Source organism: Mesoplodon bidens, assembly GCF_964165515.1.
Source record: "Mesoplodon bidens genome assembly, contig: HAP1_SCAFFOLD_103, whole genome shotgun sequence".
NCBI lineage: Eukaryota > Metazoa > Chordata > Mammalia > Artiodactyla > Ziphiidae > Mesoplodon > Mesoplodon bidens.
This window is the reverse complement of record NW_027672700.1, coordinates 783,244-855,332: the sequence shown is the minus strand read 5'-3', so window position 1 is coordinate 855,332 and position 72,089 is coordinate 783,244. Positions and strand designations below refer to the sequence as shown.

Here is a 72,089-nt window from a genome sequence, read left to right as displayed (position 1 = left end):
GTAGTTGTGGCTCGTGGGCTTAGTTGCTTCCCGGACCAGGGCTCAAACCCGTGTCCCTTGCACTGTCAGGTGGATTCCTAACCACTGCACCACCAGGGAAGTCCCAGGACCTTCATCCTTTTACACGTGAGTTACTACTTGATTTTCCCTAGTCAGGTCACTAGTAGGCTTTAAGTTCCAGGAGGCTCTAAGGTTAATTTTTCTCAATTTGTTTCTTATTGCCAACTAGGGATTTACTGTCTTCAGTGCCAAGCAGGCTAGATAACTGATGGCAGTTTCCCCTATATCCTCAATGATCTGTTGTCTCTGATCTCTCCTGGTATCAATTTTTATGTTAGAGCAATAGATGACTTACTCTGGGTTAATTAAGTAGAAAATAAACTACTAAAAAGATATTGGACAGTTTATGGAATCTCTAAATAAAAGATTCAAGAACCAGCATTGGTGTTTGGAAGTTTAAACTTATGCCTAGGAATCATGCTGTAGAATTGGTCCAGGGAACAACCTAGTGCCTAAGAGTCACTGGGCAGAGACACTTCAGCTAGAACTACAAATATCAATGATAGGGGATGCTAAATACAGTAATATGAATCACTGATACATTTGTTCTGGATACTGAAAACTGTGTGTGCTTTCCACTTCCAGAATATATTCTAAGCAGTCTTTTCTTCTTGTCAGTAGCTTCTAGTCCAGTCTCCAGAATGGATATAACTGATTGTCAGAGCTAAGGTCATATGCTAGCCTATGGCCCTAAAGGTTACTCAGAGATTAAGTAGCTGGCATTTTCAATCTCAATAACGAGAGACAGATTCTTCCTCATAAGATGGGGATTTCCATAACTTATATATGGGTTCATACACTGGACAAAAACGAAGAGTAGAACTCTCCATTAGAGTTTATTCATGAATAAATACCACATAAGTCATAATTTTCTTTACAATAATATTTTGGAAACAAGAATAAGGAAGTTATATATATATATACACACACACACACACACACACACACACATATATATACACAGACACACACACACACACATACACATACACATATATGTATATATGGGTGTGTGTGTTTATAAATTCTGACTTTATATAAAGTAGGCCTTTGTTTTTTACTGTGACTGTTCTGAATGCAGAATGGGGATTCTTTTAGTTACAAAGAGGAAAATGAAAACTTTTTTCTGAACTAAACTACATGAAGTGTGAACATGAAGATTAACATCGTCTCTGAGGCAGGAACCTCAAAATTATACTCCTTCTCAATCAATGTTATTGTCAGTTCTTAGTTTTATTAATTATTAAAGGAAAATATATATCCAAGACATTACTGCAAATAAATATTTTAGAATATGTCTGGCTTTTCCTGTACAGTGAAAACATTTTTATAATATGAAATGTAAGAACAGATATTTTTCCAACGTAAGTTCTCGTTGCACATTCTCACATATTATAACCATATGTAATTACTGTTAAGTGAAAAGCCTGAATTAGATGAGTAAATTGTTAGAGCCAGTGGTAAGAAAATTATTATATATATTTTTAGCACAGTATTTAAATTTTATATTTAAGAAACTTTTGAGGGACTTTTCACCTAGCTAGTAAGTGAGTTAATTAAAAACAGAGGAACGTTGTGAAGAGTGACACCATGGTGTTTTTAGAATCAGAGGGGTATGAATTCCAATTATTCAATGATAATTTTTGAGATCCTACCACAGCCAGGTACATGGCTTTTACATTTTCTCTAGGAATTTCATTTTCATCATCTAAACAATAGATATAAAACATTTAACTAATGAAGTTTTTGAGAGCAGAGCAAATCTTCAAGGCAAGACACAAAATGGTGAAAACCTTTCCAAGTAACTTGACTATGTTCCAGAGCAAAACTCAATTATATTTATAGAAATACAAAAATATTCATCACTACTACAAGGCAAAATTAATAAGTTATGGCATCCAACCAAAGATTACCAGGCATACAAAGGGTCAGGGAAAGATGAACTATAATAAGAATAATCACTTGAGAGTGACCCAAAACTGGCACAGATGTTAGAATGAGAAGATAAGGAAGTCAAAATAGCTTTTATAATTGTACCACACATGTTAAAAAAAGTTATGTCGAAATATAGAAGATATAAAAAAGAACCCAATTTAACTTCTAGAGATGAAAGCTACAGTTATTGAGATCAAAACAAAGCAAACAAATCATTTGATAGGTTTTGTGTGTTTGAAAGTTTGTTGTTTGAAAATTTGTTTCATTTGTTCTACCAGTCAGACCTGGTAGAAGAAACAGTGTTTCTGGGTAAGAGATGATAAAAATACCAGTCCTCCAGTTAGTTCACTGTCACTCTCAGAGAGCTTAAAAGAGAACTCAGTGTGGTCGAACAGTAGCCCAGAGAATAAGTTGGAGGGGGTTATTGCTGGAAGTGACAAAAGTAAGACACGGCTTCCACTTTGGGGTGTCTTCTGTTGTAAAAGAGGCAAGAATGAGGACGAACCATAAACTCTTCCCATGCTGAAGCCACAGAGTGAACCCATCCCATGTTATTAGAGGCCACTGATATCAGAGGCAGAAGACCAGGATCATAACTGCTAATGGGCAGCTAATTGTGCTTGTAGTCAGAGGAGGGTCTCCCTCTTTTCCCCTTTTTCTTTTTAATTCTAAACTCAGGGTTATAATTAAACAAAACAGGAATTTAGAGAAGAGCATGTGGGAAGCTTTTTGGCTATTTGGAGTTGTTGCTTTGAACAAATATCCCCCCAATAAAAATAATAACATAATAATAGTAGTACATGAAATGTCCATATATTGACTTAAATGAATTCTTTAAAATTAGATGTAGTTTTTGGTCTAGACTGCAAAAGCATTAAATTTCCCTTGTAGCAGTTACTGAAAAAAAATTAAACATTTAAATTTCTTTACTTCATCAAGATTGAATTTCTCAATCAAACCACATATGATTAACCTGGTTTTCCAATGTATCTTTTATAACAGACACATAATCTGATAATAAACATGGCATTGCTTTCTAAATTATTTTTAATGACATACATGATAGAACATGAGAGGATCTTGGCCCATTTAGCAACCCCCATACTTTTATTTTAATGGAACATATAGTTTAGGTAGAAAATATAGCCTAGTGGATTTAAAAAAAATTATCTTTGGAAATGAAAAATAATGGAACTGAAAGATTATGTATAAATTAGAGACTATAAGGATTTGATTTATTTGAAGTACAGAGTCCTTAAATTGTGCTTCTGGTTAATAAACTGGCTTTAGACATTGGACAAAGGTCTGTAATTTCTTCTACTACAGTCTGGTATTTCAAGAGCTACCAAGAAAACACTGCTGAATGGCTTTAGGTCTCAGAAGTTAAGACACAAGAGAAGTCAGATATCACCACTATGGTGGTAAATTCCCTCTATGCAAAACAATTTTAAAAAATTCCACTTCTCTCATTAGAATACCACAGTGCAGAACTTGCGTGGTGGCGCAGTGGTTAAGAATCCGCCTGCCAAGGCAGGGGACATGGGTGCGAGCCCTGGTCCAGGAAGATCCCACATGCCCAGAGCAACTAAGCCAGTGTGCCATAACTACTGAGCCTTCATGGCACAACTACTGAAGCCCACGTGTCTAGAGCCCGTGCTCCACAACAAGCGAAGACACCGCAATGAAGAGTAACCCCCACTCGCCGCCACTAGAAAAAGCCCACGCGCAGCAATGAAGACCCAACGCAGCCAAAAATAAATAAAAATTAATTAATTAAAGAAGAAAAAAGAATACCACAGTGCAATGTCATCATCTCCTCAAGAAAAAGTGCCATATAATTCTGTTCTCTGTCTTCAGTGTTCTGCAGTAAGACAAGATTTGTTTTCTCCAAGTCCCCCCTCCCTTTTTTTGGTCATTTCCCCCTCCTAGAAGAGAGCCTTAGCTTAGATGAGAAAAGAAAGTTTCTATTATCATAACACCAAATAAAGGCTATCAACATTTGCAAGGGAAATTTTGATTGTAGATGTTTAACTGAAAGATTAAAACATATTTCCGTAGGCCCTTCAAGGTACCTGACCTCTCCCACAGCGTATCTTGCTGAGAAGATGAAAGGAGCCTATTGACTGCTAATCAAGCCTTGCAGAGTAAGAAGAAAGCTGAAAAAACCAAGGTCATGGTGAAGAGGAGAAAAGTTAGGGAGAACCTACAGAGATGCAGCTTTAAGCTGAAACCGGTATAGACTTTAAATGGAAAAGAGGAAAACACTATCCGTGCTCTCCACTGTTCTCTATGTGTTTTGTATTGTAAAGTAGGCTTTTCTTCTAGTAACAGACCCACTTTCATGCTCTTCCAGATATTCAAGTCTACATAAATAAGGATTTATATACTTGTGGTCTTGTCTGAGATTACTGTACTGTGACATAACATATGGCTGTGCCTCCATCTAAGACTACCATAGAAATGAGCCAAGAAATACTCCACCGTTTATCTAAACTACCAGATTGTTGCTGAGGAAGGGGAGTGCTCACAGCTTTTGTAAATTGATGTAATGAATACTCTTTCAGCAGGGGAGTAACTTGAGAAAAGTAGTAATCTTGGCCTGGAAGCACTGGCCGAGAGAATGCATGGTTTAACATGAATGCCTAGGTTAATGCTTTCTTGTGAGTTTATTAGTTTCCCATAGGAAAATTTCACAAGCTGTTATCAGGCTATGAAGAGAGGGAAGAAGTCTGGGGAAGGTCATATGTGTGTCTGCATCATCCAAAATGGCTGATAGAAGGGAAATTAGATTGTTTATGAAGGCGGAGGAAAAGTCCCTGAATGATATGGCAATATTGATGGGGGCAATGCAGTTGATAGAGTATTTGGCTCCAGCTACATTTGAAAGAGGGCTTGAAACTAGTGAAAAGACAGCCAGTAGGTACGTGAGAAGAAGAATGCATTATTTAGGAATTCATGATTCTCTGCCATTCTCAAATAATTCATTGAATAATTAATTGAGAGGATGGGTAAGGGAAATTGATTAAGCTTTAGAGAAACTGATAAAAATTATTTAGTGGACAGTGTATGTTATGGTTGATTTAAGAGATTTTCAAGGGTAATTTTGACTTTACTCCCTTAAACAATATTTTCCACTGATTTTAGCACCTAATCAAATATCAGAGTAATATTTGACTCCAATTTATGGACAGATTTGAATATACAAAATCTTAAGTAACCTAAGAATGGAAGGCAAGTTTAAAGAGAAGTTATATGGTATGAATACAAATTTTTCCTCTCAATAAGCAGTGCAAAAGGAGAACTACAGCTGTAGAACCCTAGAGTTTGTAGAGCTTTTCAGTGTGATTGAGCCATCAGAGATCAATGTTTTATGGTACCATAGTAGGAAATCCTATATTATGATATCGTAGTATCGAAGTTAGTGATCTTATTCAATTGTGATGGTATTTTAACAGACTAAGAAAATTAGGATGTGTGTGTGTTTGTACTAAAGGAAGTTGAAGAAGAAACTATTAATCATTAATTTACTGTATCCCAAATTCAGAATTCAGAAGTTGGCATGGTATAGATTCAGGAATTTTTTTGTCTGTGTTAGATTTAAGGAAGGAGTGAATATTATTTGATACCCATAGGAAGACTAAACCTAAAGAGAATATAAATACTTTTTTCTAGGGAGATTTTTTTTCCTTTGAAAAAATGCTTCAGGGTAACACGAGAGTCTAAACTCTTTGGGGACAGTGGCTATTGGTGAGAGTATTTGGAAGTGTAGGTCTAGTTAAATAATAAACTTGATTCTTGGAGTTAAGGACTCTGAAAAAGCAAGAAAAGTTACTTCTCTAAGGGCAGGATCACCTTAAGGAAGTTAATTTGAAAATGTCATTTAACAGGTGTGAGTTTTGACACACTTCAGTGAATATGTGCACCATGTTGTTCATTGACGAGGGGAAAAAGAATTACTATGTCATTAACAAGACCACTTCTTACCAATCTGAAAGAACTAAAGATATTTGGAGAGTTCAGATGGTATTATAATTGATTCATCCAAGATTACTCCTAGAGTGAAATAAGTGGATTGGCATTCAGCATCTATTTGATCTATAGTCATTTCCCTTTATTCGAGGTTTCATTTTCTACTGTTTCAGTTACCCACGGTCAACCGAAGTCCAAAAATATTAAGTAGAAACTTCCAGAAATAAACAATTCATAAATTTCTGAGTAGCGTGATGAAATCTCGTATCATCCATCCACCCACCGGGATATGGACCATCCCTTTGTCTGGCATATCTCACCCCTTAGTCACTTAGTAGCCATCTTGGTTATAGAAGTGACTCTCAGTATCACAGTGCTTGTGTCCAAGTCACCCTTATTTTACTTAATAATGGCCCCAAAGCAAAAGAGGAGTGATGCTGGCAATTTGGATATGCCAAAGAGAAGCTGTAAAGTAGTGTCTTTAGGTGAAAAGGTGAAAGTTCTTGGTTTAATAAGGAAAGAAAAAATCATTTGCTGAGGTTGCTAAGATGTATGGTAAGAATGAATCTTCTGTATGTGAAATTGTGAAGAAGGAAAAATAAATTCATGCTAGTTTTGCGGTCACACCTCAGATTGCAAAAGTTATGGCCACAGTGCATGATAAGTGCTTAGTTAAGATGGAAAAGGCATGAAATTTGTACAATAAGATATTTTGAGAGAGGAAGGGACCACATTCACATAACTTTTATTATAGTATATTGCTATAATTTTTACATTTTATTATTAGTTATTGTTAACCTCTTACTGTGCCTATCTTATAAATTTTATCATAGGTATGTAAGTATAGGAAAAAAACACAGTATATATAGGATTCGGTGCTATCTGCTGTTTCATGCAACCACTGGGGTCTTGGAATGTATACCCTGAGGATAAGGGGGCTACTGCATTTTCTAGTATACCTTCCTAAGGCAGAGGTTAGAAGTTAAGAAAAAAAAATCCCAAACCCTCTTTCAGCTTGGGATCTTTATGTAAAAGAAATTCCACAAACTCAGTGCATTTATGTGAGACTTGGAATTTGAAAATAAGGAAAGGCAGTTATCCTGGTGCTTTAGCTTTTGTGGCCAGCAAGCATCGCTGTGGAGACATAAGTATTCATCTGTAGCATCATTCCTGTGTACTTAACTCCCTAGGTAGTAAGCACAATAGCTGTTTCTCTTTGTGAGTTTAGATGGAAAATCTATAGACTCTATGTACATTTAATGAAAATTATGAAGCAGTAACAATTGTTACAATCACACGGGTCAAGAAATGGAACATTGGCAACAACCAAGAATCCCTTCCATGCCTTGCATCATCACAAAACCCTCCCATAGCACAAACAATAACCACTTACCTAACTTTTATGTTAACCCATTCATTGTTTTTCTTTGTAGATTTATTACTTATGTGCACATTCCTGTAATACTGTTGATAGATATTTGTGTTGTTTTCTATTTATGGCTGTCATGAACAATGCTGAACAAGATACATGTTTATATATGTATCCTAGTAGACAGGAGAACACGTTTCTCTAGGGAGTGAACTACTGGGTTACAGGGAAGTTTCAGGAATGAGATGCTGAGTCACAGAGAAGATATGTCCTTAAACCACAAGATAATGACAAGTGGTCAAATCAACTTACACTTCCAACAGTGGTGGTGACTCATATTTAAATTCCTTGACATTAGTTGTTATCATTTATTTTAATATTTCCTATCTAATCTGTGTGTAGTGGTACCTCATTATGGTGTGAATTTTAGTTTTCATGATTACTATTGAAAATATAAATATTTTACAGTTTTAAATACAGTTATTGGCTTTTGGGATTTGCTGTTTTTTGAAGGGTCTATTGAATTTTTGGCCTACTTTTCTATTGGGTTATTTGCCTTTTTATTCTTGCTTTTAAGAGTTTATTTCATTTTTTAGTTGAAGTATAGTTGATTTACAATATTATATTACTTTCAGATGTAGAACATAGTGATTCAATATTTTTATAGATTATACTCCATTTAAAGTTATTATAAAATATTGGCCATATTTCCTGAACTGTAAATATATCTTTGTAGCTGATTTATTTTACACATTTTATACCTCTTTATCCCCTACCCCTATCTTGCCCCTTCCTCCTTCTCTTTCCCCACTGGTAACCACTAGTCTGTTCTCTATAACTGTGAGTCTATTTCAGTTTTGTTATATTCATTCATTTTATTTTTTAGATTCCACATATAAATGATAACATACAGTATTTGTCTTTCTCTGTCTGACTTATTTCACTAATCATAATACCCTCCATGTCCATCCATGTTGTTGCAAATGGCAGGATTTCTTTCTTTTTCATGGCTGAGTAATATTTCTCTCTGTGTGTGTGTGTGTGTGCGTGCGTGTGTGTGTATCATACCACATGTTATTTATTCATTTGGCTGTTAGCAGGCACTTAGGTTTCTTCCATATCTTGGCTATTGTAAATAATGTACATAATGCTGCTGTGAACATTGGGTGCATTCATCTTTTTGGATTAGTATTTTCGTTTTCTTTGGATATATACCCAGGAGTGGAATTGCTGGATCTTGTGGTAGTTCTGATTTTAGTTTTTGAGAAACCTTCATACTGTTTTCCATAGTGGCTGCACCAATTCATATTCCTACCAACAGTGTACTAGGGTTCCCTTTTCTCCACATCCTTGCCAACATTTGTTATTTGTAGTCTTTTTGATGATAGCCATTCTGACAGGTATGAAGTGATACCTCATTGTGGTTTTGATTTGTATTTCTTTGTTGATTAGTGATGTGCATCTTTTCATGTGCCTATTGGCCACCTGTATGTATTCTTTGGAAACATGTCTATTCAGGTCTTCTGCCCATTTTTAATTGTTTTTTTAATATTGAGTTTTATGCGATGTTCATGTATTTTAGATATTAACCTCTTATAGGTCATATCATTTGCAAATATTTTCTGCCCTTTAGTAGGTTGTCTTTTCATGTTGTCAGTGGTTTCCTTTTCAGTGCAAAAGCTTTAAAGTTGATTTAGGTCCCATTTGTTTATTTTTGCTTTGGTTTCCTTTGTCTTAGGAGACAGATCCAAAATAATATTGCTATTATTTATGTCAGAGTGTTTTGCCTATGTTTTCTTCAAGGAGTTTTATGGTTTCTGATCTTGTATTTAGGTCTTTAATCCATTTTGAATTTATTTTTGTATATGATGTGAGAAAGTGTTCTAATTTAATTGTTTCACAAGTAGCTGTCCAGTTTTCCCAGCACCACTTATTGAAGAGACCTTTTTCCTATTGAACATTCTTGCCTCCTTTGTCTTAGATTAATTGACCATAAGTGTATATAGGTTTATTTCTGGTCTCTCTATTCTGTTCCATATGTCTGTTTTGGTGTCAGTACCATACTGTTTTGTTTACTGTAGGTCTGTACTATAGTCTGAAGTCAGGGCGTGAGATACCTCCAGCTTTATTCTTTTTAAGTTCTTTTCATATTTTGAATAGTAGTCTCTCTATTGGTTTTATATGTTGCAATGATCTTTTCAGGTCTGTGGCATGACCTCTCTTTTAACTATCTTTGTGTTTTCTTTTGTTGGAAGATATTTCTTAATTTAATGTGGGTAAATACATCAATCTTTTCCTTTAAAGCTTATACTTTTTTCCATCTTTCTACTTTGTGGCTTAAAGATAGCCTCCTATATTGTCTTTTAAAATATATTTGGTACCATTTCACATGTAGGTCATTAATCCATCTGGAAATAATTTTGTTTACAATATGATACAATTTTAATTATTTTTTCTTTATGGATACCCTAGTGCTCAGCATTTTTTAATCGAAAAGTTTGTTATGTCTTTGTTGAGGTGCTGTGATACCTCTGTTATACAGAGGTGCCATATGTATGTGTGTGTGTGTGTGTGTACATATATATACATATGATTTTGTTTTAACAATATATGTTTTGGTTTGTTTTTCTGTGTCTCTATTAAGTCTTCTTTTGGTTCATTTGTTTGTCTCTATATCAGAACTGCACCCTCTTTGTTACTAGAGCTTTATAAGAACACTAAATATTCAGTAGAACAAGTTTTCCCACATTTATATTATTCTTCAAGTGTGTGGTGGGCTTTTGTAATCCGTATAAATTTTTAAAGAAGTTTTTCAGGTCCAAAACAAAATCTTTGGCATTTTCACTTAGATTTTTCTTACCCTATAACTTAATTTTTAGAGACTTAACATCTTTTCACTATTAAGATATCCAACTTATAAACACAAAATATATCTCTATTCATTTCTGATTTCCTCAAGGTCTTTGAAAAACTATTATAATGTTGTCTGTAAAGGCTTTGTATATCTTATTGGATTTATTGCTACTTCAGCTTTTTGGTGCTATGTAAAAGGATTTCTTTCTTTTTACTATCACTTTCTGTTTGATGCTATTATATAAAAACACAATTTATTTTTATTGATTTTTATCTAGAAATCTTAAGAAGCTCTCTTACAAATCCTAGCAATTTCCTGTACATTATTTTGTATTTTCTCTGTACACAACAATATATCTAAATAGAACAAGTTGTGTGTTTTCTTTTCTAATCCTTAGACATTTTAGTTCTTTTTCTTGACTTTCTCCACTGGCTAAACTCTCAAGTACAATACTGAATAGAGTGGTGACAGGGGGCATCCTTGTCTTCTTCCTGATCTTTAAATCTTTAATCATCTCACCTGTATCTATAATGTTACTCTATGGTAGATAGCTAATTTTCATTTAAGAAAGTTTCTGTTTCTAGTTTGATAAGATTAGCTGCAGGTTTTTGTAAAATCATACATGACTGCTGAAATTATAAGAAACTTTGGATTTAATTTTTTGTATCTTTAATTTTATTAATTTTGTTATGTAAAATAATTTTGGTTGTCTGTCATGAAATTAGCTTTTTATGTTGGACTCAGTTTGCTTATATTATATTTACCATCTGTTTTCCTGGGTAAGGTCACCTCTAATTATCCTTTCTTATACTGTCCTTTCCTGTCTTGAAATGAAGAAAATATTAAAAAGTAGTTGAATAGTGTTCCCTCTTTCTATTCTCAAAGAGTTTGTGTACTACTGGAATTCTTCCTTTCTTTAGAACACACTAGTGAAAAATCTTGGATTTCAGCTTTCTTCATGGTGAGAGTAGTGAGTGCTGATTCAGTGTCTGTAATGTATAAATGTATGTATAAATTTCTATTTCTGTTTGAATCTATTTTGATATTATATTTTTCTAGGGGACTGTGATTTTTATAAAATTTAAAATTTATTTGAAAACACTTTGTTCATTTTTTCCTTTGTAAAGTCTGTAACATGTATGTGATATATGACCCTTTTACCTTTCTGATATTGGCTTCTTGTCCTTTCTATCTTTTTTTTTTCTTTTTTGGTCTTGAGAAGACTCTCAAGTAGATAGCCATTTTTATTAGTATTTTCAAAGAGCCAAATGTTAGCTTTTGAATTTGTATTGTTTATTTTCTATGTCATTAATTTCTGCCCTTGCATTTATTATTTACTTCTTCCACTTTCTTTGGGTATGTCTCTTGAAGATAGCACAAAGTTACATGTAATTTTATACAATCTAACACTTATTTTCTTTTCATTTGGAGCAGCCAATCCATTTGCATTAAATGTAGTTACTAATTTGGTTTTAATCTTCCTTTTTTTCCTACTTGTCTAAATTCTTTCATATTTTTCTTTTTCTTCTGGAATCGTGAAATATTTATAGCAGTCTACTTTTACTCTATTAAGTTTGAAACTGTAAGCTCTATTTTATTATTTAATGACAATTTCTGTCAGAATTTACTAAATATTTAGAGCTGGAAAAAAAACCCTTGCTGGGAACCTGTAAATCAATACTTGTAATCTGTGTCACACACACACACACACACAGATTTGAAAGGAAACTTATTAGAAATTAATTAGCTAAGTTTGCAACATAAGAATTAAATAGATTGTGCCATAGAAGAAGAGATAATTAATAAAACAAGTAGGACAAACAGAAAACAAACTATAGAGGGTATCAATAATCTCCAATTTGTAGGAGGACTCACACTTCACACTATTTAAAACAATAGTGGTAGGACAGTAAAATGGCGTCACTCAATTGAAAACCATCTAAGCAGTTCCTCCAACAATTAAACATGAAATTACCATATGACCCAGCAATTCTACTCCTAGATGTATACCCAAGAGAAATGAAAACATATGTTCACACCAATTGAACAAGATTGTTTATAGCAACATTTTTCATAGTAGCAAACAAGTGGAAACAGCCAAAATGTCCATCAGCTGATAAATGGATGAACAGAATTGGTATGTCCATACAATGAAATATTACTTGGTTATAAAAAGGAATGAAATACTGATGCATGCTATCACCTAGATGAACCTTCAAAATATTATGCTAAGTAAAAAAGTCAAGTCACAAAAGACCTTATATTGTATGATTCTCTTTCTATGAAATGTCCAGAATAGTGAAATCTACAGGGACAGAAGATAGATTAGTGGTTGCTTAGAGCTTGTGGGAAGTAGGGTGGGAATATAGGGAGGTGATGCCTAAAGAATATTAGATTTGTTTTTTTAAGTGATAAAAATGTTCGAAATTTACTGTAATGATGGTTGCACTTATATGTGAATATACTCAAAATCACTGAAATATATAAATAGGTGAATTCTATGGTATGTGAATTATATGTCAGTAAAAAATGGGATCTAAATTGACAATAGAGAGGATCAGTAAACTTCAATTTTGTTTCTTTGAAAATATAAAGAATGGTATTTTTTTATGTTCATAGAAGAGGAAGGCACAAACAAAACTATGAAAGAATAGGGGTTTTACTTACATATATTTGGAGTTTTACTAATTATAGGAATAAAGTAAAGAGTATCATGCCATTAATATGAAAATTTATAAAAACTTGAATTAAAAAATAAAATTAGCAAAATTGTCTTAAGAGGAAATAGAGAAACATAGTATACTAACAACTTTGACATGAATAGGATAGTCTGGTCAAATGTCTAGAAATCAGCAAACAAAAACACCAGGACCAGACATTTTAAAAGTGCTTTGCAAATCCTTCAGGGATCAAATTAACTTTTATCTTATATAAATTTTTTCAGAGAGTGAAACAAGAGGGTATACTCACTTTTTCAATATACAATAGCCAAACCAAAATAAATAAATAAATAAAATATACAACACATCCATTTATAGAGATCAATAAAACTATTCCAAATAAAATATTAACACAAGATTAATTTATATGTACAGAAGCAAAAGCCAGTGGAAAATATATTTGAAAACAAAAAAAGAGGTGGAAAATGTCTGCATACAAAATACAAGAAAATCTGTAATCTCTGAACTTGCTGGATACAAGACTGACATACAAAAACCAATAAGAATTTAAAATATTAGCAACAACCAGTAAGAAAATGTACTACTATTAGTAAATACTATTCCATTAATACTTTTACTATTAAGTAAAAATATCATTCACAATAAAATAATAAATATCAGGTATTTGAGAATAAATATCATAACGTGAGTCAAATATTCCTGGAGAAAATGATGCTTTCTTAAAGGATGTAAAAAATTAAATGGAACACTTTATAATATTCTTTGTAAAAATGAATCAATATTTTATAATTGACCATGCCACTAACTTGTGTATGCATTGCTATCACAATGAAAATTGCAATAGATATTTTCATAAGCCATGACAAGCTAAATCTAAAGTTTATATGGGAGAGAAGTGTATTAGGCAGAGTTCTCCAGAGAACCAGAAGCAGAGCCAATAGGAGATGTGTATGTGCAAAAAATCTGCAGGGCAGGGCAACAGGCTGGAGACCCAGGGAAGAGCTGATATTGCAGTGTGAGTCCAAAGGCAGTCTGCTGGCAGAATTCCCTCTTTTTGAGGGGACGTCAGTCTTTTTTCTATTAAGACTTTCAACTGATTGGGTGAAATGTTAATCTCATCTAAAAAAATTCTTCACACAAATATCATGAATCATGTTTGACCAAATGTCTGGTTACCGTGTCTTAGCCAAGGTGACCATTACGTATAAGTAGGGAGTTGAAAGTAGCCAAAAAATTCTGAAGAAGATATGAAAACATTAAGAAACATGAAGAAAGGGCAACCTGTGCTACCTGATATAAACACTTAAAGTCATATTAATTAAAACAGTGTGGTACTGGCACAGCAAAGGTATAGACAAACAAAATTGAACAGAATATAGGGCCCAGGAACATAGATAGATTAAAAAAGAGACTAATGTGGTAACATTACAGATTTGTGGAGAAAGGATGAACCTTTTAATAAATGGTGTTGAGATGATTGGAAATTCATATGGACAAAGGATTAGACCCCTATCTTAAAGAAATGAGAAAATAAATTCCAGTTCAAATCAAAAATTAAATATGAAAGAAAAAACATGAATACTTTAAGAGCAAAATATGGATATAGCTTTATGAAATCAGGTTAGGGAAAGGTTTCTTAAACACAACATTTAAAGAATCACAAAGTATGAAGAAAAGCTGAACAGATTATATGACATTCATATTGAAACATTTCCACAGCAGTATAGACAAATGGACAAATAAAAACACAAAAGAATAAATCTGGGTGGCCACGAAACTTATAAAAGAAAGGTCAGCCTCTCTATCATTAAGGAAATTCTTATTTATCTACATTAGAAGCTATGTGCATTGGAATCTTAATGTAGTGCTGTTTATAATAAGGTGGATGTTACCTAAATTCCCTTCTTAAAGGTAATTGATAAATAAATTATGGTTTGTTCTCAAAAGTAATATTATACAATAGGTAAATTGAATGAAATGTTTTTGTGTGTATTAACATGGGTGGATCATAATAACATAATGTGAATTTAAAAAATAAATTGCAGTTACAAAAAGAGTATGTAGGTTTACAAATATATGAACTGAAGGGATGGGTGTGTGTGTGTGTTTGTGTGTGTATGTGAGAGAGAGAGCAAGAGACAGTGTGTACATGAGTTTTTGTGTGTGTTAAATAAGAATATATATGTAGTCAGATATGGCAACATGAACATAGAAGATTCACATACCTTTTGGATAGAGATCTCTCTAATGATTGGGGATGATCTGAAGCGAAATGCAGGAATCAGATCTTTGGAAATACCCGTCAGGCTCCACGTGAAGTTTTGAAAAATTTACCACTTTAAGTAAACATTTTCTTCTCTGAGTCTGTTAAGATTTATTGCAAGTTCGATCTAATGAGCTGTATAGTAGAATGAACTTTTCAAAGTATGCTTGGTGAGGGATAGATTTCAGATCATTGATTGTTCCCCTAAAGACTAAGGCTATTTGGTGAGGAGGCTCCAAAACAAGGATTTTGTCGATATGTAAATCTGTTTTCTTGAAGAGCTAATTATTTGTAGTTATGGCAGTATAATTTATTGAAGCTTTAATTTGTGTTTGTTTTCCCCAATAACTCTATGACCACCACTTCAAGATGGTAGTCAACATTTGCTGTTAATTACTTCAGGGGAGATTTGTGTTAGGGTGAAAAGCTGGTGTTTCCTGGAATTGACCGATTTTCCTTTGTTCTTTGAAAAGCACAAATACTTTGAAAGAATAATGTTAGGTGAGAGAGAGAGAGAGGAAACAGAGGAGAGCCATTGAGACTCCAAAGGAAGAGGGATAGATGTCCCCGAGGCTGGAGAGAGGGACATATCTTCATGTAGCAGAAAACTTAAACATTCACTATGGCAATGTGAAAATAGGGCATGTCTCCAGAGGTACAGAAAGATTTCAGAAACAGTGGTTATGCACTTCATGCAAGTAATATGGGTTCAGGCACCAACTTTCCTGTTATTCCAGTTTATCAGTGAAGCAGTAGAGTCAGCAGATTTAAAGCCACCATGAAAGTTCAACAAGATGTATCTTTTGTTTAAGGCCCAAATACAGAGCCTCTACCACACTTTCTAGGGTTATTTTAAGCCTCTAGAATGTTCATGTGACCTAACGAAAGAAATGGATTCTTGAATGATGACAAATGGTAGTTTCTTCTTTGCCTGATGGGATGAGGGCTTACATTATTATTAAATTTGACATAAAAGAAGTGAATGAGCCTCTTCTTTTTTTTTTTTTTAAGATGTTGGGGGTAGGAGTTTAGTAATTTATTTATTTATTTTTGCTGTGTTAGGTCTTCGTTTCTGTGCAAGGGCTTTCTCTAGTTGTGGCAAGCGGGGGCCACTCTTCATCGCGGTGCGCGGGCCTCTCACTATCGCGGCCTCTCGTTGCGGAGCACAAGCTCCAGATGCGCAGGCTCAGTAGATGTGGCTCACGGGCCTAGTTGCTCCGCGGCATGTGGGATCCTCCCAGACCAGGGCTCGAACCCGTGTCCCCTGCATTAGTAGGCAGATTCTCAACCACTGCACCACCAGGGAAGCCCGAGCCTCTTCTTGACGAAACACTTGAAATTCACTTTAATGAGAATACCAATATGGTGTTGTAGAATAACAAAATCTCATGCAAGAAGGGAGCCTAGTGATCACTCCATCCAGCCTACCATTTTGTAAATAAGGAACCTGAAATTGATCAAATGTGGACAACTTGCCCGAACTTAATATTCTGGTAATTAATCAAGCTGCGATTCAAACTCAGGTCTTTTGATTCCAGGTCTAGTTTATTTTTCCCATTACATTAGGCTTTGTTTAAATAGATACAATTTTAAAAGTACATGATACCTTTACTCACTGTGGGACAGTATTCCAACATGAAGGTTTTATTTCTATTTGCCTTTCCTTGAACCTAGGACAGTTGAGGAACACACACACACACACACACACACACACACACACTCAGTAAATCTTCATTGCTTGGACTATTAATCCATTGGTATTTTAGCGTTTCCTTCAGAGATATGATGCATCCTAAGAAGCTATATTTTCAAATAGCATATTTCAGATGAATTATCTAAATGTGTGGGGGTTAGTTCCTGAAAATCTATTTCTCAGTTAATTGCTAGTTAATGTTTTTCTATTTTTACCACCTTAATCTGCTGTCCCTTACCTGGACTCTTAAAAAGGGCCTTCTAAAGTTTCTTCTTGAATCCTTGTTTACTTGTCTATAGGAAACTCCCCATAGATAATCTTTTTTTTTTTTTTGTGGTACACGGGCCTCTCACTGCTGTGGCCTCTCCCGTTGCGGAGCACAGGCTCCGGACGCGCAGGCTCAGCGGCCATGGCTCGCGGGCCCAGCCGCTCCGTGGCATGTGGGATCTTCCCGGACCGGGACACGAACCCGTGTCCCCTGCATCGGCAGGCGGACTCTCAACCACTGTGCCACCAGGGAAGCCCTCCCCCCATAGATAATCTTTAAAAATTAAATTAGATCATTTTTCTCCCATGTTTAAGCCTTCAAACCCAACTCTGCATTGCACTATCCTATTGTAATTGAATAAAATCAATATTTCTCACCATTGACTAAAAAGCTTACATGATATGGCATCTCCCAAATACTCCTTTGTTTGGTCTGCTATGACAAAAATACCATAGACGGTCTTTTTCTGTCTTATATCACTTATATATGGAATCTAAAAAAGCCAAAGTCATAAAAGCAAAGAGTAGAATGGTGGCTTCCAGGGGCTGGGGGTGGGGAAATTGGAAAAATGTTGGTCAAATGATATAAACTTGCAACTGGTATTGATAGATAAATAAGCCCTGGAGATTTTATGCACAACATAGTGATTACAGTCAACAATACTGTACTATAAACTTCAAAGTTGCTAAGAGACTAGATCATAATTATTCTCACCACAAAAAAAGAAATGATAATTGTGTGACATGATAGAGGTGTTAGCTAATGGTACTGGTGGTAATCATACTGCAATATACAAATGTACCAAACCAACAAGTGTACACCTTGCACTTACATAATGTTATATTTCAACTATATCTCAATAAAAAATACTATAGGCTGGGTGGCTTAAACACAAATATTTGTTTCTTATAATTCTGAAGTAGTATTTCCCCCAAATACTACTTCACTATGGAGTTGTAAGATCATCTTACATATCCTGGATGCCAGTCTATGTTATGTATATATCTATATCTATATCTATATCTCATGAATATTTTCTCCAGTCTGTGGCTTGCCCTTTCATTTTCTAATGGTGTCTTTAAAAGTGCAGAAATTTAAAATTTTAATGTAGTTATAATTTTTTTTATAATTATCCAAATGCTATTTTTAAAATTCTGAGGTAACATGGTTTTAATTATAAATTGAAAAGCAGATAGTATAGGTATGTGATTTTGTATCTCATGCAGAATTTGGCAGTCTGGTAGCTTGTGAATATTTTCTATTTGTACTATTATTGCATGTATGAATTTATTTACAATAAATATACTTATGTGATACATAGAGAATATTTAAATTGTCAGGATTTGCTATTTCCCCATAACCTTTCTCCTGTCAATACTCTGAAGACTTGAAATGTTTACTTTCTTAATTGGTACAAGGCCTTTGTTGAGGTGGGGGGTGGACGGGAGAGAGATATAAAGAATGTAAAGAATACAAATAATAGCCCAGGCTATTCTCTATGAGGAAGAATGAAAGAGGGCAAAGGGGTAAGAAGGATAGGGAACAATAAAGGAAGGGTGAGGACAGGAGAGAAGAGGTAAAAGGAAAGAGCAGTCACTATCAGGAATGGGATTTAGGAAAGGGAGTGTGTAACAAATCTTTCGGAATCCTAGCTGTGTGCTGCCTGCATCTTTAAAACAAATCAACATGATCTTCAGTGCTTTCTGGAGGTTGGTTTCTGTTTGTGTGCATTATCATACTTAGGCTGTGATATATTTGACATCCTAAATTTTCATGGAGTTTATTTCCCACTCTTTGACATCTATGTATCTTACTGACACAACTTGAGTACCTCCTACTTTTTCTCATGTCCAATCACCATAAACTCATCAATACAAGGGACTATCATAATGCTTTTGTGATATCCAGATGACTAATCTCCCTATGGACTATAATATTATAGACATCGGGAGACTTGGCATAGCACTCAAGTAAGACAAAGTTTGAGTGTACTTCTGTCTCTGTCAGATAGAAGTGAACTGCTCCGTTACCTTTGCTGTTTGATGTGGAGACAACTATTCGCCAGATCAATAGCTGTGTATCAGGAGTTAGAGATGTTTTGATTTGTTCCAGAAAAAAAAGGCCCATAAAATCCAGCAGCTTTGATTAGAATTAGTACCTCATTATCTTATGATAATCAACAATCATTGTCCATGACTTATTTGCCTTTTTTACAGGCCAAACAGATTATTTAAATGGGGTGGGTGATGGAGATTCCCATCTGCATGGTTATTTTAGTCTCTGCAAATTCCCCAGATATGTGCTATTGCTATTTTTGGGTATCGTTTTCATGTAGGGACAGTTCCAGGAGTTTCCACTTGGCCCTTCCTATGTATTTTTTTCCAGTTGTGGCAAAATATGCATGACATAAAAGTGACCATCTTGGGCTTCCCTGGTGGCGCAGTGGTTGAGAGTCCACCTGCCGGTGCAGGGGACACGGGTTTGAGCTCTGGTCTGGGAGGATCCCACATGCCGCGGAGCGGCTGGGCCCATGAGCCATGGCCGCTGGGCCTGCGTGTCCGGAGCCTGTGCTCCGCGATGGGAGAGGCCGCAGCGGTGGGAGGCCCGCATACCACAAAAAAAAAAAAAAAAAAAAAAGAAAAAGTGACCATCTTAACCATGTGTAGGTGTACCATTTAGTGGCATTAAGTACATTCACGTTGTTGTGCAACCATCATTACCATTCATCTCCAGGACTTTTTTCATCTTCCCAAACTGAAACTCTGTACCCATTAAACAACACCTCTCCATTCATCACTGCACCCAGACCCTGGCAATCACCATTCTATTATCTGTCTATATAAATTTGACTACTCTAGTACCTCATATGACTGGAATCAGAGTATTTGTGTTTTCGGTTCTGGCTTATTTCATTTAGCATAATGTCTTCAAAGTTCATCCGTATCGTAGTGTGTGTCAGAATTTTTTACCTTTTTAGGGTCATTAATATTCCATTGTATGTATATACTACATTTTGTTTATCCATTCCTCTGTTGATGGACATTTAGGTTGTTTCCATCTTTTGGCTATTGTGAATAATGCTGCTAAGAAGGTGAAATTACAAACATCTGTTCAAGTCCCTGCTTTTAATTCCTTTGGATATATACTCTGAAGTCGAATAGCTAGATCGTATGGTAGTTCTGTTTAATTTTTTGAGGAACTGCAATGTAGAAGGGTTCAGATTTCTACACATCCATGCGAATACTTGTTCTTTATTATTGTTTTTAATAATAGCTATCCTAATGGATGTCAGGCAGTAGCCGTTCTTAATAGCACTGACCTTGGTTGAGAGTTCTGTCATTTTCCAAGTATGTGTACTGCAAAAATACATTCAGATATGGGGAAATATAGTGTAGGTCACTGCACAAGATTTCTAGTGAGGTGAACTTGTGTCAAAATTCCAATTATCACATGGCTTCCATAAGCCCTATTATGACCTGAAGACCACAGTGATGTTTTGGAACCTCAGGTGTGTAAATTTATCTTAATAATCTCTGAAAAATTCTGAGTTTTCCACTTTTCTTTCTAAACATTCCCCCTGGAAAATTGTAAACCCCTTTGAGGTAGACCTGGAGGAAGAAAATAATCACACTCTATACTTTTGACAGTGTTGCAGCAAAGTTCCTGAAGCTATTGTAGCCACCTGATCTCTGGTTTAGGTCTGGGCGAGGCTGTAATTTTCATTCCTGGAAAATCAATGCAGGTTTCTGCTCATTGTGCTTGAATTTTATTTTCATTTATACAGTTCAAGCCTGCTCATCAATGTAATTCCCAGTGTAAATGTGATTAATCTGTTACTGCTGGAAGTCACTTTGGGTCAAAATACTGCCACTCTGCCCTGCTGACCTTTATGATAACTGCACTCACCTTGTTTCTCATGTTAAATGCTACCACTTAACCTCTGCTACTTTGTAACCCAATGTTCCTGTTAAAAAGCACGGGGGCCATTTCATTGGTGCTATCCTGCATTGTCATCTTTAGCCCACAGAAGACAGATGCCACAGAGGTTTAAAAGGATGCTTGTATTTCTCTCATCAAAGAATGTCTTAATGTCTTGAAGAAGAATGTTATCGGTGACCTCTGAGGGGGCATAACTATGGGATAGTTGAGTGGGTTTTACATAATTAATCCACTCCAACATTCTCATTTTAAGTACATGGATTCCTTTGTCTACATTCTGTCAGATAAATTATGGCATCTTGCCCTCTTTGAATGTTGCTGACTATTGAATCTATGTTTCAGTCAGCCAAACTAGCCAACGATTAGAGCCAATTCCATCAGCTAGAGCTAATACTTTGAATCTCAGGTAACGTCTTTATAATAAATTCAACCCCTTGCAACTTTATATTCGATCTTTCTCAGTCTAACACTTATAAAATATATGCCAGGGCTTCCCTGGTGGCACAGTGGTTGAGAGTCCACCTGCCAATGCAGGGGACATGGGTTCGTGCCCCGGTCCAGGAGGATCCACATGCCGCGGAGCGGCTGGGCCCGTGAGCCATGGCCACTGAGCCTGCGCGTCCGGAGCCTGTGCTCCACAACGGGAGAGGCCACAACAGTGAGAGGCCCGCGTACCGCAAAAAAACAAACAAAAAAACCCAAAAAAAACATATGCCACACACACATTCTACAGGTTTCTGCTGATACACGTTAGCAGGGTATAGCATTTCTTTTGATGTATATGCTAACTCCTACCAGGGTGGACATTATACTTGCCTACTGGGGCCTGGTAGAATCTGACTGTAGTTATTAGGATGCAATAAGTGCTGATGTGGGTGGGTCTTGAGAAAAGTAGAAATTTCCTTGAAAACTAACCTATTTAGATGAGGTCTTTAGAGATATGTTAAGTAAGGGAAGGTTAGTTTCCTCAAATGGGGAGGAAGAAGGGTGGCTTCCTTTGTCAAGGAAACCACAGGAAGATTTGGGTTAAAAATTTTCATATTAATCTGAGTCTGCCTACCTGCACTTATCCTAAATACTCAATATATCCTTATCTTAATACCCAACTCTTCCTGATCAATGTCCTGATATTAATCTGTGAGGCTTAGCACAGATGTACGTTGAACTTGCATTTTAATTCTGCAACCCACACTTTTAGATTTGAAACTTGATCCTCAGCCATGTCTGCTGTGTGGCTCTAAGACATGAGAAAATTTTAAGGCCCTCAGTGTGGCTCTCTGTGTCTTCCCATGCCTCGATCTGAGAGCTTGAACACCTAACACCTTTTAACATTAAGTGTAAACATTTTCATTTTGTAAGCTCTCTGGTGCTATAAGAAGCAGCTAATGGTCCCCATGGTGCTTGTAGGTATTACTGCTGTAATAGACAAAATCCGCTGCCGCTTGAGATGTAAAAGTATTGTCTTCAACTGGCAATATGTTCAAAGCAAATATTGCTGGTAATTTATTTATTGCTTCCACTACTCGGAAGAAGCACTTGTCTTTGCATTGGCAATGGAGTCACTATTACATTCAAGCTCAAAACCTTATTCCAGAGTCCCATCTTGAGCATCTTTTTCCTGGGATTACTCATGCAGGACAGGAAATCTGCTTCAGGAAGTTTAGAAAGTAGATTTTAATAAAAGGAGCTTGTTTCAAAAGTTATAAAAGCTGGAGTCAAATGAAATAGGAAGGCAACCTAGAGTTTGGAAGGACTGAATCCCCTAAGCAGAACTGGAATGAATGTAGAGACTGCTGGTGGGTGCTGGGAACATGGAGGGAGAAGCCCTTGAGCAGGAATTGGACGCATGAGGGAGACGAAGCCTCAGTTGTATGTACAACTCAAAGAAAGAGGGCATTCTGGGTTCTCCCCTATCCCCTTCCTCCAAACTCTCACCAGTCCTTCCTTTACTCAAAATTAATTGGAAGCTAGTTGTCAGTGAATCCTGGGAAACCGAGTTTTCAGGAGTCAGTCCTCTAAAATAAAAATCAGAGCTGGAAAAAGAGAAATAGTCTTTAAAAATTATTCACACAAATATGCCATCCCTTTACAATAACTTCTCACATTCCAGTTCACTTGTTCAAATACCCCACCACTATGATAGTACTTTGACGCAAGTCTGTTTACTCCCTTGCTTTCTCCTGATATGCCTTTGTATCTCCCCTTACTCTCTTACATTCCAATGTCCATTATCTACTAGTGTGTTTGTCCCTAGCCCTGTTCCAGTGTCTTTTAATTATGCTGGATCAACCCAAACCATTGCTTTCTCTTTTCTTGATCTCCAGCTTTCAAAGTCTTCCCAAGTAAAGTGTATAATAGTTTAGATTGTTTCCTTTATAAATTCATGATCACTAACCTAAAAGGTCCTTTAATATTGCCCTTTAATTCTGCTACATTAATCTGGACCCATCATTTCCCACTCTTTACACTTTGTTCTCTCTTTCTGCACTATTCTTTTTTTTTTTAAATCTTTATTGGAGTATAATTGCGTTACAATGTTGTGTTAGTTTCTGCTGTATAACAAAGTGATTCAGCTATTGCACTATTCTTAAATGGCATGTCCCCACCATTTGCTATAATATCAGGAGATAATCTCTTAATTCACAGAAAAGAAAAGAAAAAACATTAGGAGAACTTTCCTGTTAATTAACATAATAGAGTTACTACATCTGCTGCCATCTTTATCTCCTTTGGTAATTTAACAGAACAGAAGCTCTATTCCTACTAAACCCAATTCCCTTACTCCTGATTTGGATTGCATCACCTTGCACTCTCTAAGGATCCTTATTTTGTTCAATACCTTCTCTAATCTGGATCTTTTCCACTATCTTTTTTAAACATTCTAAAATCTTCCAAATTGGGAAAAATAATAAAGAAGAGTAAAGCAAAAGAGAAAAGCAAAACCAAACTCACCTTTCTCCACCTGACTTCTGTTACTAATTACCACACTGTCTCTTCTTCAAAGGCACAGTTTTTAAAATAATTCTTGAAAATGTTTTTCTATATCTTGGCAATTGTGAATAATGCTTCAATGAACATGAGAGTGCAATCTTTTTGAGATCCTGATTTCTGTTCTCTTATACATATATATATACAGACACACACACACATATATATACATATATATATACATATATCCATTCAGAAGTGGGATTGCTAAATCATATGATAGTTCTATTTTTAATTTTTCGACAAGCCTCCATACTGTTTTCCATAGTGACTATATACCATTTTGTATTCCCACCAACAGTGTACAAGAGATCCAATTTCTCCATATTCTCCCCAGTACTTGTTACCTTTATATTTTTGAAACTAAGCATCCTAACAGGTGTGAGGTGATATCTCTTTGTGATTTTGATTTGCATTGCCCTGATGATTAGCGATGCTGAGTACCTTTTCATATACATTTTGGCCATTCATATGTGTTCTTTGGAAAATGTATATTCAAGTTCTTTGCCCATTTCTTGATGGAGTTATTTGGTTTATTTGCTACTTAGTTGTGGGAATTCCTTATAAATTTTGGATATTTACCCCTTACCAGATATATGATTTGCAAATATTTTCTCCCATTCCATTGGTTACCTTTCCATTCTGTTGGTTGTTTCCTTTGCTGTGCAGGAGCTTTTTATTTTGATGTAGTTCTACTTGTCTATTTTTGCTTCTGTGGTCTGTGCTTTTGGTGTCATAGCCAATAAATCATTGCCAAGATCAGTGTCAAGAAGCTTTTCCCAAAATGTTCATCAACAGATGAATGGTTCAAAGCATGTAGTATATATTTACAATGGAATATTTTCAACTTTAAAAGAAGAAGGGGGTTCTACCATTGTGGCAACAGGGATGAACCTGGAGGACAATACGCTAAGTAAATAAGCCAGTCACAGAAGGACAAATACTGCATAATTCCATTTATATGAGGTATCTAAAATAATCAGACTCATGGAAGCAGAGAATAGAATGTTGGTTGCCAGGGGCTGGGGAAAGGGAGAAATGGGGAGCTGTTGTTCAACAGGTATGAATTTTCAGTTATACAAGATGAATAAATTCGAGAAATCTGCTGTACAAATAGTGTCTATAGTTAACAATAGTGTTAAGCACTTAAAATTAGTTAAGAGGGTCAATTTCATGTTAAGTGTTCTTACCACACACAGAAAAAATGGGACACAAGGAAGCTTTTGGAGGGGACAGATATGTCTATTACCTTGATTGTGTTAATTGTCTCATGGGTTTATGCATATGTCCAAACTCATCAAATAGTATACATTAAGCATGTGCCATTTTTTGTGCATCAGTTATACCTCCATAAAGCTGTTTAAAAATGTTTATCTATATTTGATATCTTCACTTTATGCCTTCCTTCTCATGCTTCAACCCACTCCCAATAGAATCCATCTTTTATTACTCCAATAAAAAGGTACTTCATAAGCTATTTCCAAATCCATGGATGCGATGTGAAAATTTTATCTCCTAGTTACTTGACCTGTAAGTAGGATTTGCTTCTGTCTTTGAGACTTGATTTTCCTTGACCCAAAAACTCCTCTGGTTTTCTTCTCATCTCTGCGGCAGTTCATTCTCTATCTTCTTTGCAGGTACGTATCCTTCTCCTCAGACATTAAATGTTGAAATTCTTCAAAATTCAGTTTTAGGCCATTATGTCCTCTCACTCTGGAACTCATAATATGATTTCACAGAAACACACAGCTTCAGTTACCAACTCCATCAAGTTTGGACATTTGTGTACCTGAGACCTCTAATCTGAATTCTGTAAATCCAGTTGCCTAATTAACATCTAAATCTGTTCATTTAAAATATACATAAAGCTAAATACTCATGGTCTCCCTAAACTGCCGAATCTCTCCTCCTTCATTTTCATTTGTCTTAGTGTGTAGTGACACCATTCACCCAGTTGTATAAACCAGGCACCTAACAATAATCCTTGAGTTCAACCTCTCGCATCAGCCACTATATCCTATCCATTATCAATCTTATCCATTTTACCTCCTAGATACTTCCTTAATCTATCTAATGTCCTCTATCTACTCATCGTTGTAAGTGGTAAATTAATGCATGAATATATATTTCCCTGATTGCTTTGCTTGGTACCTATAGTTTTTATGGCAGAAAAATTTATATTAAAAAAAACCATTCATCTTCCGTATATCTTCCCTTCTGTTCCTCCATCCTCCTGTCCCCATTTCAAGCAAGTATACAGGACTCCCTAGAGACCTCTTCCTCAGGAAATATGCCATTTCTAAGCATCAAGGTGTGAAGGAGGAGATTACAAGGCAGTTGGAGGATTAAAAGCCAGTGAGTACAACAAGCACTGCCTGACACTACCTTGTTACTGGATAGAGCCTTGGAGCTGCACCAACTCATTAGAGGGATGTAGTTGAGAGAGATATAGGGAAGGCATGTAATAGGCATGAGGTATCTATCTCATCAAATATTTCAGCATCCCAAACATTATAGAGGAGCATTTATAAATGGGACATAAAGGTACAGGTGTCCCGGTCTCAGAAGACCAGAAGGACCTCCACAACACTTTCATGTTACAGGGTTTTTATACCACTTTGGTTGTATAAGGTACCTCGAATAATGGCTGAGTCTAAATTCTCTACTTGCTCAGTTATTTAAAGAATTAAATTCATTTAAATCAAGTAAAGAAACAGTAGGTTTATAGCAGCTCATAACTGCTTACTTTTTTTAAAAAAATTTATTTATTTATTATTTTTGGCTCTGTGTTGGGTCTTCGTTGCTGCACGCGAGCTTTCTCTAGTTGCGGAGAGTGGGGGCTACTCTTTGTTGCAGTGTGCGGGCTTCTCATCACGGTGGCTTCTCGTTGCGGAGCATGGGCTCTAGGTGTGCGGGCTTCAGTAGTGGTGGCGCATGGGTTCTGAAGCGCAGGCTCAATAGTTGTGGCACACGGACTCTAGAGCGCAGGCTCAGTAGTTGCAGCACATGGGCTTAGTTGCTCCGCGGCATGTGGGATCTTCGGGAACCAGGGCTGGAACCCGTGTCCCCTGCATTGGCAGGTGGATTCTTAACCACTGCGCCACCAGGGAAGCCCCTTAACTGCTTACTTTATGTAGAAAAGCTGTCACCAATATATGGCAAGAAGTTTGCTTGTATAATTTACACTAACTGGTATAATACACCTTCTACAAGAAAACTGAACAAGAATGAACTAGGGAGCAAAACATTTTTATCCTTTGAGCCATTCTGTTTTTAAGGGTTCTTGTAAGCTCTGATGTTTTGTCTCTGAGAGAAAGAAAAAAAAATTTTTTAATTGGAAATTTAGAGATTTTTTTTTAAAACTTAAAATGGAAGATCTTGGTAGTAATTGAGTGTATAGTATTGTGTCATATGTTTTATTATTCATTTTATAGAACTAATTGCCCATGTGTTCCTATAATAGGGGAGGAAAAAATAACGGTTTTAGTCCCAATATAGATATTGCATGATAAAAGGAGAATGATGACCATCTCCATTTCCAAAGGGAGAACAGGAATTCAAAACATGCTATGCCATAAATCGTTTAATTCAGCATTTTAAAATATTTTGAGCATTTTGAACTCAATGTTTTGTAACTTCTAAAAAAGTATAATGTATATACATAATTTCCACACATTTAAAATGACTTGTTAAATTGTTAAGACCTGACTTCTTTCTCAAAATTAAGGTATGCTAGTCGGACCTGAGAATAGCCTCCAGAGGGCGACCGCAAGTTTCATCCCTGCAAACAACTGCATCAAAATTTAACATTGCGGGCTTCCCTGGTGGCACAGTGGTTAAGAATCCACCTGCCAATGCAGGGGACATGGGTTCGAGCCCTGAACCGGGAAGATCCCACATGCCGCGGAGCAACTAAGCCCGTGTACCACGACTGCTGAGCCTGCGCTCTAGAGCCTGTGTGCCACAACTACTGAAGCCGCAGGCCTAGAGCCCGTGCTCCGCAACAGGGGAAGCCACCGCAATGAGAAGCCCTCACTCCACAACAAAGAGTGGCTCCCGCTCGCCACAACTAGAGAAAGCCCCCGCGCAGCAACGAAGACCCAACGCAGCCATAAATAAATAAAATAAAATAAAATAAAACGTTACTTTAAAAAAAAAATTTAACATTGCTTCCAACAAAAGCAAGGACTTTCTAAAGTTAAAATTTGAAAAGCCAGTGATAATAGTTAATCCTTGAAAAAATACCATGACCCAAAGTCTGAATAGCTCTGCAAACATTGGTTGTTTCAGAAGGAGACCACCTCTAATTTGATGGTTTAGTAGAGCAAGGGCCTTTGAATCTAGACAAATCTCACAAAGCTACTAGATCAGCAAAACTTGTCATCAGTTCACGCATGCTCTGATTTTCCTGCTCACTGAAGTCTACCTCTTCTAAGCACCTTGTATTAGCAGGGTTTGGCTCTTGCATTTCCACAGACGTAAGGCCTTAAATTCAAGGGTCAGCTCTACAAATGGTTGATATATTACTTTGTAAATAGAGTTTCATCTATGGAATGGGATAAATATCTTCCTTATGTCTCATTGTTTTGTGAGTATTAAATTAGAGAAATATATGAAAACACTTGACACAATGACTGGTTGGTAAACTTACTTTCTGCCCATTTCTTTTGCCCTCCCTTTTTTTCTCCTTAAATTGAGAAAGATAGGATCTTATTATGTCATTCACTTCAATGTTTTAGTGCTATATCACTCTTCCATTACTTTTCCCCAAAGTATATTTTTAAAAATCTCACAGAAATAAAGTAGTGATTAAGTTTAAATAATTGATATTTCTCAATCCCTATACAGAAGTATATCTAATAAAAGTAGGTTTGTTAATCCTTGACTGATAATGACTAGAAAATAAAGAAGTATTTCTAATTGGGCAGTCCATCCAATTGGCTCTCACCGTGTACCAATGGATTATTTTTTTTCTACTTATTTCATCTTTATTAAAGCTACAACACAGAGAACATTAGTTGAGTTTACTTTGTAACTGCCCTTTCTCATTATTCCTGACCTGTATCTAACTAGCAGACAGTTACTTTTGATTCTTCTGAGAAAGTTCCTAAAGCATTGCTTTTCTTTATAAAATAACCTTCCTGAAGGTAATGCTAATTTTAACTACTGATCAAGATGGCCTTAATGTGTCCCTCAGTTTGGCTAAACTTCAGACAGGATTTTTCTTTACCATAGGCCCCTAACCTCCCTTTTCTGAAAACATTTACTTTAAGAAGCTTGAAATTATAAATTCTTTCCCTGCCCCTTTGAGATGTAAATTTTCTCCTAGTCACTTGATAATTTTCCAACCCAGAAATGTCTTTCTCAAGGACCTGGGAGTCAGCTCTTTGAAATACAACCTTCAAGAAAGGTATTGCCCCTAGTTCCCAGTCTCTGTGGGGAGTATAGGAGCCTAACTTTGATAAGAGCCAAAGCAAACAGAGATGGTCTAATTATATTGACCAACCTCTTCCCCAGCATCCTCTACTATTTTTCCTACAGCTCATCCTGGCATCTAAAAACTTCCATGCCTTTTGTTTCAGCAGAACGGAGTTCAGTCTCTCTCCCCTATTACAGAATCATCTTGAGTAAAGTACTCCTTGCCTGTTTAACCATCCGGTGCAATTTTTCTTTGACATCACTCCATCGCATACTCCAAACTGCCTACCACTTTCAGATTAATCTTATAAAACTTTGTATATGTGCTGCTGAAGTGAGCACAATCTTTATAGAACTTTGAATCCCTCCCTATTTCCTGTGGCATGAAGCCCACCATTCAAACTTCTCCACAGTCTTATACCTTCCAAACTCATTAGTGTTATCTCCCAATTCCTGAATTCTCTCCTCCAATAATATTAGTACATTTTCTTCCTAAACGTGGCTAACATTTCCCCATTTTGAGATTTCATGTGTCTTCTAATTTTTCTAATATTTGGAAATTTTATTATACTGTATTTGCCCATAACAAATAAAATAGAAATTGTTTCAAGTCTTTGCAAATAAATTTAATACAGGGTATTAAGAACACCAGTGATGAAACTTCTGAGAAGTAAAGAAGGGCCACCTAGATAATGGAGTGATTAGTAGGAACAGGAATTTACTTGTACCCCTATGCTGGAAAGGCAAAGTTAAGGAGAGGGTTGTAAAGGCGTCCAGGGCCAGGTTAAATGATCATCAATGTCAGACCATAGCAGTTCTGTCTCATTGGAGTTGGAGCCGTGGAAGTTACACAGTTGCTGCTGGAGAATCTTCACAAAGTAGAGGAAGAAAGGGAGAAATCTCATAGCTTATCCCTAAACTTCCATATACCATCAGTTGCTTCTTTTTGGCTGCGCCTGATCAGAAGTAAGCTGCCTGTATGAGTCTGCTATCATGTGATAGAAAACAGATTCAGGAAGGAACAATGACTAAATTCAAGAAAAAGCAGTCCCAAACTAGTATTTTTGCTTGAATGTTATGCAACAGTCTGTTTTCTGTATTTTTTCTAACTTTATTGAGATGTAATTGACATATAGCATTGTGTAAGTTTAAGGTGTACAACCTGTTGGTATGTTACATGTTGTGAAATGATTACCACAGTGGAGCTAGTTAACACACCTCTGTTACCTCGCATAAATAGCATTTTTTTTGGTGAGAACATTTAAGATCTCTCTTAGCAACTTTCAAGTATATAATACAGTTCTGTTAACTGCAATCACCATGCTGTAGATTAGATTCCCAGAAATTCATGTGCTAACTGGATATTTTACCCTTTGGTCAACATCTCCCCATTTCCCCCAACCCCAACCCCTAGCAACAACCATTCTATTGTCTGTTTCTCTGGGTTTGGCTGTTTTAGAGTCTACAATTTAGTTACATCATACAGTATTTATTTTTCTCTCTCTGACTTATTTCACTCATCATAATGCCCCAAGGATCCATAAATGTTGTTGCAAGTGGCAGGATTTTCTTCTTTTTCATGGCTGAATAATATTCCATCTATGTACATACCACATCTTCTATATCCATTTATCCATGTATGGACACTTTGGTTGTTTGCATCTCTCGGCAATTGTGAATAATGCTGCAATGAACGTGCGAGTGCAGATATCTCTTTGAAATAGTGATTTCATTTTCTTTGGATATATATATACCCAAAGCAGGATTGCTAATGTATGGTAGTTTTCTTTTTAATTTTTTGAGGAGACTCCATATTGTTTACCATAGCGGCTGTACCAATTTACATTCCCACCAACAGTGCACAAGGGTTTCCTTTTCTGCATCCTTGTCAACATTTGTTACCTCTTAGTCTCTTTGAGGTGATATCTCGTTGTAGTTTTGATTTGCATTTCCCTGGTGATTAGTGATGTAGAGCATCTTTTCATGAACCTGTTGGTGATCTGGATGTCTTCATTGGAAAATTTTTTATTCAGTTCTTCTGCCCAAGTTTTAATTGAATTGTTTGAAAATCTATATCTATCTATATCTATATATATAGATATAGATATAGCCATTGTATGAGTTCCTTATATATTTTGGATATTAACACCTTATCACGTACATGATTTGCAAATATTTTCTCCCATTCTGTAGCTTGCCCTTTCATTTTGTTGATTGTTTATTTTTCTGTGTAGAAGCTTTTTAGGTTGATGTTATATAACAAGTTGTATAACAAGTTGTATATAACAAGTTATATAACAAGTTGTATTTCTCTTGGTGATTTTAAGATTCCCTTGTTATCTTTAACGTTGACATTTTAATTTTAATATTTCTTGGTATGGATCTCTTTAGGTTGATCTGCTTTGGAGCTCTCTGGGCTTCCTGTATCTGGATGTCTATTTCTTTCCCCAGGTTAGGAAAAGTTTTCAGATATTATTTCTACAAATGTTTTCTGCCCCCTTTTCTCTTCTCCTTCTGGAGTTTCCTATAAGGTGAATTTTATTCCATTTGATGTGCCATAAATCCCTTAAGCTATATTCATTATTTTCATTCTTTTTTCTTCCTTATTCTCTGATTGGATGAGTTCCTCTGACCTGTCTTTGAGTTCACCTATTCTTTCTTGTGCTTCATCTACTGTATTTCTAAGTTCAGTTATTGCATTCTCCAGTTCCGTGACTTCTATTTGGAACTTTCTTATATCTTCTATTTCTTCGTTGAAGTTCTCACTGTTTTCATCCATTTTCCTTCTGAGTTCAGTGAGCATTTTTATGACCATAACTTTGAACTCTTTATCAAGTAAATTACTTATGTTCATTTCATTAAGATTTTTTCCTGAGGTTTTATTTTGTTCTTTTTTTGGAGTATAGTCCTCCCTTTCTTCATTTTGCTTGACTCTCTGTGTTGGTTTCTATGCATTAAGTGAAATAGCCACATCTCCCAGTCTTGAAGAGCTGTGTGACAGATGAACCTTGTCGTTTAACCCTGTCTACTCTTGGTTGCCTCTCAAACCTTTGTGATTGTCTAAGCAGTTTATTTTTAATAGACCTGGCACACCATCCCAGCGGTTGAGGGTGTGCCAAGACAAATGAGCAACCCAAAGTGGAGGATCTCAGGCAGCACCGAGATTCAGGTTGATAGGAAGCCAGAAAACTTGGTAACAGCTTTTAAAGAATGCAAATGTATTTAGTCTTGTGAGATTGCAAGTGGAAGCCCTGCTGCGCCCCAGAAGCAAGCATCTGAAGGTGTTCCCTGGGGAGCAGTCACAGGAAAACAGTGCTTCAGATAAGTGTACAAGCTCCATTCTGGGAGATACCAGTGAACTGTAGTAAGGCAGAGTGAGGGTGGAGAGATGGCACCCCCAGCCTACCTTCCCCGAGAGCACATCCATAGCGTCTAGATGTGTGCTGAACCTGAAGCCTGCTCTTAAGTCTTGTCCCTACTAGCAAATAGGCCTTTTTCATGTAAAGGCTGGGGCTGTGTCTCAGTCTGATGTGTAGTGGTACATCCTGGGGGTGGTATCCTGCCAAGAACTGTCTCTCCAATTGTTACAGTCCCATGGGACCCAGAAAAGAAATCCCTCCTGGCCTCCAGAGCCAGGTGATCAAGGAGCATCCCCTGAGTGGAGGCCACAAAAATGGGATCTCCTGTCTTGGAGATTCTGGCTCTCTGGAGCACATCAGAAGGAAAGTGTGAAGATGATGCTTACTGGCTGAGTGAGGCGGTGGGAAGAGTGCAAAGATGACACCATTTGAATAAAGGGAAAGAGGGAAAAGAAAAAAAGAAAAGAAGAAAAAAATATATATATATATAGCAAGACAGAGGAAGAGCAGGGAAGAAGGAGCCAGCTGGCTGGAGCACAAAGGTGTCACCTGCAGGAAAGGAAAAAGGGGAAAAAAGATGGCACCTTTCAGTTTTATGAAGGCAGAGAGAGAGCAGGAAGATGGCACCCGCCAGCCTCTGTCCCTGGGGAGTATTCCAGCAGGCCCCTGTTCCTCAGATTAATGCTTTAAAATTGGGAAGTGAGTCTCTTTCACCAAAAGTCAGAGTGCTTTTCAAAGGGCTGCTTCTACACTTGGCCCTGGGACAGGTGAGTCTGTGCACAGGCCCTTTAAGAGCTGTTCCTCAGTTCACAGCCCTGTGGGTCTCATGGGATGTGGCTTGTTGGTCTTCAAAGTCAGATGTTTTGAGGGTCTATCTCTCAGGTGCCAGCCTTAAAATTTGGAGTGCCCAATGTGGGGTCCATACCCTTCACCTCTCAGGAAGAAGCTCCAGGTTTTGAGTTCCTTCCTAATTGTGTCTCCACACCAAGGATGGGGTTTATGGCAAAATTGTGTCTCAGCCTTTCCTACCTGTTTTGATGTGGTTTCCCTCTGGTTTTCCTGATGTGAAGGGGTTGCTCCACCATCTTTTAGTTTTCTTCAGAGGAAATTTTTCCATATGTAGCTGTAGCTTTGGTGTGTTTGTGGGAGGAGGTGGGTTCGGGATCTTCCTATGTTGCCATCTTGAACTGGAACCTATTTAATATGTTTTAAATTTTGGTTTTCAATCGTTCAGTTTGTTACTAGTATATGGAAATCTGATCAATGTTGTGTATTAATGTTTATGTATTGATTTTATATTCTGAGATCCTGCTAAAGCAAGCTATTATAATTTATTATGAGTCTACTTATACCTTCCTTGGAATTTTCTATGTAGACAGTTATGTCATCTGTAAAGAATGACAGTTATATTTCTTCTTTTCTAATATGTATGCCTCTTTTTTCCTTTTCTTGCTGTACTACACTAACTAGAATCTAAAGTACTAAGTTGAAAACTAAGATAAGAGTGGACCTTCTAACGTTGTTTTTGAACTCAGGGAAAAGCATTCATTCTTTCACCATTTCATGTGATGTTAGAAGTAGGTTTTTTGTAGAGGTTCTTTATTAGGTTGAGGTAGTGACCTTCTATTCCTAGTTTCCTGAGCACTTTTAATATGAAGGGGCGTTGAATCTCGTTCAGTGCCTGTTCTGTGTTAATTGGTGTAACAGTACGTGTCTCCTCTTTAGACTCAATCTGGTAGATTACATTGGTGAGTGTTTACCATTGAACAAGGCTTGCATCCCTGGAATAAACTCCACTTGGTCATAGTCTGTTATTCATGTGGATGCTGATGGTAGGTATTCTTGTGGATTCCTTCTAGTAGGGAAAATTCTGGTTCCCCCAAAACGTCCGTGTTTAACCCCTCCTATGACAATATGTGCACGTTACCTTGTATGGAAAAATGGACTTTGCAGCTGTGACTAAGTAAAAAATCTTGAGATGAAGAGATTATCCTAAATTTTCTGGGTGGGCTATATATAAACACAAAGAGCTGTGTAGGAGGGACACAGGAAGAGTCAGAGTTGGAGAGACCATGTGATGAGGGAAGCAGAGATTAAAGTGATGCACTTTGAAGATGGAAGAAGGGACTAATTCCAAGGAATGCAGGCAGCCTCTAGAAGACAGAAGGGGAAAGGAAACAGATTCTCCTGTAGGGCTTCAAAAGGAACAAGCCCTGAGACACCTTGCCTAATATCAGACTACTAAGCTGCAAAAACTTTCTTTCACAAAGGGTCAAGGAAGGCTGGGAGCACATATGTGCTGCCCACCTGGACAGAGGGGGACCTGTGAGGCTGACCTACAGATTCTGTGGAGGTGGAGAGACATGAGCCCCTTTCTTCTCCAAGCTCTTTGCAGGGTCCAGCAGAGAGTCATGCCACCTGTGGAAGCCTGCGGCCCCAGTTTTGCATGCTGGTGGTGTAGGGGTCATGTTCAGGGAATCTCTGTTGTCCTAACACCTGCCTGGGTCCTGGGGAAGGAATCAGAAGTCAGAAGCAGGAGAAGAGCCTTTGGCCAGCAGGGAAGGGGGGGTGAGGCCCAGGGCAGGTCCATAAAAGATCAGAGCATCTCAGTGCTTTAGGAGGAAGGGGCTTCAGAGGTGGGCCAGCACAGGCTGTGACAGAGGCTAAGCGGACTGGGAGGGGAGGCACTTCTGGGAGACAGCGGGGGTCTACCCCATGCCCCTCATTGTTTGCTCGTCTCACTCTAATGAGGGGGTCATTTCCCCTGCTCTGATGATTCGAAGCCTCTGCCGACACCCACAGGACGGTGACTGAGGCCTCCACACTCCTCAGCATGGATCCCAGCTCCCACTCAGATCTGGGGCCACAGACACCTCTCCCACCCCCTGCCGCCCCTGTGAGCAAGCTGTTCTTGTGAAACGTGGTCATAGTTTGTTAGGAGGACCTGTTTCCTATGGGGATACAAACCAGTGTTGATACCAGTGCACACACACGTCCAGCCATGGGTGCAAAGGGAAGGGACAGTAGCTCTGGGGTGTCTTTGCAGACCCGGAGGCCCCGGACGCCAGTCCCCACGGCCACAGCCACATGGGTCCTCCTCCCTCAGTTGAACGAGATGCTGCTGCACAGACATCCCACAAGTTCCACAAAGGGGCCCGACTGTCCTTTCCCTTATACACACCTGTAACGGGTGCCCCATGAATCTCCCCACACCCATTCCCCTTGTTGCATCCTCATTGGGATGAAGAGGTAGCTGCCTCCACCACTCTCCACATTGCAATAATCCCAGTGGGACTAGAGGATGCTCCCGCTACGATGAGGCAGACGGTCCCGTCCCCATGGCCAAGACTTTTCGTCTCTGGTCAGGCCACCCACACAGGAAACCCTGGATGAGCGGAGGGTCATCCCAGCGCCGTCGTCTGGCCACATGAGGAAAGCAGAGAGAAGCTCCATAATGACAAGGGCTGTCTCCAGGCTCCATCCTAGAAACTGGTGAGTGTCCAGAGGGCTGAAAGGCACAAGAGCAGCTCTGCCTCCCCAGAAGGTTCAGGGATGCAGAAGACGGTACAGATGCCCCAGAAGGCCCCTAGCCAAGCAGGCGTTAGAGAAGGGGCTGATGAGGGGGTCCCTGGGGAAAGTGAGAGCTGTGCGTTCCCAGGGGCAGCCTGAGGAGTCCTTGTCTATGTGGAGGAAAGGTGTGGCCACCTGTAGACCCAGAGCTCCTGTGACCTCCCTCATCCTTCCTTCCTCTCAGGATCGCTCTCTGTGGAGCAGCTCAACACCAACAAGATGACAGTGGCCTGAGAGCATTTCCCACGACAATTTACATACATCACTCCAAAGGTCCTCCTCCCACACCCACCTCCCCCACCTCCCTAACCCCCCCACAATCCCGCTCCCCCTCCCCACCCTGGTGGTCCTGCCCCCCTCCCTTCCCCCCACATCATCCAGGATCAGCACTGGGAGGAGGAGGAGCCCCTAGGCTCCCCAGGGGGCTGCCCTGGGGCCTCGCCCTGGAGGGCCGGCCCAGCTGTTCCCTACTGGCTGCAGTGCTTCTTCCTCCTCTTCCCACGCTTCTTTGTGTCAAACGGGTCACGCTTTCTCTTTCTCAGCTGTGAGGGGCGAGCCAGCCCCAGAGCCAAGGCTGGCCTCCCAGAGACGCCGAGGCCAGCCCCGGGGATGGGCAGCTTCTCAGCAGCGGCTGGGCGTCCACACAGAGCCCGCTTCCTCGACTTGGGAGCGGCTGGTGGAGCTGGGCTGAGGCCTCTTCTCTGAGAGGAGGGGGACTGGGGAGCACTCTGGGCCCCCCAACCTCCAGAGGAAGCCAGGGCTGAGACATGTGCAGGACTGAGGGACATCCCGAAAGGCACCAGTATATGCTGAGAGTCTACGATGAAGACGCTTTGGAGCACCTCCTCGTTCTCACTGGACCCGTCCCTGGGCACTCGGGCCTCCCGAAGGGGAGAGGCCTTTCTGAGAACAGACGCATCCCTGGATCTCAGTAGAGGGCCGGTGCGCCTTTGACCCTGGGGAGGGGAGAGCCGTACGGGCCGGAATATAGAGAACTCCTGATGTCCTCCAGAGGGAACAAAGACTTTGGGCCTGCACAGGGCAGTGTCTGTTTGGATGAGCCTATGAAGAGCCTCAGAATCAATCTCTGGTGGGCAGGCTTCATCACTGACCCCTAGATGGGGGTCTTGGTCGTGCCTCTGGGCACCTTGGCCGGCGTCGGACTCAGAAGGACTTGAGGCCATTCCGGGTGCACTGTGACTCGGGGCTGCCCGCACACTTTCAAGGCCAGGAGTCGTTTCTGCACCAGCTGGTAGGAGGGAGGAGGACAGTGACGGCTCCACACACACGTGTGAGAGGAGGAGCACTGGGCAGTGGGACAATGGCCCTGTGGGGGAGGAGGGGACGGGCGACCCCAGGACTCGAATCCAAATACAGACACTGTGGCAGTCCTGCCATCCTCCTGCAACTGATTCCGAGCTTTGTGACCTTCCCTCCCCTCCCGGCTCCCCATCCTCTCCTTCCTTTCACCCTGCACTGCACCCACCCCAGAACGGGCCCTTCCCCATGCCAGGTGTCCCAGGCAGGGGAGGGATGGACAGCGCTATGTGGCCCTCCTGTTCTGGGGCCCTACCTCTCCCCTGTTCACTGGGGTCCCTCTGTGCCCTGGTCTTCCTGAGTGTCCCTTGTGTCCCCTGTTCTACCGGGGATCCCTCCCTCCTCTGGCTCCCCTGGGTCATCTGGGTTCCCCTGTCCCCTGGATCACCTGGGGTCCCCCTCCCGTGGGGTCCCCTGGCTCCCTGAGTGTCCCTCTCCCTCCCCTGTCTCACTTCTTCGGGGGTGAGCCCTTCCTCCTGCTCCAGCTCCTTCTCTAGGGCCAAGAGATCCAGCTGTGGGTCTGGGGAAAGCAAATCTGCCAGGAATCCAGGGTGAATGACTGCCTCCACCTAGAACAGAAAGAAGAGGCTGTGAGCATCCTCGGCCAGGAGTGGCCTGTGAGACAAGAAGGCCAGGAGGGAAAGTGAAAAGCAGAGACCCACCCCACTCTCCTCCACAAGGCGGGGATGGTCAGCGCGCACACACACACACACGCAAACATGCACATACACAGTCACACACAAAAGAGCACATATACAGAGGCACAGACACAGACACAAAGGCATACACACAGATAGACACAAACATGTACACACAAACATCTGCGTAAACCTCCCCTAACACCAGGCTCAGGAACAAGGAGCTGAGCTTAAGTCCCAACGGCCTGAGCAGAACCCAGATCTTGGGTGCTGAGAGTTCCATGCCCTGGCATCTTGCAGACCCCAGTCTCCAGGCCTAGCCTACTTTGGTGACAAAGTCCTCCTGGGAACACAGCTTGTCGATATAGCTTAAGAGATCCGGGTCCGAGTAGGTGCCGTCCTCTTCCTGCTGCAGCTCATTTCCGTCCTCTCCCCATTCTGCATCTGAGTCGCCTGTGGCTGAGTGGACGGGCCCCACCAGCGCCTCCATGATGTCCATATACTCCCTCACAGCCTCAGGTGGAATGTCCTTGGGTGCCTTGGGCTCCGGGGGTCGCTGGGACCCGTGTGGCTTCGGGCAGGAGGGCTGGGCCCTGGGGCCGGACATCCTGGGAGCACAGGCTGCGGCAGAGCAGGAGGAAGGGAAGGAAGGTGAGGGGCTCCCGGTCCACCTCCTGACCACCGAGCGCACACTGGTGAGGGCACTGTTGGGGGACATTGATGTGGGTGTGGGGGGGTCAGGACCACCTGGAGCTTCATGCACAGTTGGAGGGGGGAGGTAAGGGGGCATCTAAGAGAGTCACATATAAGGAAGTGGGGAACCTCCAATTTTCCAGGGGTGTCCCCATCAAGCCCACTTCTTAGGCAGACTTTGTGTACAGTCCTTTGACAGGGAGGCGTGAGAGAAGTTACAAGATTGACCAAGTCAATACCCCGTAGTAACAAAGGGCATCTGAGACCCCACCCCCCACCCCCCGCCTCGGTGGCTGTTTTGCTTGAAAGACCAATGCCCCTGTCTTGAAGGAAAATGATCCACATGGGAAGAGTGGCCAACCCTGGGCCCCTGTTACCTGTGCGTTCAACTCCAGTGGGAACCTGGGTGGCTGGCTGAAGGCCCACTTTCGGGGCTGGGGGCCCCCGAGGATCCAGCTTCGGTGGGGCTGGAGGAGGCAGGCCCTGCGCGCACTGCATCCACCGCAACTGCTGGATCTGCATCTCCTCCTCTGCCTCAAATTGCATGAACCTGGGGTGTGACGGAGGCACAGGCCATCCTGAGAAAATGGCCTGGGTTCTGGAGCCCAACAAAGGCAGCCAAGAATGAGGGATTGGGAGAGGATGTGCCTTGGGGCTGTCAAGGCCCTGTGAGGTGCTGTCCACAGCAGAGAGCTGCTCCTGGAACTGATACAAGATCTGGGACCCTTCCTGCCTCACCAGCACTGGAGAGCATTCAACAGCATAGAGCCAGGTCGCTGCACTGAACCAGGTCAACGGGACACGTGGCTGACCCAGGGGGCACCCTCCCCATGCCCCCCATCCAGAGCCACATGAAGGGCTGACAGCCAGAGGCTGGAACAGGCATGTGTTCCCCACAGGGGTCCTTGCCCAAATCCAGGACCCTGGGTTGGGACTGAGAGTTCTGGAACGTAGACCTGGAGACAGGGCTCAGGAGAGGCTGGACGATGTGGATGCTGAGCTTAGAGGACAGGCCTTCCTTTCCTCTGAGAGGTGCTTGTTTGTTTGGTTTTGTTTCTTAAACCAAGGGGATGACCGTGGAGCAAACACTGGAAGGGCCAGAGACCCTTGGGCTGATGACAGCTGGCTTCCCCAGCCTCTTCAGGGATGCCAGGGTACCCACTCAGGTCACTTTTCGTGAGGAGAGGGGGTCCCAAATCTATGTCAGTGGCCGCCAGCCAGCCACCACTAAGGAAGCAGCAGGCTGGCGGGTGGAGCTCTTTGCCCAGCCCAGCCCATATGGCCGTAGTTGGACCCCTACTGGACTCACAGCTTCACTCTGCCCCGTCCTGAGACCTTCATGTGAGGGCAAGGGTAGGTCAAACTCAGGGGAGGGCAGAGCTCGTGGTGGAGGAAGGACAGAAGACCCAAACTCTCAAGGTGAGGGAGGGGTTTCTGGAGGACTGTAGGGCCTCTGGGCTGCGGGCCCCCCGTTCCGAGCGACAGCCCTTCTCCTTTGTCCTCTCTGATGAGCACCCCCACGGCCAGACCCTGCCCTCACCCACTCGCCTCACCCTCCACGCAGCCCCTGGGCCCAGGACGCTGACTCACTTTTGCGCCATCTCGTAGTAGATCATCCGGTCAGAGTTGCTAATGTGCTGCCATTCCTGCACGGCCCTGCACAGTCCCTCCTCCAGTGTCATGGTGGGCTTCAGGCGGGCCAGGGATCGAAGCGCTGGGCTGTAAGCACTCGGGGACAGTCTCTGTGCCCAGCCCAGCCCCCACCTGCCTGACCCCACCCACCAATGTGGACCACACATCACTCAACACAGCATGACTGAGCAACAGGAGAGTGAGAGGCAGGTGTCTGGGAGAGCAGAGACAAGGCTTCCCGGCTACGGCTGTCACCGCCTCACACTCACTCGAGGATGACCATCCACTCCCAGGCTAGAGCTGGGACACTGTGCCTTGGGGAGCTCTTTTCCTCTTCAAGGCTGCCTTTTCATAATAAAAATCACCGTCAATGAGGCGTGGCATGTGCCAGGCAATCTGCTCACACTTCATAGATTAGCCCAAGGAGTCTTCTGCACGGTCCTCTGAAGGTGAAGTGTGATTGTCCCCTTTTTACGAGGGACCGCAGGTTTAGGATGGAAATGCCTGCCAGGCTCACAACTCTAGTGGGAGAGAGCCCATGCCCTTAGGAGAGCTCTACCATCACCCTGTTCCTAGTGGAATTCTCCACATCAACAAAGTCGAGGCGTGCATGAAGCGCTCTCCTGGGCCCCGCGCTCCTCCCCCTTCTCCGAAGTGACCTCCCCCGGCCACGTACACTCAAGTGCTGTATGAAAGGAGACGTCAGCACAGGAGAGTGTGGCATCCACTCCTTGGCTCCTCAACTTACACCACGACCCTCTCTGACTGCAAGTCTTCAGGCCATATTACCAGGAGAATCATGGAAGAGCAAGCTGGCTAGACTCACAGAGGGGTGGGGTCAGTTGAGATAAGGCACATTTCAGTCATAATGTCGTGGACTAGCAGGCTCGCCCGTATGACTGACAGTGTGCCTTTTCGTGGTGTGGACATCGCCCTCACACCTCGCTTCCAGTATCCCTAGAAACCTAACCTGCGAGTCCATCCCCAGTTCCTCTTTATCTAAGAGCTCCGATAAGCTCATGACCCCCTGAGCGTTCACTCACATGAGAAAGCAGGAAAGAGCTTCTGCATCAGGACTCTGGGGAAGGTGTCTCCGGGCCAGTGGCTTGAGGCGCTGCCACCGTCGGAAGTTACTGTACATGCTCTGGTGGTTAGAGCAGTCCTCCTGCGAGGCATAGGGCTGGTTGGTGTCCAGGCTGCCCTCCCTGGAAGTGCCATGTGGCCATGGCCCAGAGTTCACTGGGCGAATGTTAGGGGCCATCTGGGCAGCTGGTGGTGGAGCTTGAGGAGGAAAGCCTGGGGTCCAGCCTCCCTTGCCAGCCTGAGTAACTCCAACAGCTGGAGCAGTCACAATGGTCTCCATCGCAGGGGTTGCTAAGAATATGGGTGCAGGACATGCAGCACTCCCGCTGAGGGCCCCTGGAGCGCTCCAGTTGAGGGGGCCCTGAGGAACGATAAAGGTCTGAGTCTGGGGGGCCTGCACTGGCCTCCCTTGTGACCTGACTTGTACAGTGAAGTTGCAAGCCCCAGGGGCACTGGGGCCACAGCCACCATTAGCCACCAAAGGCATCCTGGGGAAAGCTGGCAGCCGCAGGCTGCTGCCAGGAGGGAATGCGGGGGTGATGAGAGGTGGCAGGTGCTGCTCCCAGGGTGGCCAGTGCTGGGCGCCAGGAATGGGTGGAGGAAAGGACACTGCCATGAAAGTAGACAAGGAGGCACCGGGGTTCATGGTGACATCCGTTCCCAGCACTGCAGATGCTGTTGAGGCAAAGGAAAGGAGTGAATGGAGGAGGAGAATGGGCAAGTGGGACTGAGGCTTTCTGCGGCATCAGAGTGTAAATCTCCACAAATGAGAGACTCTTGGACAAGGGAAACTGCAGCGTGCAAATGTCTTCAAGTGATTTTCATGCCCTGACCTCCAGTTGAGAATTATTCCACTGGTGACCCCACGCCCATCCACCAAGCTCCCTGACCCCTGCCTGCCGAGAAGAAATTGCCTCAGCAAGCACTCACTTGGAGAGCCTCCCTAAGGCACACCCTGGCACCTAAGCCTCACAGGCTGTCTCCCAAGACCTGGAGCTGTGTGGACATCCGCTCTGTGAGAAATGCCCCTCAGCCGGCGTACTAGCAGGTGGGGCCTTCTGCAAGGTAAGTTCTAGGCCCCCAAAGGCCCTTTGTGGACAGGCACTGTGTAAAATATTAGGGCCCCACCTCCTCCTCAGTCCTCCTTTTCCTGATGCTCAGTATAAATCCCCTCTTTCTTTCCTAGCCTCACAAAACAAAACAAAATGCTGGAAAATATCTCTAATGGAATCCTGATACAAACCCATGACACTGGCCCAGAAAGCACCTGCATCTCCGAACAACCCACAGCAGATACGTAACATGGGCCAGGTCCTGCCACCCCTTCCCCAGTGCCCAGAGTCACTGTCATCAGTCAGGAGTTCTGTTCCTAGGGGCTTGGGGTGGTCTGAGAAGTAGGCGCGTGTCCCTTAGATTCTGTCATTTCACAGCCAGTGATGGCTGCAGAGGATTAAACAAGGGCCAGGGAATTGTCATGTTACATTGGTCGTGGGAGTATAGACTGCCTGTGGTCCTTCCCCTTCCAGCTCCCAATAACGGAGAGACAATCTGAGATGCAGGCATAAGCCAGATGCCATGGCGATCAAGTTGTCTGAAACACATCCCTGTTCAGGAGAACAAGGTACACACCACGGTGCACCTAACTCACCAGAACAGATGTCATAGGACGTTTAATAGTAACACAGAAGATCATCTTCCTGATCCTGGGCTACACTCCTTCCCCCTTTAAAAGAGGAAGCAGGCTTCATAGACATTCCACCCGAAACAACCCCACTCCACATCTGTTCCCTGTCCATGAAGGAGTGACCTGAAATAGGAACAAACTCTTCCTCTCAAGGCAGCCTGAGGGTCCACCATGAGATACTGGACAAGATGAAGTAGGTCTGAAGTACTGCCATTCCACAAAAGGAAGAACAATTCAGAGCAACTCAGGAACCTGAGCCCTCTCTTGGCTGAAGTTACTCGTAATGGTTGCCCATCCCCTGTTGAATCCAAGGCAACAGTTACCTGAACTGACAAGTGAGCTCTGGTCTGGGAGGAGTGGACGAGGTGTGGGCTGCGGCAGTTAGAGTAACCCCCTGCCTAGCTCTCGGAGAGGACACTTCACTGCAGGTGTGGCCACACACAGCCCCATTGAATAGTTTTCTCACCAAGACCATCTCTCCCCACGGCCCCCTGAGATACAGTATGCTCCTGTTCAAACCCCTTTGAAAGATATGGTGAGGCAAGCTTCAGGTGCCTGAGGAACACAATACAGCTCTAGGCTTTCCTCATGACCCTCCCTGTGTCACCACCAGGACATCACACACATCCTTACACACACGTTTCAAAGTGGCTGGTCTCCCTTCTAGAAAGAATCAGACTGTCTGCTGCCATCCTTTCTCCATAGCCAGGGCAATTCCTCTGGATCCACCTCCAACGACCCCTCCTCCCCAGGGCAGTCTCAGGTTTCTTCAGGCTCCCCAGTCTCCCCAGGTGAAATGTCCTTGTGCGTCCAGTGCTCTCTTCTCCCTCTACTTCAGTCCAACTGTGTGCCCACAGTTAAGTGTAACGTGTGAACCTGAAGGATGTGAGGATGGCAGGGTCTCTGAGAACACACCCCCAGCCTATAGGCTTACCTCCTATTGAAGCCATCCTGCAGGCTTGGGCACGGACTACTGCTGCCTGGTAGCCTCAATGAGAAAAGTCAAGACCAGGAGCCAGAGAGCGACCTGCTTCAGCAAACGCTCGGGATCCAAGTCAACGAGGGACACGTTTGAAAGTAAACCGGAAAATGCGGGCTGAACCGTTCTGCGGTGGGGGAGGGGCAGAGGGCACGTGGGTCGGGGTGGGGTGGCGTGCGCTGGGGGGACATTCCATGAGGGCTCTGGCAGGTAGGCAAGAACCGGAAGTTCCTTCCACCTCCCACAGTGGCAGCACAATTGGCGTGTGCCTCTTTAGGCAGTTTATAAACTGTTTTGATTCACGGCACCGAGGTTGAGCATGACAGTCCCTTCCTTTCACGTCTTTATCCATCAACCTAGGTGTTTTGTTTTTGTTTTTGTTTTTTTTTTGCGGTACGTGGGCCTCTCACTGTTGTGGCCTCTCCCGTTGCGGAGCACAGGCTCCGGGCGTGCAGGCTCAGCGGCCATGGCTCACGGTCCCAGCTGCTCCGCGGCATGGGGGATCTTCCCAGACCGGGGCACGAACCCGTGTCCCCTGCATCGGCAGGCGGACTCTCAACCACTGCGCCCCCAGGGAAGCCCTGGAGCTTTTATAATGAAGGAAAACGTAAATGATTTGCAACCAATAACTTCATACTAGAGGAATGGTGAGGCAAAATATTGTACCCAGGCACTCGAGAAAGGCAGGCTTCCTTGTTGCTTCCTCCCTTTGTTCAGTCATTCAACCAATTATTTACAAGATTCTCACTCATAATTCTGATACAGTATTTGAAGGACTCTTCTCAAGGCCACTGATACAAAAATTGCACTGTGCAAAAATTAGCCAGTCCCAATACTGCAATCACTTTTGTAATACTTCAAAATCCTACACCCCACAGACAGAGATAATCAAATTAGCCCAAATGTAACTTGGGAAGACCAGTCACAGAAGGGAGTATCTAAAAGTCCTTTGGATCATGATCTCTGACTATTCCTGCACAGAAGGTGGGGGCGGGCATTGACTACTGAGAAAAAACATCTCTGGACATGCATCACAAGCCTCAGAAGACAGTTCATCTTCCACTCAATCACGAAACATTAAAGAAACGAAGAGATACCATGTTTGTGTCTTGTGGAGTTTTCAAGTCTGCACTTGGAGGCGCTTAGTGCTGTTACATGTGAGGGGTCTTCAGAGGCATCCTGTTGAGTGAGAAATGCTCTAATCTTGCATTTGACCAGAAAGCGGATCTGATGATTGAAGTTTCTTTGGGAAGTATTACAAAGTCAGGTCAGTAAGTTGATCCCGCTACTATTTTTGTTGTTGTTGTTTTATTGTCAACTGAAATTCTGCAAGATATTATAAAAAAGGAGGGAGGGAAAATAAAATTGTTCCCATACTACCTGTTGAAATTGGCCCAGATTGTCAACTCTTTCTCAAAATTATTTTTAAAAAAACCCCAAAACCGTACAAAGGAAACACCTGTGAACACGGAGAAAAAATATTCTAGTAGAGTAAATGCGTTGGAAAAACTCTAGGAACGGAGTCAGGAGACAGTATCTTAAGAGTGTTTCCCAGGTCTGAAATTCTTTGCTAGCATTGTTCTTTAACGGAAACTTCAGGTGTGCTAGGAAAAAGGACCTACTGTTTTTTGAAAGGCATTAACAAGAACCAAGGAACGGCAGTCCAAAGGGCATGAAAGTACTTGCCCCAATTTGAGGCTACTGTGCTTACAGCGGAGCTCTCCAGAACTCTTTGTAGCTAAGTGCATGGGTTTCACGAGTGCAATATAAAACTCACGAGTGCACATTTCCCACGAGCTGGTTTTAAGAAGAGACCGTCACGAAGGTTCCCAGCGAGGAGCGTCGCCAGAGAAGTTCCGCAGCTTGCCCGACCCTCCATTTCTGTCCTCTCCTGCAGAGACCTCCTAGGCCCGCGCACCCCGCGCCTGCACGCCCGCGCACGCCTGTGCACGCCCACTGGGGCGGGTCTCTCGGGCACGGCGGACCGCCGTCCTCCAACAGCTCCCGGCGTCTGCTGGGGCAGTTTGCTCCGGAAGACAGGAGCGCATGCGGGAGCGCGGAGGGTGGGGCCCCAATGGCTGTCCGGCGAGGGGCCTGTCATGGCGGCCTGTAGAGTCAATTCTAGGAATCCTGAGGTAAGGGGTACGGGGACTTTTCACCCCTCAGGTGTCACCGCTCTGCACTGTTGTTCACCCTGTGGGTTATTTGTGCCCTTGTCCATGTAAGGAGACTCCCCACAATGTGGATCACGCCCCCATAGAGCTCGATTCCCTTGAGATGTTTACCCCAGGATTATCGGCACCACTGGGGAGCCGGCTGCATGAAGGGTTCAGTGATTGCGGGACCTACAGTGGGGGCTAAATAGTGTGTGCGAGCTATTAAACAGGTGCCGTTCTAGTCTGCGCGTTGTGAAGAGTACAAAAGCTAGAGGGAAGTTCTTGCGAGTTGAAAACCCTCATCTGGTTCCGAAGGTGTAGCTCAGGTGATTGGAAAATGAGTGAAGATGGAAGGAACACACTCATCGTTTCACTAGTGTCTTCCTTATCATAAAAACATCAGTCAACACTTAGGTTCAAACTGCATTCTTTTGTCGGTGATGCGAGCAACTTTGCTGAATGTGGTAATAAACATGTATTTGTAGTCTGGTGTCAAATCATGATTGATTTGCAAGCATAGATGGGGTCTGTACATACTTAATTGGTTGGTGGGAATCTGATAGGTAGTCAAATGTGTGGGTTGGTTTTGTCCGTGGATATTTGTGTTTGAAGGGAGGTCATGCCTGTGTTTTTGTGAGAGTGTGTAAGAGTGAGCGTTGTATTTGGAGGGTGTTGAGATGTGACGCAGGCATACTCAAGGAGTTGGTGGTTAGGTGTTTGTAATTTGGTGTTTGGGGAATATGTTTACATGTGTTTTTTTCACCCCTGAATTTGGGGATTTGTGTGTGTGTAATGGTGGATTTGGAAGGATTATCTGCATATGCGTAAGGGCCATGTCAGGAAAAGTAGTGGTGTATATTACTTTGGGTGTCCAGTCTGTTAATTTTGTATATTTGGGGAATGTAGGCTGATCATTTGTGTATTCAGGGCATGTTGTATGGTTATGGGGTGTTTGTGGGTGTGCATTTTCAGGAGCTGTGTATGTATATTTGGATGTGTAGAGGGCAAGTCTGTGACTATTTTATGGGGCTGGTGGATGTTGAATGTGTAGGTATGTTGTGTTTGTATGATCCTGTATTCTGCAAGATGGCAGAGTTCATTCTGTGTGAGAGGTTGGGAATATGGGGTTATGTATACGCCAGTAGTGTGGTACTGTATGTGTATTTGGAACAAAGGGCGTATAGGGTGACATTATTGTCTATTTGTAGTGTACTGGGTAATCGTGGTTCTATTTGGGACTTGTGGAGAGTTGTGTGTTAAATGAGTTTGTGTGTGTATTCAAGGGGCATGGCCACTTGGAGGAATATTTGCTGAGGCTGTGCATTTGTAATTTTCAGTAGGAGCCTCTTAGGCTTATGTATTTTGGGAAGTGAGTATATGTGTATCTGATAGAGAGGTGGGGTTCTATGTTTCTACAGGGAAGATGGACAATTGCATTTGTATGTATTAGAAATATGTGATACGGGTATTTGTTAGTACTTGCATATGTGTGAGCTGGCTCCTGATAGCTAGGGATAATTTGATATATGGAAGTTGTTTCATAAATGGTTTGCTGGAGATATTTCCATGTATCTTACTTGTGTATTCTAATCCGTGTGCGTGTCCATCATCAGGTGCATGCATTATCAGAGTTTGTTCATAAGGTATGGAGTTGTTAGGAGTATTCAAAGTGTATTTCTTTGGAGAACGCTAGGGTGTTTATACATGTGTTTGGTAGGAGTAAGAGGTGGTCTGTCTATATATTCAGGGTGAGGGTAGAAACATATATATATACACACACACACATATACAGTTTGTATGTTGGAGTAGTGGTGGGGAGCTTGTATTCTGGAGAGGTAGCATAATGTATAGTGTTTGGGAGGGGATCCATATGTTCAGGGGTCAGGAATATTTGCATGTGTGTGTCCATAGGTGTGTGAGAATTGTGTATGTATATTAGTAAGACTGCAGAGGTTGTCGGTGTTTTTCTGTTTTGAGTGTGTCTGAGCATTTGGGGTGTATACTCATGAGTAGTTTGTGGATGTGTGTATTTGTGATTTGTGAGTGTAGCAGGAGGCTTCGAGTCCTCTATGTGTCTATTTCAAAATGTAATGCCTGAAGAATTTAGTGGTGTTGCTTGTATGTGTGTTCTCAGTATTAGTGAGGTGGACTTATATGGACAGTTGACCCTTGAACAACATGGGTTTGAACCACACGGGTCCACTTATAGTGGATTTCTTTTTCAGTAACTACTACAGGACTACTACAGGATCCATGGATGCAGAGCCACTGCATGGAGGGTTGGCGCCCTAACCCCCAAGCTGTTCAAGGGTCAGCTGTATTTGATCAGTATAGATTATTTGTGTCTGTGTGTGTGTTTGAGTTCCTGGGGCTTCTGGGGTATGTATTCTGTGGGATGTGGGAGTTTAGTTTGTGTGTTTGGAAACCAGTAGGCTGTGCGGGTTCTGTGTGTGTGCAGGAGTCCTGCAGTCTATGTATTTTAGGGCTGTGGGATTGCACATGGGTCTTTTTTTGGGTTGCACATGAGACAGTTGTGTACTTGGTGACCCTGTGTGCTTAGGTACTCAGTGTGTACATCTGGATGGCATATTGGTTGCACATGTTTGTTTTCAGGCCCATGTTGTGTGTGTATATATAGTTGTGAGAGTGGAATGTGAATAGTCAGGGTGAGTAAGGTTTCATCTGTAAAAATTTAGGTAGTAAGAGGTGGTCTGTTTGTGTATTTATTCAGGGTGAGGGTGTGTGTTCAGGAGATATATATATATATATATGTACAAACACAAATGTGTATGTGGTGTCCTTTTGGTTATATATCTGTGGTGGGAGTTGAGAGTTCTCCTTGGGGTGTAAGTGGGTTCTGTGCACATATTCACAGGAAAAGTTATGGGATGTGCTGGAACTGGTTCATACTGTCTTGGGAGAGTCAATGGTGCATATCTCTTCCCAGCTGTGTGTTTAGTGATGTCAGGTGGGTAGCTTGAAATTGGTCCTGCTGGGAATATTTATACCATGTAGATACCATAAGTGAAGTCTTTCCCGCCTTTCTCGGAGAGCTTTTTATCAAGCACTTAGCAGCGTACCACTGATGTGCGTGTTTGGATTGTGTATGTGTGAAGCAAGAATATTTGGGCATCGGTGGGTACGTATGGGACCCTCATGTGAATTGTGAGTGGGGCATCTGGGGCTATGGGCCCTTGTATATGTGCATTGACCCTGGTAATTGTGAATCATTGCATTGCTCCTATCAGGTTGGTCTGTTCTTTAGGGCCAGAGAATCCCCATAAATGTTGTTGATTCCCAGTAGAAATCATGCAGATGGATACAGGGGTGTCTGTACCTTAGGCAGGTGGACACTCCTTCAGCATTTGTGTGGTCCTAGCATCTGGGTCCCTAGAAGGGGGCGCCTGGCGGACAGATGGCCATGCAGAGCAGAACCTTCACAGGTGTGTTGTTGGCATGACAGGCAGCAATCAGAAAGTCATGGGGCTTCCTGGATAGGAGGTCAGATGACCAAGGGCTCTCCCAGGAAAACCCCCTGAGAATCAGTTGGACAGCTACAGGCGTTCCTGGCTCTTCTGTGGCACAGCGGACGTGCAAGGACACCCTCCACATGGGGTCCAGAGCCATGTGGCCCTGAGCCCAACTGCCCCAGGGTGGTGGGAACTGTTCCATATCAGGCTGGTCAACTGTATCACTAGGTCTCAACGAACCTGTCTCATGGAAACCTAAGTCCTCACGGATAGGCAGGACCTCTAGGGATCACTGAGCTGACAAGGACAGAGGTAGGGAGGCTTTGTCACTGAGGGAGAGTTGGGGACTGAGACCTGGAGAGCCTGGGGAGTCCCACTCTGAGGAGATGTGGCTCTGATGTTCCCAAACCCTTTAGACATGTTCTCTGTTCTTTTCTGAAGGCTCAAGATGCTTCTAGCAGTGGGAAGCTTATCTCAGTTTCATGTTTCTCTGATAGCATGAACTGACCCTTTTATTCACTCTTCCACATCGAGCTGCAAACCCATCAGAGGGAACCATGTGATCGTTGTAGCCACCAGCTGACCCCACAGCCACCTTGTGCCTGCCTTGGACCCACCCAAGCATTTCTGAGCCTTCTTTATGGTGAGTCTTGTGGCCTTTTCTCCCTCATTGTGACTCCTCCTGCCAATAAAACATGCTGCGAAAGTTAACAAAAGGAAACCTGCACTAGAATTGGAGTCTGGAAGGCCTGTAGAGGGAGCTCTCATGCCGTGCCACTCATCATCAATTACCCCAACAGGAAGAGGTCATTTACTGACCCCAAAGAGGAAGTGCAACCACTTTACTACCCCAGCTGGAGGAGGGAAGACTTCCTTCCTGGCCAGCAACAAGAAATAGAAAATAGAAATAGCTAATAGAAAATTCCGCAGTTTAGCCAATGAGACGCCGTTGTCACCTGAAGTTTTACTTTCCTCCAGTGAACTTTCATTTTTTCCTTTGATGATGACTTTCTTTCCTTGTCCCACCCTCCTTACTATACAAGTCTTCTGGGACTTCCCTGGTGGTCCAGCAGCCAAGACTCCGCGCTTCCAATGCACGGGGCATGGGTTCGATCCCTGGTCGGGGAACTAAGATTTCCACATGCCATGTGGCATGGCCAAAAAAAAAGAAAGCCTTCCATGTTGTGTAACCCGTTGGAGTATCTCCCTTTCTATCAGATGAGATGCTGCCTGATTCATGAATCGTTTAATAAGGCCAATTTATTCAAAATTCAAAGTAAATCTTCCAATTTACTCCGTTAAATTTTGTTTTTTAATACATTGGGGGCATGCAGAGGTGGCCACTAACAGTTTAATATGTATCCCTCCAGAAATGTTCTGTATAAAAATATGTATGTGCAGTTTTCTAAAATCCACTCTTATGATTGCTACTGCTAACAAGATGATTTTATGATTAAATGCTTATCTTTTTAAAAAGAAAAAGGTAAATATATTGGTGGCAGTGATGGGATCTGAAGGAAATTTCTTTTTTTTTTTTTTTTTTTTTTTTTGCTGTACGCGGGCTTCTCACTGCTGTGGCCTCTCCCGTTGCGGAGCACAGGCTCCAGACGCGCAGGCTCAGCAGCCATGGCTCACGGGCCCAGCCGCTCCGCGGCATGTGGGATCCTCCCAGACCGGGGCACGAACCCATGTCCCCTGCATCGGCAGGCAGACTCTCGACCACTGCGCCACCAGGGAAGCCCCTGAAGGAAATTTCTGATAACATTTGGGACAAGGAGGAACAGGTGTGGTGCCCACAACTCCTTTGAGTTCACTGTCTTTCTTGCCATTCCTGAAGGTTGTTGGTAAGCTCCTCTTGGTTTGAGCTCCATTCTCTTTGCGTTTGTGCTCCCAATCTAACTGGCTTTCCTTTACAGGGCAGGTCAGTTTGGCTGGTAGAGGATTCTCCTTGAGGCCAAACCCCTAGCCTTTCAGATGGAAATTCCCAGGACACAGTAACATCTCTTGGTTATTGCCAGTATATTTTTTGAGTGGTAAACCATAGCCCCTAATTTTGTTCCCTGGATTCCACACTGGGCACTGCTGACAGTGTAGTCTGCACTTGCCCATCTGTTTGGAATCAGCCCCCAGTTTCCATGCTTGGAGCTGTTGGTGGTGGCTATAGTTCTCCATTTTGTTTGGAATCAGTTTGCAGTCCCCCTTCCTTGGGATTTGCCGTTTGGATCTTTTTCCTCAGTCCAAGGATCCCTGGGAATCGGTGGTGGTGCATACCAGGCCTTCTTTTGTCCAGGACATAGTAACATCTCTTTGTTACTGCTGATATATTAAGGCGCAGGTTTTTTGTGTGTTCTTTTGGGTTGACAAAGGCTAGCTAAGGAAATGAGATCCTTTATCGCCCAAGAGTTGAGAATGCCAGCTTCTGGCACACCTGCTTATTTTATATTTAAGAACTATGGTCCTGGAGGTTGTAGATATTTAGAAAGATGGAAAAATTACACTAATATTGATCTAGAATTACAGTGGTCATTGTGGGGCATGTTCCAGTTAGACAAGATTGTACATTTAAGGAGACCACTAGAGAGCAAGGGTTCACAGATTGCACAGGGAGAATGAGATGCCTGCTTTACTTGGTATGTAAAAGTTTACAGACGGTTTCAAGATTCCAAAATAGCTTCGTTTAGAGACTTAGAACAAAAAGCTAATGCAAAATTAAAGAGACAAAAGGTACCTGAGACAAAAGACCGCAGGACGGATGTGACTGCAGACGCACCTCCTACTGTCCCCCCCTTTCCGTTGTCACCCGAGGACTCTTGTGTTACTCATTTCCTGTCTGAAATACTTCTCTATTCCAAAGAGAATATTTAACAATTGCCATTTAAAGTAAAACTACCTGAGGTTGCAGGTGAGCCCCCTCAGGTGTCCTTTACCCCTTGGTCAAAGACTGAACTGAGAGCTGTAGTCAAAGAATTCTCTAAACCTTGGAGGAACCCCCAACATTTTTTAAAGAACTTAGAGTCACTGTCAGGGCGTATGTCCCCAAACTGCTAGATCTTTATCCACTTGTACACATGTTGGTAGGACTGGGGGAAGCCCCAGAATGGATGTGGGAAGCAAAATGACATAATCCCTAGGATGGTATTCAAGATCCTCAACCTAAAAAGGCTTGCAGAATAACAACTAACCTTTTATAAGCTATTCCTAAAATCTTCCCTGCTCACACTTGGTCTATTATTAATTGGCCTAATGATTGCTCTATTATTCACTCATACAAACAAAAGAGGGGTGAATCTGTGGAAGACTTTAGAGCCAGTTTGGAAGCTCTCTTTTTACAGCAGTTGGTGTTCCAAGGAATAAAAAGGCCACTCAGCCTGCTTTAACTGCCCTCTTTGTAAGTGGATTATCTTCTGAGATGAGTGGATTGATAAAAGGGCAGAAAAGAGGGTGGGAGGCTATAGGCCTGACTGAACTCGTGACTATAGCTGAGCATTTTTTTTTTTTTTTTCTTTTTGCGGTATGCGGGCCTCTCACTGTCGTGGCCTCTCCCGTTGCGGAGCACAGGCTCCGGACGCGCAGGCCCAGCGGCCATGGCTCACGGGCCCAGCCGCTCCGCGGCATATGGGATCCTCCCAGACCGGGGCACGAACCCGTATCCCCTGCATCCGCAGGCGGACTCTCAACCACTGCGCCACCAGGGAGGCCCTGGCTGAGCATTTTGAAAGGACCTTGGAGCAAGACCACAAACAGAAATCCACCAAGCTCATAGCCTTACAGTTACAACAGCTCTAAGGCAAGGGACACAAAATGACACCTGGGCCTCCCCCATTACAACCTCCTAGGGGTCCATGATCAATTTGATGACCCAAAGTTGATGTTTCATTTGTAATCAGTGAGGACACTGGAAAAAGAGGTGTCCTCAAAGGTCCTATGCAAACTCTTCACAAATGCTCTGATATCTGTCTCAAAGGGAGGGCCCCCCATGACCCTCTCCCCTAGTTGGCAGAACTCCAGAGGTTCTCTGGTAAACTATTAGCAGCAATGACCTTAAACAGCCCAGAGGAAAATATAATGAAAAACGGCCAAATTTTAGTTGATACTGGAGCTATGCTTTCTACTTGAAACCCCACTTTCATATTTTACTTTGAAATCTACATTAAACTCTAACCCTAACTGTAAACATAATTACCTAACCCTTTAACACCCTACCCCTAGCCCTAACCAGAGCTGTGCTTTCTACTCTAAATCCCACCCTCAAAGAACAACAGGTGCCTCTGAGTAAAGAGGATGTTTCCATAGTGGGAGTACCTAATACAGTTCAGAGAGAATTTTTATCTCAACCAAGATTCCTTTCTGCTATGCAGTATAGCCCCAGTTCATCTATTCAGTAGAGATCTCTTTTCTAACTTCAAAGGGCCAGTACATTTTGCCTCCAGTGGAGATCTCACCTTAAAATTTCCTGATCAACGTGAACCTGATCAGTTATGTTCCTTACAATCTGTCCTGGACCTAAAAGCGGAAGTTCAACAAAAGTTCCCTAATTGGATGGAGATGCCTGCAAATTTGGGGGCTACTTCTGACAGGATGCCTGCAAATTTGGGGGCTACTTCTGACAGTGTTAACATGAGAAGAATAAAAAAAATGCAAACCTATAAAGATTCAGATAGATGTAGCTAAACCTCTCCCTAGGTTTCCTCAACAGCTATTAAAGCCTGCGGTCATACAAGGTCCCATAGCTATTGTAGAAGACCTAATTGCCCAGGAGGTAATCATTCGTGTACTTGTCCCTGCAGCATGCCAATCTTGCCTGGTTGGAAACCTGGCAGGATGGCGATTTGTCCAGGACTTGGGAGCTGTTAATAAAAATAGTTTTCCCCTGTTTTCCTGTTGTTCCAAACCTAGCCACCCTTGTGTCACAAGCTTGAACTGACTTGAAATGGTTTACAGTTGGAGACCTTTGTTCACCTTTCTTCAGCATCCCGGAGACCCAACAGCCAATATCTACATGCCTTTACTTGGAACAATCAACAATATACCTGCACTTTTATGCCTCAAGGGTTCACTGGGACTCCTTCTTTTTTCCTCCCAAGTACTTCACCAAGATTTAAGTACCCTCTAGTTCCCTGAGAAATCAGCCTTTTTACCATATGGAGATAACCTCGTGCTGTACTCAGCTACTGTAAAGATTCCATAAGGCATTCATAAAAGATTCCATTTATTTGCTGCAACAATTAGCTGAGAAAGAACACAAAGGAAAAATTACAATTATCCGTAGACGCTGTTCATTACCTAGGACGTAATCTAAGCACTGAAGGAATTCAGCTATCTCCAGAGAGAATTAGGCTGATACAGGAACTTCCTAGACTCACAACTAAGTGCTAGCATTGTGGATTTCTAGGTTTAGCTGGTTATTGCAAGCTCTAGGTTCCAAATTTTTCTGTTACCTCTTCCACTCTGTGAACTTATTAAAGATTTAGTTCCTGAATCCTTTGCTTGGGAAGATAAACATAAGCAGGTTTTTATAAGGCTAAAACAAGCACTGCAAGAACTGCCTGCCTTAGGGTTACCCAAATGATCAGGTTCAGGTTGATCCAGAAACTTTTTTTTTTTTTTTTTTTTTTTTGCAGTACGCGGGCCTCTCACTGTTGTGGCCTCTCCCGTTGCAGAGCACAGGCTCCGGACACGCAGGCTCAGCGGCCATGGCCACGGGCCCAGCCGCTCTGCGGCATGTGGGATCTTCCCGGATCAGGGCACGAACCCGTGTCCCCTGCATCGGCAGGTGAACTGTCAACCACTGCGCCACCAGGGAAGCCCGATCCGGATACTCTAAGGTGAGATCTCCACTGGAGGCAAAGTATATTAGCCCTTTTAAGTTCGAAAAGAGATCTCTACTTAATAGATTAACTTTAGGTTATTCAAAACCTTTTACTTTATTTGTGCATGAAAGGCATAATCAGGCCGCGCAGAACTGTGTGAGCATGGTAGTAAACACAGGCCTATTGCCTGTTATAGCATACAACTTGATTCAGTTGCTTTTGCCTGTCTCAGGTGTCTTAAGGTTATAGCCACAACTGCAAATTTAGTGGAAGCCTTGGCAGATTTGACTCTAGGAAATGAAGTTTATTTGCAAACTCCACACCTTGTCCACAGTCTTCTTAACGCTGAATTGACAACATTTCTCCGCAAGTATCACTGGATTAACTTCCTGTGAAATCCTGCTTTCACCACCTAATCTTTAAACGTCACACCGTTCTCAATCCTGCTACACTACTACCTCTGCCTCACAAAGGTGCGGGCCGTGACTGCCAGGTATCAGTGTCCCATGGGAATTCCCTGGTAGTCCATTGGTTAGGACTCCGAGCTTCCACTGCAGGGAGCGCGGGTTGGATCTCTGGTCGAGGAACTAAGATCCCACGAGCCACATGGCGCGGCCCAAAACAAAAACAAAACAAACAGAAAACAGTGTCCCGTTTTGTGACACCGTGTCCTGAGTAAAGATGTTACCAAGTCCAAGGTTGCTCTGCTTGCCGCATGACAGGCCATAAATCGGAGATGAGGTGTTGAGGCAAGGAATATGACTTTATTCAGAAAGCCAGCAGACCGAGAAGATGGCAGAGTAAACTCTCAAAATAACCATCTTATCGGGGTTTGGGTGCCAGTTTCTTTTATAATACAGAGGTGGGGAGGAGATGAGGAGGTAAAGTAAGAAGGCCATAAGTTTTACGAATAGCCCCTGGAATGGCCAGCCTCGGGGAGGAGATGTGTTAATTTCTTCTTAATTGTAGCCATCCACAGGTGGAAGGAGTCCATATGTTTCCCTGAACAAAGGCACTTTGGTTTAACATTCAGAGGGACAGGGTTCCCCGAGGCAGACCATTATGTACAGGTACAGACAGTATCCTTTTAGTGAACAAAAGCAGCAGAAGGCAAAGGTTAAAGTAAAAGGAACAGATCCCATGTGTAGTCCGATTTGGCTCTTCCCTGTTACAATTCCCTACTGTCAATGTCCATTCCACAGTCTTGTGGATAAAAGGGGGTGATGGCCCTTCTATTGCTTCATCAGATGGATCTTTCCGGGAGTGTCCACCATTGGTGCCAGTGTTCCAAACGTTGGGTTTTTGTTTTTTTTTGTTCCTCTCTGGAAAGTGTGTCCTTTACACCTGTAGCCTTAAAAAAATATTCTCAGCCTAAAAGTTGAGAATTACGATCTCTTTGATGGGAATTTTGAGGGCTTCAAGCCTGGGAGGCAGCATCTCAAGTTAAGGAATTCAGCACTTTTCTATGGACGGGAAGATGCAAGAGTCTGGGCTCACTGAAGTCAGTCATTTGATATGTGCCTCAGCTATCCGGGGCCTGTATCCTATATTCTCATATCCTGAGTTTCGTCAGGGCTCACCGGCTCACGCTGGGGGGCTGCAGTCGCTAATGACTGATGTGTCAGGAAATATTCCATTTCTCAGATCCTCTCCTCTTGGTCAGGATTTTGACCAATATTTGGGAGACATTTCAGGATCAAATTTTGAACCACGGCGCTGGGAGGCTCATCCCAGGTCAGGGGAGAATTCTTGATATGCCACTCCAGGTGCTAGTTTTTGGATTAGGCCCTATTGATAATTAAAGATCTTCTGGATCCTCTATCTAACTATGATCCAGGAGACGTTTTCCCTTGTTGCTTCCTCCTGTATCTAGAATCACACTATTACAATTATTTCATGTTATAAATGTGGTCTATTTCCTCAAGATGTTTAGCCATTGAAGTATTGTTGGAGGCCTGGTTCCATACTGGGTACTGTAAGAGACACCAATCTTATAAAGTAGACAGGATATAAGTAATGCAGCTAGTAACGTTAACAAAGACACAGTACAGCAGGGAGACACAAAGAGCAAACAATCTGGAAACAAAGAACAATGATCAGTATAACTACTTGTAATGCAATTGCAATAGCGAGCGACCAGAGGTACCATAACTGATTTAGTGAGCCATCCGCTGTTTCAGTGTACCAGCGGTGCGTACTTAGACGTGCATGGCTTAATCTTTGAGACAAGCATATGCTACTGGCAGGATCACCCAGGTAGAGAGAAAAAGATAAATGTTTCAATTCTGCTTACAAGGGTATAATTTAACAAATGACTGTAAATCATAATGAGTTTAAGGGGAGCGTTTTGCTTACACCTGGAAAACACAGATTGAAAACAGTCATTTTTCAGATAGAAACCATAAAAATTATAACCATAATTATAACCAAAATTATAACCCTTTTACCCAGGCATGTGCAACTAATCGTTTTTGTTAACAGCTTTATGAAGCCATCAGGTTTCCCATTAGAATTCTTCAAGTTCTTACCCAGTTCACCTTTATGGTTTGAAAATCAGAAACTTGTATTTATGCAAAGGTCCTTTCTATAAATCTTCTTGAAGAGGAAGCATTTTTGCAAAGGCATCAGAGTGAAACCATGACTGTGTACAATGGTGAAAGACTTAAGAAGGCACGTGTAAATCTGATTACAGTGCAATTGAGAAAGTAACGTGGTTACTGCGGTGACATGCAACACTTTCAGATAATAAAGAGAATTCTGACTGGTAACATTTTACCAGGACATACCAAATTTTAGGAACTCCATATAATCTGTAGAATACCTGTGTCATTTGGCATACAATAGAACCTAAGAAGATTTATTGCTTATTTGACAACACTTCCCATGTCATTCAACCTAATTAGTTAATATCTCACTTGGGGTGTTTCAGGGGCCCTTTGAAGCACCCCAAAGTTAGCTAGAGGTCAAAGGAACTTCATTATAATTTGAGTTGGGAAGTTTTGTCAAAAAAATAAGAAAAGGGTTTAAAACAGATAGGATGCCATGTCACTGTGAAACAATAGTTATTCACTTAGCCAAAGTAACAATAAAAGATTTCAAAGGCAAGTACAGAACAGATCTCTTAAAAGGTAGAAAAACTTAAAATCTGGTATCAAAGGCAGTCCAAAATCTTAAGAAACCTTGTCTTCTTAACAGAGAGAAAAGCGAAATTCAAGTTGTGCACCAGCTTACTTTTAAAATGTATTTACCCAATTAAACTTATTTTAAACTTAGTCCTGACCACGTACAGAACTCTTTTTTTCAGGGTCCACTTTCCATAAACCTTCTGTCACTTACTTTAGCACAATTCTGACTTTCAAGTGGTCAGATATCTGGAGAGATTAATTTTAGATAGACCTTCCTAAAAGATAAGTATTTTAAAAAGTTCACCTAAAGCTCTTACCTCATTTGCCTTTTCTTTCCTTAAAAGTTTCTTCACATCAAGTTATTTCCTTGCTGACAAATTTGCAACAGATATAACAAGATTTTATTTAGCTTATATTAAACCTAGGCACAATAAAAGTATTATACTTAATGTTGATGACTCTAACAGCATGTCTATATTAATTAGATCAACAAACGAACGTTAGTACCAGGTCTTAATTAATACTGACTATTTCCCAGTTCACATGAACCTGAAGCTCATTTAGCTCAGTTTCTCTTGTATTTAGAATAGTTTGGTGTGTAAGTGCTTACTTTTCTTTAAGCCAATTAAATAGAGCTCATCCACAAATCAACCTCAGCAATGTTATCCAAAGACAAAGACACATACAAGGACACAAACATACAGAGACGTCATGGTTGTCATTTCAGAATTTCAGCACTGAGTCAGGTACAGCCATGTGAAGCCCATCAGTTTAGAAAAAGAGGTTGGATTCAAATTAGGTTTCTGGCAGATGGAACAAATCCAACTCACTTGTCTAGATGGCTGAATTTTTACAGAAAAGACACTTAGGTTTTTGATTTATCCTTGATAAGTCAGTTTCTAAATTACTTTACCCTCTTTCAAAAAGGTGCATTTTAGAAAGATGGCAGAGATGAGAGTTCCTGAGAAGACCAGAAAGGACATTTGCATCTCAAAGATACAGGCAAGTTTTTCCTAGGATGACTTTGTTTCCCCTTTGTTTAATATTTACAAGCCTCTTAAGATAAACAGGGAGGGTTTGGGGAGTGGTATCTATTGGAGAGTCAATCAACTCGTTCCCCACTGTCAAAGTTCCCCGGGGCTCCTGTGGGGAAATTAGAATCGGACGCCTCAAGTCCAAGGGAGTCCCTCTGGCCTCTTATAGGATGTCCGCACAAGGGAACTTGCCCTGCTGTGGATGTGGCTCCCAGTCCAAATTGGGTGGCTTGTGGAGTCTTAGATGGTGATACTAAATCAGGCTCCTGTCCTCTGGGGGTTAACACAGAAACTTCTATTTGATCCCCGTGGGTAGGGGAAACAGGAGGTGGTGAATATGATGGCGGTGTGGGGGGAGGGTGGGCAGGTGAAACAACTGCCGGTGCAGCTTGCTGTTTTGCAAAACACTTCTAACTGCGAGATCCTATAAAAATTGAGTGAGCCATTTAGGGGCTACCGCCCTTGTGATCCTATATTTTGGGTCCACACCCTATTACAATAGTATACATGTCTTTCTTAGTCATAGGCTCAGGGCTATGTTACACCCATTTATCTACTATAGGCCCCACCCAAAGGGCTCTCCTTCAGGGTTGATGGAGTATTTCCCATTTTGTACACCCAAACGCAAAAGACGCAAACAAATTCTGGCATCAGTGCACACAAAACCAAGACCAAAACCAAGGAACCAGTTCCCAAATCGGTTCTGAGGGGGTGTAGTGGTGTAGAGAGCAGCCGTCTGGTGCAGAAGCCCACAGGCAGCTAGGAGGAGCTGTGTTAGTCCAAAGGGTCCGGGACACATAGTCCATTCTCAGCCCAGAAGGAGCAGCCAGGGGGAACCAGTGGGAGGGCTTGACTAATTGAGCTTTGTGCCTGCTATAAAGCTTATTGTTTAGCTCTTGGCCAGTAAACTATGGAGGGTTTGTACATGGCTGCATAAATGGGTCTAAGAATGATGGACAAGTGTGGTATTCGTTGCCTCCAAAGTGTGGAGAGACCTAAGTAAGATGTGTTGGGCTTGCTATAGTGTGTTGGGGGGCTGAATAGTTAACAGCTGAGGTTTAGCTGCAAAAGGAATTTCCTGGCTTTTAGAGGATCAGTTAATGCCCAGAAATTTAATAGTTGTGGACAGCCCTTGAATTTTATGTGGGACAATAAATAGCCCACCTGTATGTTATAGATGGGTCACCAACCATGTTAGGGCCTTGTGCACCAGTCTCCTGAGGGGCTGTGGATTAGAACATCCGTATAGTGCCAGACGGTGCAAGGGGACCCCAGGTCTTGCCAGCAAAGACTGTGGGCAATAGCTGGGCTGTTAAGATAGCCAGTAGGCAGACAGGTTAAAACATACTGGGTGCCTTCTGAAGTAAAAGTAGACTGCAGCTGGGACTCCTTAATAACTGGTACTGAATAGAACATAACAGCTAGATTGTCACAGCAAAGTAATTCCCTAGAGCCCTTTGGATATCCTTAATGAACTGGACAATGTTGGAAATGGGAGCCTTAATAGTGGGGATCAGCACTTATATTTCAGTAGTTGATTATAAGTCACCACTCATTAATAGCAGGCTTTAACAGCAGCCAAATAGGGAAATTGAAAAGGAGAAATGGTGTGTTTAATGACTTCTTCTTTTCATAAAATCTGAATTATGGGCTGCAATCCCACAGCCCCCTGTCATACATGTTATTGGGGGATATTTACTGTCTTAGGTGTCAGTCTTATGGGCTCCCAGTTTCAGCTTCCACCGGGAAGGCCAGGAATTTGGGTTTGTTCCAAATGGCGTTGCAGTACATCAAGGCATCCATAGCTGTAACGGGAAAGGGTAGGGCCAAAGGGGCTACCACCACTAAAAGATTTTTTTTTTTTTTTTTTTTTTTTTTGCTGTACGCGGGCCTCTCACTGCTGTGGCCTCTCCCGCCGCGGAGCACAGGCTCCGGACACACAGGCTCCGCGGCCATGGCTCGCGGGCCCAGCCGCTCCGCGGCATGTGGGATCCTCCGGGATAGGGGCACGAACCCGTGTCCCCTGCATCGGCAGGCGGACTCTCAACCACTGCGCCACCAGGGAAGCCCCACTAAAAGATTTTTAATAAAGATTGTTTCAATAGTGACATTCAATGGAAGTTGAATGCTTTCTACTCCCCTGACTACTATGCCTTGTAATCTAAAGTGTGGCCCTTGCTTATAATTGGAGGGGTTCCCAGGAGGCACTGTAATTTGGGCTCCCGTGGTCAATGAGAGCCATAAGAAAATTTGTTTATGTGTGTCCCAAGGAAAATTAGAGAAGTATATGGGCAAGTGTCCCAGAGGAGGGCCACGCTCCAGGGATCTGCCAGGTCCCTAAGGCAGAGGCGTTGGCAGAGGTCAGGGTAGAGGATTCGGAGAGGTGACGGCTACCCATCACTCCAGTCTCCGGAAGAGTCTGCAGCGCCTGAGCAAAAATTTCTAACTTGTGCTTGGGCGGTCTCAAGTTGACATCATTAGGGACCCCCATCTCCAGAGCTGCCAATACAGGGAGGTCTGTTAGTCATCTCATGAAGGATGGAGCTGTGTGATGGCACCACCCCTTGGTGGAGCTCAGTAAGGGTCCCAGAAGTCCCTATATCCCTTAAGGGTCCTCTGCTGGGTTCCTGGCCAATGGGGCAGCGGGGCCCATGTGCCTTTACTGGCAAGCGAGATCTGGGGCTTCCGAAAACTTATCTTTTTCGTATCCAGCTACAACATGGATGCAGCCCCACGCCTGTTGGACTGTATCTGACGTTTCTTTGAATCGTAACAGCGTGGCTCTACAATTAGGGGGAGCACCCTTCTCCCCCCTTCCCTTGGACAAATGTTTTCTAGAAAAATTTGCCTTTCAACCATGGTATAGTTACATGTCTCTGTTTCTTGTTCATGCTGGTCATCTGATGTTTTGGTACAATGGATGGTGACAGGGAACACCTGGAATGGAGTTTCCTCTTCCTGACTCATACGCTGCCACTTCCTGTTTAGGGTGTCCCAGTCAGCCTGGGTGGGGTCAAGGGATGACTTGCAACAGCAGCAAGAAATGCAGCAACATAGGAGGCACTTACCTCAGCGGCATTTGCCCGTTCAGGGTACCGTGATGCCCCTGGTACAGCTGCCTCTATCATCGGTTAGGGCTGTGTGGGCAACTCTTGGATGTATGTTTAGGGCATAGGATGGTTTGGGGTAATAGTAAAGCTGTGTAGAGACTGTGTATGTGTGATCTGGGGAGAGATGAGGGGCATGAGTGCCTTTGTGAGTGTACGGTTGGTGTAGCATGGTGTGGCTGGGTGGTGGGCTGCTTCTGGGTGTTTTGAGGCTATGTGTGCAGGCATTTGAGAAGAGGTAGGGGTATGCATTTTAATGCTTTGTGTGTTGGATCCGTGTGTATTCAGAGTGCAGGGGTTATACACATGCTCATCCTGTAGGGTAAGAGTTCAGGGAGTGTATTTTTGATGTGGAGGAATTTGCAGAGATTGGGGTTGTCAGTGTAAATTGGGGCTGCTAGCTGTGTGTGTATAATCAGGGGATGTGTCAGAGGCTGTTTATAGTATCTCAAGAGGGAGATGGGTGTATGTTTGTATTGGGGGTGTGAGGTCATGATGTGTTCTGGGGGGAGTATTTAGGAGAAGGTTGGAAACATTGTGTCTCTCTGATGGTATTTTGTGTTTGTCTCAGCTTCTGAGGCAATGTACATACATGGATGTTGACAGCTGTGTGCGGACTGTATGTGTTCTACTTGGATTTGGGGGGTTGTGTCTTATATTAAGAAGTCTGTGAGTTTGGTTTGAATATATTTGGCTATTGTTGAAGGGTTTGTGTGTTTGCATTGAGGGGTTATATGGGGTTGGGTGGATTTTTGTGGGGTATGAGGATTTAGGTGTTTGATTATCAGGGGCCGTTGTGGGTGTGATTTTGTATTCAAGACTGTGGCTGTGGTTTTATTGGGGTTTGTAGTGCATGTATATTGGAGCAGGAGGGTTCTGGGCACACAGTCAGGCATTTGCTCATAAGTAGGGAGTTTGTGTGTTTGAGGATGTTTGGAGCTCTGTGGGGCTCTGTGATGGTGGCACAGGTGACTGTGGGCAGGTGGAGTGTGTGTTGGGCTGGAAGGGAAACTCGAGGGCCTGTTGGGGACTGTGAGGCACCCATGTGAACTCCCACGTGGACTGACCTTTGTTCCTTCTGATCTTCTATGGCTTGTCCGCATCCTGATCTTCTGTGGCATCTACTCCCCTGGAGTGGTCAGCGATACTCTGCTCATTCTTAGCCAGATGAGTCAGGAAATGTCACTTCCTCTGGCAGCTGGATGTGCCTCTTGCAAGTGAGTGGTCCTGGAGTCCAGGGTGCAGGACTGGTGGACAGATGCAGAGTGAAGCTGATTCCCCCATGAGCCCTCTCCTCAGTGAGGTGGCCAGGAGGTCAGGGCTGTATCTCCAGAAGGTCAGACCTGGCCAGTCCTCTCTAGAATGTGCTGGAGCGGCCAACTCGTTGAACGCACCCTGCCAGGAGATAAACAGACCCTGAGGACAATTCCTAAGGGAGAAGTCTATACCTACCCATCTTCCACTTTCTCCTTTGGATGGCCTCTACCACAAGGTAAAAGCTAAGCCCCCTCACACGGCCTTTCTTGGCCTGGTCTTACTGAGCGGCCAGTCTCTCCCCACATCCTGGCTCACTATGGGCCCTCTGGTGATACCAGCAAGAGGGCTCCCTGCATGTCAGTTCTCACCTCCTTCCCTTGGCCCATGCTGCCCTTGCTGTTTGTCCTGCTCTTACTCTCCCAAGGCTGTTAAGTCACCCTGTCCAGGTGGGAAGGATCCACTGAAAATGCACATTTGAATAATTACTGCATCACCTGAGTCTCTAGCATGTACCAGGCACTATGACGCTTGCCAAATCCCTAAAAACCCCACAAAGCGGATATGCTATTAGTTGAACTTTGCAGGTGATGAAGCTGAGGTTCAGAGGTGAGCAACCATGACCAAGTACCCTGTATGTACCAGAATATCAATCAGACTGGTCAACGTATCCAATAAAGCCAAACATTAGTCTGATCAGTACGCCTAGATGCAAGGCTGTAAAGGCGCAAAATATGTCCCAGCACGAGAAAGAGCAGTGCCAAGTACCCCAGCAAAGAAGCAGTGTTCATATCTTGCTTTCTTAATCAAAATAACTGCACATCAACCCACAATTTCCTACTCTGTTAATAGGAGAAAAATACCAATGTGCGTTGTCCTGTAAAACTACCTTAAAAGAATATGTATGATCCCGAGTGCTTTAGTAATGACCCCAAATCACCATCATGAAGTTGGGATACTTCTTAAAACACTGCAAGTCTTACACACTGGCATATAGAATCTGTAAAGTCAGTTCTTTGGGTAATGATGGTAGATAGAAGTGGCCCAGAAGGACAGAAGACAGAAAATAGAGCAGAAACGATTTGTCCAGAGGTGACAATGGGTCATAGCCAAGGTTCAAGCATTACGAGGGAGGTGGTGAAAATAGTAATGGGCATAGAGTGTAATAAGTCAAGGATATCTAATGTAGTTTCTAATGAATGTTTGTGAAAGACATATAACTAAAAAGATAATAGGCTGGGAGGTGAAATAATACAAAACATTTGATATATTTTTTACAAGGATAAAAGAAGATAGAAATGAACATTAAAGAAGTAGGTCTTTAGAAATAGAAATAGAATATAGAAAAACTATAAGATGGTTAATAACCTCACAATATGATGAGGCAACTTAGATTTATTTTGTTTAAATAAATTGGTAGACTATATTTACAGTAGTTTTAAGTTTAAAGAGAATTTTTGAGCAGAGTATTGAGTTCCCATACACCCCCTCACATCTATTCCCCAAACCACACTTTCCCCTATTATTAACGTCTTGCATTAGTGTGGGGCATTTTTTTACAACTGATGAGCCAATGTTCATACATTATTATTAACTAATATCCATAGTTTACATTACAGTTTACTCTGTTGTATATCCTATGGGTTTTGACGAATGTATGACAAGCATTGACCATTACAGTGTCATACAGAATAGCTTAAGTGCCCTCCGTTTTCCAGGATGTCCTATAGCTGAAATCATACAGCATGTATCCATTTCAGTTTGGCATCTTTCATTTAGCAATATGCGTTTAGGGTTCCTCCATGTCTCTTCCATTTAGTACTCTTATAGCTCAAGCTGCCATAACATAATACTATAGGCTTAGTGACTTTAACAACTCACAGTTCTAGAGGCTTGGAAGTCTAAGATCACGGTGCTGGCCAATTCAGTGCCTGGTGAGGGCTCTCTTTCTGGCTTGCAGACAACTGTCTTTTCACTGTGTCCTCACATGTTGGAGAGAGACAGAAAAAATTCTCTGGTTTCTTCTTATAGGGGCACTAATAGAGCCTAATCCTCATGACATCATTTAATCTAATTACCTGCCAAAGGCCCCATCTCCAAATACCATCACTTTCTTAGAGCTTGAATATATGAATTTTGGGGGAACAGAATTCAGTTGACAGTCTCATTCTTCTAACAGTATAAAATATGACTAATAAAGAAAGCTCATCATTAAATTATCTCTTTCCTAGCAATACATAGATATTTACGTGCTGTTTTAAACCATTTATATTTTTTTTACATCTTTATTGGAATATAATTGCTTTACAATGGTGTGTTAGTTTCTGACTTACAACAAAGCGAATCAGTCATACATACACACATGTTCCCATATCTCTTCCCTCTTGCATCTCCCTCCCTCCCACCCTCCCTATCCCACCCCTCTAGGTGGTCACAGAGCACCGAGCTGATGTCTCTGTGCCACGTGGCTGCTTCCCACTAGCTATCTATTTTACGTTTGGTAGTGTATATATGTCCATGGCACTTTCTCGCTTTGTCACAGCTTCCCCTTCCCCTTCCCCATATCCTCAAGTCCATTCTCGAGTAGGTCTGTGTCTTTATTCCTGTCTTACCCCTAGGTTCTTCATGACATTTTTTTTTACATATTAATTGGAGTATAATTGCTTTACAATGGTGTGTTAGTTTCTGTTTTATAACAAAGTGAATCAGTTATACATAAACATATGTTCCCATATCTCTTCCCTCTTGCGTCTCCCTCCCTCCCACCCTCCCTATCCCACCCCTCCAGGTGGTCACAAAGCCCCGAGCTGATCTCCCTGTGCTATGCGGCTGCTTCCCACTAGCTAGCGACCTTATATTTGGTAGTGTATCACAGCTTACCCTTCCCCCTCCCCATATCCTCAAGTCCATTCTCTAGAAGGTCTGTGTCTTTTTTTTTTTTTTTTTTTTTGCGGTACGCGGGACTCTCACTGTTGTGGCCTCTCGTGTTGCGGAGCACAGGCTCCGGACGCGCCGGCTCAGCCGCCATGGCTCACGGTCCCAGCCGCTCCGCGGCATGTGGGATCTTCCTAGACCTGGGCACAAACCCGTGTCCCCTGCATCGGCAGGCAGACTCTCAACCACTGCGCCACCAGGGAAGCCCCAGGTCTGTGTCTTTATTCCTGTCTTACCTCTAGGTTCTTCATCACATTTTTTTTCTTAAATTCTATATATATGTGTTAGCATACGGTATTTGTCTTTCTCTTTCTGACTTACTTCACTCTGTATGACAGACTCTAGGTCCATCCACCTCACTACAAATAACTCAATTTCATTTCTTTTTATGGCTGAGTAATATTCCATTGTATATATGTGCCACATCTTCTTTTTCCATTCATCTGATGATAGACACTTAGCTTGTTTCCATCTCCGGGCTATTGTAAATAGAGCTGCAATGAACATTTTGGTACATCACTCTTTTTGAATTATGGTTTTCTCAGGGTATATACCCAGTAATGGGATTGCTGGGTCATATGGTAGTTCTATTTGTAGTTTTTTAAGGAACCTCCATATTGTTCTCCATAGTGGCTGTACCAATTCACATTCCCACCAGCAGTGCAAGAGTGTTCCCTTTTCTCCACACCCTCTCCAGCATTTATTGTTTCTAGATTTCTTAATGATGGCCATTCTGACTGGTGTGAGATGATATCTCATTGTAGTTTTGAGTTGCATTTCTCTAATGATTAATGATGTTGAGCATTCTTTCATGTGTTTGTTGGCAGTCTGTATATCTTCTGTGGAGAAATGTCTATTTAGGTCTTCTGCCCATTTTTGGATTGGGTTATTTGTTTTTTTGTTATTGAGCTGCATGAGCTGCTTATAAATTTTGGAGATTAATCCTTTGTCCGTTGCTTCATTTGCAAATATTTTCTCCCATTCTGTGGGTTGTCTTTTGGTCTTGTTTATGGTTTCCTTTGCTGTGCAAAAGCTTTGAAGTTTCATTAGGTCCCATTTGTTTATTTTTGTTTTGATTTCCATTTCTCTAGGAGGTGGGTCAAAAAGGATCTTGCTGTGATTTATGTCATGGAGTGTTCTGCCTATGTTTTCCTCTAAGAGTTTGATAGTTTCTGGCCTTATATTTAGATCTTTAATCCATTTTGAGCTTACTATTATGTATGGTGTTAGGGAGGGATCGAATCTCATACTTTTACATGTCCCTGTCCAGTTTTCCCAGCACCACTTATTGAAGAGGCTGTCCTTTCTCCACTGTACATTCCTGCCTCCTTTATCAAAGATAAGGTGACCATATGTGTGTGGGTTTACCTCTGGGCTTTCTATCCTGTTCCATTGATCTATCTTTCTGTTTTTCTGCCAGTACCATACTGTCTTGATTACTGTAGCTTTGTAGTATAGTCTGAAGTCAGGGAGCCTGATTCCTCCAGCTCCGTTTTACGTTCTCAAGATTGCCTTGGCTATTCGGGGTCTTTTGTGTTTCCATACAAATTGTGATATTTGTTGCTCGAGTTCTGTGAAAAATGCCAGTGGTAGTTTGATAGGGATTGCATTGAATCTGTAGATTGCTTTGGGTAGTAGAGTCATTTTCACAATGTTGATTCTTCCAATCCAAGAACATGGTACATCTCTCCATCTATTTGTATCATCTTTAATTTCTTTCATCAGTGTCTTATAATTTTCTGCATACAGGTCTTTTGTCTCCTTAGGTAGGTTTATTCCTAGATATTTTATTCTTTTTGTTGCAGTGGTAAATGGGAGTGTTTTCTTGATTTCACTTTCAGATTTTTCATCATTAGTGTATAGGAATGCCAGAGATTTCTTTGCATTAATTTTGTATCCTGCTACTTTACCAAATTCATTGATTAGCTCTAGTAGTTTTCTGGTAGCATCTTTAGGATTCTCTATGTATAGTATCATGTCATCTGCAAACAGTAACAGCTTTACTTCTTCTTTTCCGATTTGGATTCCTTTTATTTCCTTTTCTTCTCTGATTACTGTGGCTAAAACTTTCAAAACTATGTTGAATTAGATTGGTGAGAGTGGGCAACCTTGTTTTGTTCCTGATCTTATTGGAAATGCTTTCAGTTTTTCACCATTGAGGACAATGTTGGCTGTGGGTTTGTCATATATGGCCTTTATTATGTTAAGGAAAGTTCCCTCTATGCCTACTTTCTGCAGGGTTTTTATCATAAATGGTTGTTGAATTTTGTCAAAAGCTTTCTCTGCATCTATTGAGATGATCATATGGTTTTTCTCCTTCCATTTGTTAATATGGTATATCACGTTGACTGATTTGCGTATATTGAAGAATGCTTGCATTCCTGGAATAAACCCCACTTGATCATGGTGTATGATCCTTTTAATGTGCTGTTGGATTCTGTTTGCTAGTATTTTGTTGAGGATTTTTGCATCTATGTTCATCAGTGTTATTGGCCTGTAGTTTTCTTTCTTTGTGACATCCTTGTCTGGTTTTGGTATCAGGGTGATGGTGGCCTTGTAGAATGAGTTTGGGAGTGTTCCTCCTTCTGCTATATTTTGGAAGAGTTTGAGAAGGATAGGTGTTAGCTCTTCTCTAAATGTTTGATAGAATTCACCTGTGAAGCCATCTGGTCCTGGGTTTTTGTTTGTTGGAAGATTTTTAATCACAGTTTCAATTCTAGTGCTTGTGATTGGTCTGTTCATATTTTCTATTTCTTCCTGATTCAGTCTTGGCAGGTTGTGCATTTCTAAGAATGTGTCCATTTCTTCCAGGTTGTCCATTTTATTGGCATAGAGTTGCTTGTAGTAATCTCTCCTGATCTTTTGTATTTCTGCAGTGTCAGTGGTTACTTTTCCTTTTTCATTTCTAATTCTATTGATTTGAGTCTTCTCCCTTTTTTTCTTGATGAGTCTGGCTAATGGTTTATCAATTTTGTTTATCTTCTCAAAGAACCAGCTTTTAGTTTTATTGATCTTTGCTATCGTTTCCTTCATTTCTTTTTCATTTATTTCTGATCTGATTTTTATGATTTCTTTCCTTCTGCTAACTTTGGGTTTTTTTTGTTGTTCTTCTTCTTCTTTCTCTAATTGCTTTAGGTGCAAGTTTAGGTTGTTTATTCGACATGTTTCCTGTTTCTTAAGGTAGGATTGTATTGCTATAAACTTCCCTCTTAGAACTGCTTTTGCTGCCTCTCCTAGGTTTTGGGTTGTGGTGTCTCCATTGTCATTTGTTTCTAGGTATTTTTTTATTTCCTCTTTGATTTCTTCAATGATCACTTCATTATTAAGTAGTGTATTGTTTAGCCTCCATGTGTTTGTATTTTTTACAGATCTTTTCCTGTAATTGATATCTAGTCTCATAGCGTTGTGGTCAGAAAAGATACTTGATACAATTTCAATTTTCTTAAATTTACCAAGGCTTGATTTGTGACCCAAGATATGATCTATCCTGCAGAATGTTCCATGAGCACTTGAGAAAAATGTGTGTTCTGTTGTTTTTGGATGGAATGTCCTATAAATATCAATTAAGTCCATCTTGTTTAATGTATCATTTAAAGCTTGTGTTTCCTTATTTATTTTCATTTTGGATGATCTGTCCTTTAGTGAAAGTGGGGTGTTAAAGTTCCCTACTATGAATGTGCTACTGTTGATTTCCCCTTTTATGGCTGTTAGTATTTGCCTTATGTATTGAGGTGCTCCTATGTTGGGTGCCTAAATATTTACAATTGTTATATCTCCTTCTTGGATCGATCCCTTGATCATTAGGTAGTGTCCTTCTTTGTGTCTTCTAATAGTCTTTATTTTAAAGTCTATTTTGACTGATATGAGAACTGCTACTCCAGCTTTCTTTTGATTTCGATTTGCATGGAATATCTTTTTCCATCCCCTTACTTTCAGTCTGTATGTGTCTCTAGGTCTGAAGTGGGTCTCTTGTAGACATCATATATATGGGTCTTGTTTTTGTATCCATTCAGCCAATCTGTGTCTTTTGGTGGGAGCATTTAGTCCATTTACATTTAAGGTAATTATCGATATGTGTGTTCCTATTCCCATTTTCTTAATTGTTTTGGGTTCGTTATTGTAGTTCTTTTCCTTCTCTTGTGTTTCTTGCCTAGAGAAATTCCTTTAGCATTTGTTGTAAAGCTGGTTTGGTGGTGCTGAACCCTCTCAGCTTTTGCTTGTCTGTAAAGGTTTTAATTTCTCCATCAAATCTGAATGAGCTCCTTGCTGGGTAGAGTAATCTTGGTTGTAGGTTTTTCTCCTTCATCATTTTAAATATGTCCTGCCAGTCCCCTCTTGCTTGCAGAGTTTCTGCTGAGAGATCAGCTGTTAACGTTATGGGGATTCCCTTGTGTGTTATTTGTTGTTTTTCCCTTGCTGCTTTTAATAGGTTTTCTTTGTATTTAATTTTTGACAGTTTGATTAATATGTGTCTTGACGTGTTTCTCCTTGGATTTTTCCTGTATGGGACGCTCTGTGCGTCCTGGACTTGATTAACTATTTCCTTTCCCATATTAGGGAAGTTTTCAACTATAATCTCTTCAAATATTTTCTCAGTCCCTTTCTTTTTCTCTTCTTCTTCTGGAACCCCTATAATTCGAATGTTGGTGCGTTTAGTGTTGTCCCAGGGGTCTCTGAGACTGTCCTCAGTTCTTTTCATTCTTTTTTCTTTCTTCTGCTCTGCAGTAGTTATTTCCTCTATTTTATCTTCCAGGTCACTTATCCGTTCTTCTGCCTCAGTTATTCTGCTATTGATCCAATCTAGAGT

At 42.0% G+C, this 72,089-nt stretch overlaps 1 protein-coding gene and 1 long non-coding RNA gene across 2 annotated transcripts; one reads left to right on the top strand and one right to left on the bottom strand.

The window, feature by feature from the left end:
- Positions 1-36,706: 36,706 nt before the first annotated feature.
- On the bottom strand, positions 36,707-42,357 carry LOC308609816 (NUT family member 2G-like). Its single transcript, XM_081259116.1, has 5 exons — positions 41,690-42,357; positions 40,605-40,733; positions 39,372-39,564; positions 38,683-38,808; positions 36,707-37,679 (listed from the first exon to the last, which is right to left on the bottom strand). Exons 1-5 carry the CDS (start codon positions 42,343-42,345, stop codon positions 36,834-36,836), a joined length of 1,950 nt encoding a protein of 649 aa, XP_081115242.1. The 5' UTR covers positions 42,346-42,357; the 3' UTR covers positions 36,707-36,833.
- Positions 42,358-42,514: 157 nt separating this feature from the next.
- Positions 42,515-59,955, top strand: LOC308609800. The gene is made up of 4 exons (XR_014014354.1): positions 42,515-42,794; positions 44,252-44,490; positions 56,200-56,301; positions 59,881-59,955. It is a non-coding gene; the product is annotated as an uncharacterized lncRNA (long non-coding RNA).
- The last annotated feature ends 12,134 nt before the right edge of the window (positions 59,956-72,089 follow it).

What these genes read in the sequence shown, in the direction of transcription:
- LOC308609816 (XM_081259116.1), bottom strand. Translation starts at nt 42,345, where the DNA reads ATGGCAGTGTCCTTTCCTCCACCCATTCCTGGCGCCCAGCACTGGCCA. An exon ending in GCTCTTTCCTGCTTTCTCAT is followed by an intron (nt 40,734 to 41,689) that starts GTGAGTGAACGC and finishes GAGTGCTTACAG; the next exon opens with CCCAGCGCTTCGATCCCTGG. An exon ending in TACTACGAGATGGCGCAAAA is followed by an intron (nt 39,565 to 40,604) that starts GTGAGTCAGCGT and finishes GTCACACCCCAG; the next exon opens with GTTCATGCAATTTGAGGCAG.